This window comes from Glandiceps talaboti, chromosome 5 (assembly GCF_964340395.1).
Source record: "Glandiceps talaboti chromosome 5, keGlaTala1.1, whole genome shotgun sequence".
In the NCBI taxonomy this organism is placed as follows: Eukaryota; Metazoa; Hemichordata; class Enteropneusta; family Spengelidae; genus Glandiceps; species Glandiceps talaboti.
Window position 1 is genome coordinate 17,245,144 of NC_135553.1, and position 52,673 is coordinate 17,297,816.

Sequence of the window (52,673 nt, forward strand, 5' to 3'; positions counted from 1 at the left end):
TTAATATCTTACGTTCTAATAGGGTTACCAATTCATTATTTCCTGAAGTACATTTAACAGCTTGGCGTCGTGATACCAGCCTTATAAATATGGTGGTCCACACAGAACAACATGGATTGGAAGTTAATGCTGGTTTATTTCCAAGCGATCGTACTCGATGTGGTACATGTCGTTTCATTATTAATACTAATCATGTTTTTGGCCCCATAGAATTCGAACAGTGTGGCTGTTACGAGTAGATTTACTTGTATTAGTACTAGTAATGTAGTGTATTGCATTACATGCCAGAAATGTGGGTTTTTTTTGTAAATATATAGGTTCGACTGTACGTCGTCTTGGTGATCGTTTCGTGGAACATCTCCGTCTGACGAGACAAAAGAATCGTAACTATCCCGTATCTATGCATTTTATTATTGTACCAACGATCACAGTGTGTCAGATATGTCTATTTCAGGAATTTGTAAGGTTTCTAGCGATGAGAAAGTATTGAGGTTGAAGGAAGAGGAAATCATTTTCCGTCTCGGAACGCTGGAACCCCTTGGAATTAGTCATTCCTGGTCTAATCACTCATTTTTTTTAATTTAAAAAAAAAAAAAATATTTCAGGCGTGTTCTATCGGTTTCTATTTGGTACATGCGAATATTAGAACTTTTCACACATATAACCGTTAATCACACGCGGTTGTCATTCTGTTCCATAACATTCAGATATATTCAGGTGTTTACCTAATATGTCTTGCCTATAAATACCTTGAAAAAGAATTTTGTTATTCGAAACGTCGGATTTTACATCTATTTATTTGGACTGTCTCACAAGTTCCATATGCATTTCTACATTTCTACATACATACATACGTACGTACAGACAGACAGACAGACAGACAGACAGACAGACAGACAGACAGACAGACATACAGACATACATACATACATACGTACGTACAGACAGACAGACAGACAGACAGACATACATACATACATCCATACATACCATCCTTATAATATAGCCTTCCCTTGGGGAAGGTATAAACAATCCTCGTACACTTATTGCAACTAAAACAGGCCGAAACACACTGTTGAAACTGCATGTGTAGCGTAAAATTCCTATGTAGTGAAATGTAGAGGGCGCCATAGTCCATTGTATGTAAATTCAATATCAATAGATAGAAATATACACGAGAGTGCCATATTTATATTGTGGGCTTCCCCTCCCGAATGAAAATGGTCGACATTCTGTTGGTTAAATTGTGAATTTTTGAAGCACGGAAATTGATTCTGAAGCATTTCCATACAAAACTCCCCAATAAATATCAAGGTAGAAAGGTAGGCAAGGTTGAACGATTATATAGCTTAAAACAATTTTACAATTTCATGGATAGCTTTCCCTTTTCCAACTGTGCTTTGACTCTTTTGTTTGACAAACTCTGTCAAAGCAAGTTAACATGCATCGTAGTTGGAGAAAGTGTATTCATATTATAAATATCAAGTTGTCCATGGAGACTGTTAATACTAATTTCAGATAACTCAGTGATAAAGAAAATTTACAACAATTTTTATTTATGTATTTGTTTCTTTGTAACTGAGTTCCTGAGCTCCCTGTGGTTAGAATGAAACGGTTTTTTTTATCGGTTATTCTGTTACACAGCAAAGCATCATTTCAGAAGATTTTACGAAAGAACTGGTACACTAATAATATAATACAGTTCTTCAACTAAATGCAAATTATGGAATGATTTACCTTGAAAATGAACAACTTAAGAAGTTGAAACATTACACAAAGTATACCTTATCATTTCTAAAAAGACAGTGCATGGTGCACGTTTTGTGTACTGTTACCTCATTACATTTGCAACCAATCAATACATACTGAACATCAGGCAGGGAAAGAAAAGAGTAAATTGGTCCATGGATCAGGCATTATATTTACTGTGTGAAACTCAAAATAGAAGTCTAGAATATTATTTGTTAAAGTACCAGGACTTCAGGATAACCTGTCCTAACTTTGCAGGACATCAAAATTTATAATGTGATGACAAAACTGTTATTGCATACATTCTCCCTGAATAAACATTACTCCATATGCAAACACTCATTATAAACAAACAAACAAACAAACAAACATCGATGTTGGGTTTAAATTATGTACAAAATGGACCGTTTATTCTTTTGTTATACATAAAAGCAAATAATGCTGAAAACTCTAACATTCAATATTACAATTTGTAAAAGAGACTGACGAACCAAAAAAAAAAAACAAGATGTAACTGCAGAAAACATAAATTTATCCACTTGTGCTGATAAAGAACCTCTGATATTCAACAAAAAAAAAGAGACTCATCTTGAAATTCAATCAAAGTGGATGGTGTCATTGAATTTTAAACCAATCACCTGTAGTATTCTAAACACAATTCTTCTCCTGGCTATCTATTGGTTGACATGGATTTAAAACTAACAAATCACAGACCAGGTTGTAAATCAAAAGTGATAGTAGTTAACTGTGATTGGTTGTTTGTACTCATTGTGTTGCTACCAAAGTAAACAAACTGGTTGCAGTGTATTTTTTGCATCAACTAACCAGGAATCACGACTGTTTAAAAAATGTTTTATGAAACAAAAATGAAAAAATAAATAAATACAGGAAACAAAAAATGAACCCTGTTACATGGCATTTAAAATGTGTGATATGATTGTGAGTACATAATTGGATAGATAGGTTTTTAATCACATGGCGAGGGGTCAATATAAACTCCTTCTATCCTGTTCAGGAAGAACACACACCTTGGAAGTAAATTATCAGTGATCGCACAGTATCATAAAGAAAATCTGATATTTTTTCAAACATATGTAATAATAACAGAACTCCATTCTGCACAAGTTCCAGTGTGGGTACTCATTATTATTTGCATTCGTGCTTGCAGTGTTTTCTGCTGAACTTTCATTCACTACGCTCATCAAGTACAGCTGCAGAGAACATTGCAAGCACTCATGCAAATACTCCCGAGTGCACCTCACTTTCACTCGTGGATCATGTGGTTCTGTCATATTTATTCCAGTGTTTTATTCTCCCGGTGTATTCCTACTTTGAATCAGAGTGAGTCATACTACGCTGCACAAAATGCATCTGTTGAAAGGAGTGCGATCAAGTGTGGAAGGGATATACATAAACTTTCAATGGAAGTGAACTTAGGTTTGTCGTAAAACAATTGGTTCATCTACGGAATTCGTTATCATAATTGACAAAACACTTAACTCAGATACTTTTTACTACACAACAAATCAGCTGTGATGAAACTGTTGAGTTTCATCACACTACAGATTGCTTTCATAATCTTAAAAGTTTGATCTTTGGATGCAAGCAAATAAAGAGTCAATTTATATAGGCACTCTGTTGAAGCACTCAACATTTCTCGTTCGCAATGGTTGGCTGACAAAGTCAGTTGCATAATTTGTCCACTTACTGCAAGTATTGAAAAGGTAGAGAGATTCTTTGATGGTTGATACAAACTTGGATCAAATTTTAAGTAGTCCTTTTCAACCCTGGGTCATTCCTATCCAAAATTTGTGGGTTTTTTTTTTTTTTTTAAAGGAAAGCTCAGTGTTATTCCAGAGAAAGACTAACTGTGTATACACCATTAGCCTTTGGAACAAAACTTTGATGAAGTAATATCGTTTCCTATTCCTCAAACTTGAAATTATAAGTGCATAACTTCTGTCATTACAAATATTATCTACATGACAGCCTTTTCATCTTCAAAACCTATACACTTTTACTGCAAGGGTTCAATCCCTTGCTTGAAAACAATGGCGCAACACCATATGAGGTTAACGCCTACTTTGTCCTGTTTTCAAAGCTCAAGTCACCCCCATTTCCCAATCAACTACCAGTTGAAAATTATCGAGTGAAACCACAGGATAGGAGTAAAATGGGTTTATACCAACGCTGTCTATTCTTTGGAGATTGGATATCTTCATTTCCCTCTTAAATGAGGCTAGTCCAACAGTTGAAAACTACTTGACGACACAGTAAGAAATGTGGTCAACCACGTCTTTGGAGACCTCAAACAGAAAAAGGAGAGTTTTCATCAATTCTTACCCAACAAGTTTCTGTGTTGAAGTGACTTGAAGCACAGGGATCTGGAAAAATGTACCAAGATCTTTCTTGGAATATGTCACTTGATATTTTCCTACAAAGAGTACGGTACCATAGCTTGTTTGGGGGAAAAAGAGAAGCTATCATGGTTATTTCAGTTCCTTACTTGTTGCAAGAGGTTAAGTTGGACTGTTTTAATTCTCTACAAGGTTAATACTGCAGAGGACCATAAACTGACCAGTGGAGTCTATTTGACGACATCTGATATGCTGTGCTATGCAGTGCAGTCCAGCCAGTAGTCATTTACAATAACTAAGTCACTGAACAGTGAAGCGTATGTACATGGCGTGATATGCTGTGCTTTGCACCACAGTTTGCCCGCACTCATTTGTAGCTCAGTCACTGATCAGTGCAGTGTATTTACAACATGTGATATGCTGCGCTATGCATCATCGGTCAGGGCTCGCAGTCTATAGTACCCTAGTCACTGATCAGTGCAGTGTATTTACAACATGTGATATGCTGCGCTATGCAACACAGTAGCTCAGTCAATTTTACAAGGTCCATCCATCTAGAGATGAATCATCTACTGGCCATTGCAAATAAATAAGTGTAAGCATCAGCCAGTATTTGTTAGTACACAACATCAGTCTTTTTAAAGTTAAGTTCTCTCTCTATATTTACAAAAGTTCAGGGTCATGTATTTCATCTCCAGATTTGTTCTGCATATACTGGAAATATATTGAGTCTCTTGTCAGAAGATATCATCAGGAGCAGATTCACTTGTTCTGTCATCATGTCTCTAAACCTATTTACAATCTCACAGGTACTGTTCATATCGTGAAATGTCTAATCGTCAATATATCAATTTGTTGGCTGCATTGTTGGCTGGGTGGCATGTTTTTTTTTTCTCACTCCACTGTAAACCCACATGTTTCTTCTACTGCACAGACCAGTTTTTCATAAAACTTTTCATAGTTTTCATACAGTGGAATGTCGATTCTGTTGAAGCTGGAATAATAATCAGAAAATAAGGACATGAATGCGGTGCTACAGTACAACAGATCATTTTTTTCATGATATTAAGGTTATCAGACCAACAACTGTACTATACACAAATCAAAACTACTGTATATCTTGGATGCTATTGACCTTGGTCTGATTGATTTGTAACAGTCAATTCTCTTTTGATCACTCCTGTGAAAACCAGTGCTACAAGGAATCTTCCAGTCTCCTAGTACCCCCCCCCCCCTCAACCTACACACACACACACACACACACACACAACCAGAAAGATTTCATGGTTTGGCCACTAGGAGTGCTGTTCACAAGCCATTTGTTGACAGGAAGTGAGGGCCAGATTAGTATAGAGTATTGTAGCATAAAGACAGCAGACACTAAGTTACCACACATTCTCAAAGTTGCTCTCACCACACTGTTTTATTAACAACTACCAGTAATCAAAACATGCCTAACCACTACTGTAATACTCTGTTCTGGACATTCAGAGTTCTTTCACACATTTCATTCACTGCTTCACGCAACCAGTGGCCATGACACAAATTTTAGCCCTCACTTTGCCAAATCTGGTGCGCCCTCTTGTGACTACCCGAGAAATGACTGAAACTTCAGTAACTGGAATACAGCATATTCAGACACACAAGGCAGCAATGTGGCTTGAACCACAAACAAGCAGATTTGGAGACAGCCACTCTAACCATTCAAGCACCATAAACAGTTGGTTCTTATCTTTAGGTTGATCTATTCTTACAGCTACTTTACTGAAGTACAACATGATGCAAAAATCAAAGTAGACCTTGTTAACATAAAGAAGACATAATATGAACTTACCAAGTATGTGCCTTTGGAAGAGCATTAGATGGACTGTCTATTTGATGAATTGTAAATAATCTGGGTCCAGCAGCACCAGTGGATCCTATGAAAACAATACATTGTATGAGTTGTACATTAGGTAACGTAAAAACAAAAGTACTGTGCCCTTGCCTGGGTGAGGGCGCTAACACATAAGTACGGTATATTTTTTATAACTAGTGTGCCTTTTTTCTGGTATCAAATCTTACACAACAAACTTCTAATAATAATAATAATATGGTTTTATCCTTTTTTTGCAGCCCACTCATTTTTCTCTTCTCATTTCCATTTCTTTCCCTGACAATTACTTTATACACTCATATCTTGAGATGTCCTGATTCTTGTTCCTGGTTGACATGTGTGATAAGTTCCATGTAAGTCAAGTCAAAATTTTGCTAACATTAGACGATATCAGTTGTAATATCCCTAAGTAATAATCCAACTTTAAATAATACAAAACTACAAATCGCTTGTGTGATATTTATTACTGGTACTTCTTAGCCTGTTTACGGCACTGCCGACATACGTCATTAGCCCTTGTAATCTCTGCTTGTCTTGACTACATTTTTCAAACGGTTAATGCAGCCACACCCCCAAAAGTTGTTTTCAAAAACTGGTATGTTAAATTTGCAAAATCATATGTAAATAACATGCAAATTATCACATGTCCACTACATGTACACGCGTATGCATTGCCTACACTTAACAACACATGTCTATTTGCATAATTTGCTCATGAATAATAACAGTCTGAGGCGTTGTCATTATTGAAAGGACTGTGCACTGTCATCGACAAGGACATTGGGTGAAATTTTTCAAATTGTTATTATCAGTTTTGACACTGTAATCAAGACAAGCGGAGAAGACGGGGGGCTAGGAGGTACGATTAGCTAACAATGTATCTCAACAATGCTGTAAGCAGGCTAGGTACTTCGTAACCTGGAAGTTAGATAGAATATTAATATTGAGCATAGGAGATAATGTGGTATAAAACATACCTTGCAGTGCTTTGAAACCTTGTAGTGGTACCTTGGATGTACCAGTTACAAACTGTAGTAGTCTTGCTCTCCTCTCTTCATCAAATGACTCTACAGCTCTCCAAAACCACTTAGTAATATTACTGTCAGGTGTACAATGTTTTAGTCTGGTATTAGACTTCCAGTCATCAAGGTCAATTTTACCTAAACCACTGATCATCAACTACAAGAGAAAAGGTCAAAGTGTGTGTCAAATACTGACAGTAGCATAACGGTGGAGTCACTCAAATACTGACAGCATGACAGTGGAATCACTAATCATTAACAACAGAAAGGGTCAGATATTTTGACAGAGTACCGGAGATGTGCTGAATAGGCCACTCCAGACTGCAAAGAGGAAATTGAGAATACAGCGCCCTCACTGAAATTGGGGATATCATGACCTCATAGTACAATTTCTTAAGAGCTTTGTCCCTCAGTATTCTGTAGAAGTGTACATCAGGGATGTTTTTTGTATTGTTCAGACATCGAGGAAAGCAGCAGTGCTCTATGATTAACCTAGTAACCTATACCATATATACCCCCAAGGTATACACAGGCAGGAAGTAGAGCGCCACCATGGCAAATTTCGGAAAGGCCAATTACAAAATGAAATAATAGTTTATTGACAAGGTATCATGACTATTGGTAAAAAATCCCCCGACTATGTTGAGGGGCATAGTATTTTAAAACATCACATTAACCATACAATACACACTGTCTTCATAGACACAATGTGTATCATTGTGTGTGGCCATACATTATGGGTAGCACATACATATGTATTGCTGTCAGTAGCAATATAATACAAGCATAAGGTGAGACATCACAAAAGACTATGACCAACTATTAGCTCTATCTTTTCACATATTAACTCACCTCAAGTTCTCTTTCATCAAATGGTCGAAGCAGATGTGGAGGTATAAGTTCTTCAAATCCCTTTTTGAGTGCTTGGAACTGAGCTTCTATACCTCTCATAAAACGCCACTGGACATACAGTCTAAAGAAGGTCACATAAAAAGACATTTTTAGAACAGGAATATTAACTTCGAATAAAATTACTGATAGAAAGTACACTTCTATGAAATACAGTACAAGTGAAAATACATGGTTTGAAGGGAAAATATTGGGTCAGGCTAACGAGTGCATGGTTATCTATGCTATACTTAAAACTTGCTTACAACTAAAGGATGATTGCACAATGTCACACAAGCTCAATAAACGAATTTCGTTTGTTTAGGCTGTCAATGTGATTGCTGAACTTCATATTCACACTTCTAACCCAATTTTTCATTCCTTTAATGATAACAGCCTTTGTATTTACAACAGAGATGTCGATAAGTTGATAAAATTTACTTCTAATGTGAGATATGGTGCTGGGTTTCTGATTTTTTTTTTTTTAACCTAAATGATGTTTATTTGTTGAGGTTGTGTAACTTTGTGTGACTGTCCCTAAGATGATTCAGACAACAGCTGTATAAGACCTTCATGTTACATAAACATCTCCAAATCAATAACACATTTAGCATCTAAATGGGTCATCACAATATGGAAACATAAATATCGTATTTTCAAATTAAATATCACAAAATCATATGTACAAGTTAGCCTGTAACATAATGGGTCAAACAAAGTGAGACAGATAGCTGTAATATTTTTGAGTTGGTTTACACCAGCAATAAAAACTAAACACACAAAATTTAACCTTTCGATAGTAAAGACTGTTGATTGAAATTGAGAACACTTCATATGATAGTTCCTTCTATTGTTCAGAATGATTTCATAATGTACATTGATATACGGCACTTTCTCAGTATAGTTATTATTCCCGGCAAAGATATACAATGGCTCACCAAATAACCCTTCCTAACCCCCACGGGGAGTATACTTGCTGTCAATAAGGGACAGTCGCACAATGTCACACAATCTCAATAAATGAACTTTGTTCGTTATGGGGCAAAGGGGGTCTGGCATCAATACCAGTGCCAAAAAACTTCCTTTTCCCACTTCTCACCAAATTTAGAAAACTTTCCACCTTCAATGATAACAGGTTTTGTATTTGCTACTGAGATGTTGATAAGTTGATTAAAATTAACTTCTAATGTGAGATAGAGTGCTGGGTTTCCAGTAGTATTTTAATTGTGTTTACCATCATGTTCTTACATTGCATCAATCATAGTTGCGTGACAATCACCATTTTCATCATAACGTGTCGGTCACACTTGTGAATGTTTGTTTAAGCAGAGAGGGTTTTGTCCTAAATGAAAAAGTTCGTTTAGTAAGCTTGTGCGACTTTGTGATAATTGTCCCTAAGTACGTATAGGATTCAACCTTGTACAACCATTTATACTGGGTGACAGTCCCAGCCTGGTGCAAATCTTAACCAAGGATTTAGGATGAACAGATGTCAGGTTGGCAATGGGGATAGTGAGGGGAGGGGGGGGGGATTGAGGGGGTAACACTAACAATGTCTATATTACAAGCCAGTTGCTGTATCTATTTCAGCATCACAGTAATTCTGACATCCATCTCTATAATACTATACTTACTTGACGTATTCCTTCTTGTTGTCTTCAGACACCAGGACATCTTTACCATTCGGTTTGAGTTCATACGTTGTTATCTGTCCAAAGGCACTGTGTTCTACTGAAAACGAATTCTCTATTATACCCGTAATATCATTTTCACTGAAACAAAAAAACAGACGTTTCACACCAGTTAGTAATCTATATTTTCTGTACACATTCCACCAAAATTGTAATCAAACACAAAAAAAAATACAACACGACAACATAATGCAGAGATTAGTTATTAATGTTCTGGAGATTTAAAACAAGACAGTGTATAGATTCAATTATGTGTTTGAAATACTGTCCTTCAAATGTAGAAATGTCACTTATACCCAGGAGTATGGACAAAGTGAAGTGTTCATTAAAGTGAAGTATGCACTAATTGGAAATACATGTCTGAAGACATACATATGTCTCTCAGAATGTCTTTAGTCTAAATGGCCTACGTACATCTCTCACTAGTGTAAGGTCAACATAACGAGGTTACAGCAGTATTTGAGGTACTGAAATTAGCTGGGGCTATATGTACTATGATACTAATTATAGAAATGTCAAACCCGACTAGTTTGAACAAACTATTTTTGTGGTCCAGCCAGGCGTTTATTTTTTATTTACTTTTCATTGCCGATGTATTTATGTAACTAATTTCTTTTCCTCACTTGATATGTCAGTTTTCTTTTCCACTTCCCGCAAATAAATATGTATAAATATATGTACTCATACAGAATTCACTACATACATACTAGACTGACAATACAAAAACATATTTACATTTACAAGTCAGACTAAACACAGTATACAAAGTACAAATTAGCTAGGTCAAATTAGACCAATAACATTTTTTTTTTTGGTTCCAATTCACCAGATTAAACTAGCTAGGTTAAATTAGTTGAATCAATTAGAATTTATTCTTTTTGGAACTCATTTGTCATTTTATATTCGCTTGTCATTCGAAACAAGTGTTTGAATAATTTAAATATTCTGATGGCAAACCATTACCGTGAGCAACTCGTGAACAAGTTTCATCATGATAATCCTGTACCTGGGTGTCAGTTTGTCAGTGTCACTATACAAAGTGTTGTTTAATGTAAAATTAGGTGATTCCCTTTATTATGTATTGTCACTGTAGTTTTTCCTGGTTGTCTTTTATTTCTATGTATATTTGTTTTTGGGGTCCACATCTATAGGTGTCTGTCCTCACCCCTATGTGGGCTGTCTGCTGATTACATAATGAGTTAAGGTAGGAAGTGCCATGGGGGAAAATTTCACTGAAAATAAATTCTCTCCAAACTTTGCCATATGAATGTTTGTTCATGGTCCTTTTGAAATAATAAAAGAAATTTTGAATTTAATTGTATTGTTTTTAAGGAAATTGCCAATATTTCATTTTCCCATAGAGTTAACACAATTGGCAGAAGCCATATTGGATTCTAAAATGACTAAATTTGGATATTGGTTTGACCTCTATTTTAAAAATTTGTATGGTGACCCCAGATTTTTGTAATTGCTTTTAATTAAGAATAGTTTGGAATTGTCTTGAACAAAGTAACAGTAAAAGTTTATTTTCCCAAGTACATTCTATGTTAAATGTGCCAGATAAAGAGATATACTTACAGCATCCACACAAGACTTTTATAATGTTCAGGATCTACATCTTCAATGTCATCCAGACTGACTGGTTTACCTAACAGCTGTTTGTAGAAGGGCATAGTAAAGCCTCCGTCTATATAGTGACCATGAAACACTGCCATGCCAATGATACGACCAACAAAATGGAAGTATGACAAGTGGTCCTGAAAACAAATCATTCCAAAAATTAGTATTTGAATTCAAATCAGTTGGCTACATTAGTTCACTTTTTAACCCTTTAATGACTTGGCTTCTGTATCTTTGTATAATTACATCCTACATATCACGTTGGTAAGTAGGTAACATCTACACGGGTACACCAGGTATTTCGGCATGGTTCCCTGTAACAGTATTTTTGTTGAGGTGGTAAATAGGCATAATCTATCAGTTGTTTTATCTGGGTTCCCTACCAGAGTTTTTGTTAAGGCTGGTAAGTAGGTAAAATCTAACTGACTTTACCAAGTCATTTTACAAGGGTTGCCCTCCCCTCTACTGTTTTTAATAAACATGTTAAAGTTGGCATAATCTACCTTAATTCCCTGGTATTAGACAGGAATACAAGGGTGTAATAAATTATACAAAAAGAGTCCCATGTCATGAAAATGAAAGATATCAAATATTGAAATCTGTCAATTTTGTCATATTTCTCCCTCTGCCTGTCAGTACCAACAATCCCCAAACATTGACAAAAAACAGATACATCATAAATTCAACTAAAACAAATCCTCTGTTCATCACATTACATCATCACTGACTATGAAATGTTCTTGAAAGAAATCACTTTCTACCCTGCTTTCTTGTTAAAAATTTCATTCTTCAGGCTTTGCTAGTTTGCTTTCACAGAGCACTGAGGATTGATAAGAACTGATGAATGAATGAAGCAGCATATCTAGTACTTCAGTATCGGTGAAAACAGAGAAGAGGAAATCTTATCAAAATTTACAGATATACTGATAAGAGCACAGAAAGGGAAAATCTTGGTATTAAGAGAATAATGACTTTCACTACAGCATAATGGTCCCAGGAATATTTTGAAGGACAGTATGACGTCAAGCAAAGTCCTTACACAACTATTACTCTTTCATTGAATGTATACACAAAATCAGAGCTGCATAATTCATACAACTTATTTTACATCATAATAATATTACTAATCATACCTAGAATACAGAAATACACACTTAATCAGAGTTGCATAATTCATATAACTTATTACATCATAATAATATTATTAATCATACCTAGAATACAGAAATACACACTTAATCAGAGTTGCATAATTCATATAACTTATTACATCATAATAATATTATTAATCATACCTAGAATACAGAAATACACACTTAATCAGAGTTGCATAATTCATATAACTTATTACATCATAATAATATTACTAATCATGCCTAGAATACAGAAATATACACATAATCAGAGTTGCATAATTCATACAACTTATTTTACATCATAATAATATTACTAATCATGCCTAGAATACAGAAATATACACAAATCAGAGTTGCATAATTCATATAACTTATTTTACATCATAATAATATTACTAATCATGCCTAGAATACAGAAATACACACATAACCAATCAGAGCTGCATAATTCATATAACTTATTTTACATCATAATAATATTACTAATCATGCCTAGAATACAGAAATACACACTTAATCAGAGTTGCATAATTCATACAACTTATTACAACATAATAATATTACTAATCATGCCTAGAATACTGGAACACAGCATATTATGTGAACTAATTTCCTGTCCTATACATCTATTACAGTGGAATATGAAATAGAGAATTTAGACCCCAGGGTATCTTAGCTATCTATAGTCAGTAATCAATAGATAGAGAGGTTGCATTGCTGGATAAACGACATCAAGTGTTGTAACACAACACTCATACATAGTAATGTAGAGTTTACCTGTTTTTGCCAAGTTTATGTATGTATGTATGTATGTATGTATGTATGTATGTATGTATGTATGTATGTATGTATGTATGTATGTATGTATGTATGTATGTATGTATGTATGTATGTATGTATGTATGTATGTATGTATGTATGTATGTATGTATGTATGTATGTATGTAAGTATGTATGTATGTATGTATGTATGTATGTATGTATGTATGTATGTATGTATGTATGTGTGTGTGTGTGTACGTATGTACGTACGTACGTACGTACGTATGTATGTATGTATGTATGTATGTATGTATGTATGTATGTATGTATGTATGTATGTATGTAAATGTGTGTGTGTGTGTATGAATGTATGTATGTATGTATGTATGTATGTATGTATGTATGTATGTATGTATGTATGTATGTATGTATGTATGTATGTATGTATGTATGTATGTATGTATGTATATATGTATAATTTATAACAGACTGCATGTCGATATAAAGACAGTGTTCTCCACGAGGGGTTTTTGAGGGGCGCACCGCCCCTCTGTTTTCATGGACCGCCCCTCTGTTTACAGAACCGCCCCTCTGTTTGCGTTCAGCGCCCCTTTGTTTTGGTGTGAACGTCTTCAAGAGATTCTATTCAATGCCGTTAATGAAGGAAGTAAACAGCGACACTGCGTCTATCATCATTTATGAACTTATTTATCGCCTTGATTATAACAATGGTAGCCGAAACAAAAACAGTAAATGTAGTACCGTCGTAAAGTAGAAGACGGTACGTTGGTAGTTTCTATGGCCGGGTATATCAAGCCGGTAATTTCCAAGCCTTCCCGTATACGTAATACAGTACGCATACGATGTACGATGTCACGGCAATTTTCGTATTGTATCGATAAATACGAACAAAATCCTAAAATTTATACATGTTCTTTAGAAATAACTACTCCGGTACGGTTCCATGGTAAAATTTATGTCCTAAATGATCACGTTTGGATGTGAATCGCGATCGTAGTACCACGAGGTAGCTCCGAAGTGGCAGCCATGTTTGTTACTGTACATTTGCACTGAACGTATTCGGTTATTCTTAGCCCAAATTCGTCACATTAAAAATGTACGTATTTCCGGCAAATTTGGATGAAAAATCATTTTCCATTCATGAAAATTAAAAGGATATCAAATTTTAGAGAAATAAAGGAAAATGAATTGTTTTCAATTAATTTTTATGAATGACATGCACATTTACAAGGTGAAACCAACAACTCAAAACTAAGTGATAGCTAGCCTAGAGGTGCATACATGTACATCAACAATGCCATGTGTTGTCACTCCTGTGTGTAAAACATCCTTGCCAACATTACTATAACATCGTTTGTGTAACTGTCAACCTCCTTCCTGAAATTTTTACATTGTGAATTATGTGAAAGGTTTGGAAATTGGTGATTACAATACATTTCAGTACATTTTAGTTTGCTGAATGAATAAAATAGGAGTTTTTGATTTTGGAAACTTTTTTCACTTCCTAATATTATGATCTGGAAATATGCTAATGATATGCAAATAAATATGCAAATTAGGGCGCCCCTGTATTTTTCTAAATTGTGGAGAACCCTGAAAGACACCAAGGCACCAATCCTTGAAATAATGTAGTTTTCTGGCAAAAACTGGGGTTTTTTTTCTGCATCAATGAGAGTGCAACATCAATACAGATCACAACAGTCTATGTGATATCCTGTTATCATTTTAACACACAAACATACAACAAAATTGTTGATCACAGCGAACAGCTGACTGCACACTTATTTCTCCCCACCCCACCCCACACCCCTCCCACACACCCAACATGATTAGTCATCACTTCTCCTTCAATAAATACTGCTAATGGGTTTACTTGTTTGTACTTCATACAACATCTAAGTGTTTTCCCATTTGCAGACTTCCTCCTTCTTTCCATTTCCCTGGATAACAGTTCATTATTAATTTCTTTATGGATGGTTCATTCAAGATCACTAGATTTTTTTTTCATCAATCCCTCTCCCTCATACTTCTGCATTCAAAATTCCTCACAAACCAAAAGTCTAAATAAAAACATCATGGAATATTTTCCAATTGAGATGTACAAAGTAGAAAACTACTGATATATATATATATATATACAATATACATACCTATTGACTTGTGTTTAACCCATGCTGTGATGCTAATAGCTAATCTACCCCTGGGCTATTAAATTCTAAATTCCTTGTATGAACTTGATAACCTAGCTCACTGTGAATGGCACAACCCTATTTATACTCAGTAAACGGATTCTACCAAAATGCCAAACAGTTCACAGAGACATTACCCTGATTACCCCCCATATGTCCTGTGTCCTTGGTATGACCCCTACTGTTCATAATGGACACCAACAGCCAATGCATTCAGGTTGAGGGGTGATAAGGACAAGGACTTGTCAAACAAATCAGGCATGTTTTGATATTCTGATGGCATGACATGTATGTTTTTTTTTTTCAAGTATTATGTTACATATTTATGATATTTCCAGAGTGACACAGCAGCTTGTATGATAGAGATGCATATTTTGAACATAGAAGCATATAGTAGCATGTGTATGTGTGTGTGTGTGTATGTATGTATGTATGTATGTATGTATGTATGTATGTATGTATGTATGTACGTACGTACGTACGTACGTACGTACGTACGTACATACGTACATAAGTATGTGTGTAGGTGTGTGTGTGTGTGTGTGTGTGTGTGTGTGTGTGTGTGTGTATGTATATATGTATGTATGTAGATATATATGAATATATTTGGGGCATTCAGTTACACTGAAATGTCACCCTTGTTTGGGAATGTTCTGGTATTATATAAACTTAACATCATAATAACCCCCCCCCCCCTCCAAAAAAAAATTGTGGCATGTCTTATCACTAAGGTTTGACACAAATAATTACGATGTGTCAAAAGTGTCTGATTTCATTAAAGGCTTCCCAATTAAAGTACTAATGAAGCCTACAAAAAATTGACTTGATTTTTCTACGTCTAGGGTTTGTAAAACTTCGGTGAAAACTTATAATAATTGTTGCAATGGTGGCATCTTTGCCTGTGTTATGGTTTGTTTATGTTTCAATTACTTGGGTATCAAATCTTCTAATTCTCACGGCTCAATAGACATGTCTATAGTCTACATATGGAAGTAGACATTTTCCTGTTGTCATTGGTTCAATGTACTCAACTCACATACCCTTAAGTCTGACCTATTCACCTTTCAACATAACTGAACAAAGAGCTTGTTTGAAGTTTATGGTTTGTTTTGCGCTGCGGGTTCCATATCCAGTCACGAAATTAACCTCTATCAGCTAACACTTAGGATAAATAGTTTTGAACAATTTGAAGCAGTTTATACAAGTGAATACATTTAACTTCACTTTAAGTGTTCTAGGTAAATGTAATCTATAATTTCTCTGATGTTTGTTTGGGTACAAAAAAAAAATCCACATCTTGATATACAACGAATGGATTGGACTAGTTTCTTCGTATCACGGATGAAACATCCCTGGTGAATACCGAACGACTTCCGGATCTTATTTCCATATTCAAGAGGAGAAATGATTGGAAAGGAAAGGATAGTAAACTTCACTCTAGGAGAAAGTGATTGAAATTGAGAACAGATACACTGGCATGATAAATAAACAGGATTTGTGTAATGGATACTTCTGATTATAATTTGATATACAAGATGAAATGTTACAGAGTAGTTACAGGTGATGATGTTAGGAAGTGCGACTCCTGAGCTCCGTCCAGACTGAATTGCAAACGTTGAATTTTAATGTTTATTTTCCAATCATTTCTTGGCACTAATTAGTGATCACAGTTTACTGCATGTTATACAATAATTTTGGTTGGGAACGTTGGTAAAAATGAGTGAGGGAAATCAATGTCAATTCTTCTATATAATTATGTTAACTGATAAAAAAACATGAGTTGTAAGTTTGTGTGTGAAACAGTGACATAATTTCTTATACTCACATCACATTTAATTTGAAAAACTCCCAAGACGAGCAAATTTCATGATCTAAGTTTGTCAGGTTTCTTTAAGGTGTTCTGAGACTTGTCTTCAAGGTGAAGACATGCAATAATTTATCGTTTTTCTAACATTACATACAATTGATGTACTGCAAATACAAGCTTGATTTATTCTGGCAAGGCAACAACAATGGAGACAACAATGAAAGGGTGACCAGGTTCCAATCATGTTTTCATAATAAAGGTTATGAGGAAAGAGAAGAAAGCACCATGGTAACCACAATGACCTTTGACATGAGAGTTGAATACTTTATTGTTATAAGGTGTCCTACAACTGGTTGGTGGGCTCAGATGACCTTTGACATGGGCCTTGATATAAGGGATCCTGCAGTAGGTTGGTGGGCGTAGGTTGGTGGGCTCAGATTAGAGTTGCTATAGTCTGTAAAATTTGACATAAATTCCTTGGAATTCATACCTTTATCCTTTCCAATAATTTACTCTATTTTGATTATATGACATAACTATTACTCGGTTACCTCACTCAATTTCTCTGAAGCATGTTTTCAGCATTGTATCCAATAAGATAACACAATGGTGTGGAGTATGACTTTGCATTTTTTCAATATTTCTGTACACACTACTTACAATATCTCAATAAAAAAGCCATGGACACAAGATTAATATTTGTGCATTTGCTAGTTACATTTTATAAAGTTCATCATCAAATGATGTATACACTCTGGTGTTCAACAGTGGCACATTATTTTTGTACTCTATAGTTGGCTATTTTGACATTCACTGACATAATCTAAAAATGCAATTTGCAAGTTTTAAAAAAAATGGAATAACTAGAAATAAATAACAAAAACTAGAAATAACTAGAGCCCTCATAATCTCATTGTCCAGACAGTGCACTGTTTTTTGTTGATTTGACATCATTCTGGCAGTCTTAGATAAAAACTACACTGTTATTATCAAATTGAACACTTATAGTTCAATCATTCAGAACAGCTACCCATTAGACACTGTAACAAACATCCCAATAAATTACCACGGCAATCGGTCTAGTGGTTTTTATTTTTAAGTTGTTTACATACATACATGCATGAACACACACAGACACACCTGTAACATATCCATACACACAGACGGACACTTCACCATACCTAAAGCACTACTGAATCTAAGTTCAGTAGACCTGTTGCCAGTTCCAAGATGCATTGCGTGCCTCACCATACAATGGCATGTATTGTATATGTGCTGAGGGGGTTGCACTCGCTACTCAGGGGGATGGTTGTCACATGACAGTACCCTGGGTTCACCCATAAAATCCCTCTCCATCAATGATGGTGTTTAGTCTTTGTTCTATAAAATCACTCATAACCAAAGAGGTCAACATGTCTTTCCATCATTTCCTGATAAAAATATTATTTCAAGACAAAACAAGACTAACTGTAAACAACATAAGCGATGTCCTCTCCCACAATGCATCTTGGAACGGGAAAAATCAACTATTTGTGCAAACAAAAAGCATGAAACTTCAGAAATCTGGAATGGAAACTGTAGCGATAAACTTACAGGGTTAATTCCTGAGTCAGGGTTGATCTGTAAAGTATAGATATCATCTCTTGAATACTGGAAAAGTCCATAGTATGGGTTTAACATTTCGTGAGATAAAAGGTAGAGCCATTCCCTTGCTATTCCTCCATAGTCTAAACCTTCCTCGCTGCGGAACTTTATCATCAACCGTTTCCTTAGATCCTTGGGTCTCATTTTCATTACTTGTCTATATGATTCCTATGAAAGAAAGAAGAAACATTTTATACAACAAATTAGACATTATGTGCATAGAATAAAGAGTGAGGTACTGCATACAAATAACAAAGTTTTGTAAAAAAAAAAAAATAACCATTGATATTATTATATCTTTACCATAATTTTTAACAAACTGTAGATTTACAGAAGTACATACATTACTGAGACAAGAGAGAGAGAGAGAGTGTCACAGATAACAGGTGGACAGAAACAACCAAGACAATGGCAAAAGCATTCACAGAAACTGACATCTTATCAGAGCTAGAGAAAGTCAGACATACAAACTGGAGACAGGTAGCTAGACATATATTGTCAGTGATAAAACAGTGAGATATTCTGACAGATATAATGACAGACAGATCTTGTCAGAGCTCGGGCAGACAGAGACACAATCAGACCAATATGAAAACTACATAGACTGGAAAAAACCAATCAAGATAAACTGAAATAGACAGCATGGAGAGCCTTTGTGCCTTCACTGTCTCTAATTAGCCTACTTCACTACAGACATGTGGACATCAAGAACTCAAGAGTAGTCTCATCGACAAGACAAACCAGTATATTACACGACTTTCTAATCCCCTCCACACATACATGTCTTTTAGTAGTATGACCATGTAAAATATAGTATTCAGTACTGGTAAAGAGAGAATACTTTTTTCAACAAAGAGAGTTTGTGATATTTTATACACGATAAGCACACAGTGTCTGAGTTCAAAATTTTTATTTGGTCATCAAATTTATTTGGTGACTAGATCCATGAGAGTAAAAAAAAATTTTTGCAATTCAAATTTCCGTATGTTCTATTAAAATACATATGTGGATGTTGACAGTCTCCTTCAGATGTTGACATCAGGTCTTAGTTACACAACTCACAACAGTTGATGGTAATCTTATACTATGTAGGTCACATAATTCAAGTACTACATGACTCTTGGTATTTATATGCAGTACTCATGTACATTAATGTCACAGTATAGTGTGAAAGACACACACACATACACAATCAATGACATTTCCTGTTTTTTCAGTTCTCCTAGTCTTTGTTATGAGGTACACTGTGCTCACTGTCAGTGAAACAAAAAGTGTGCCCTGAACTGTGTCAATCAAAGGTGGGGCACATTTTTTTTCAAAAAAAGGTGTCAGTATCCTTAAAAAAAAAACGCTTTGTTGGTCAAGATTATGATGATAACTGATATGTTTATGTGTATGTCTGTGTGCATGCGTATGTCTATCAGCATGCATGTGTACATATGTGTGTGTGTGTGTGTGTGTGTGTGTGTGTGTGTGTGTGTGTGTGTGTGAATACATCTATGAGCATGTGTGTATATGTATTATGTGTGTGTGCATGCATATGTCTAACAGCATGTATGTGTCAGTGTGTGCGCATGTGTGTGTGTGCACGTGTGCGTGTGTGTGTGCGTGTGTGTGCATGTGTATGTTTGGGTGTTATTTGGAACACAATAATATATGTAATTTCAAATCATTTATTTTATGCAAATTTAACCTATTCCATCTATTTTTCATTCTTTCTTTAACATTCTACTTTTTTTTTATTAAATAGTCACAATACATCAATGACACAACTAAACCCATCCTGACTGTACTGTAACTACACAGAGTTTGACTTGACTTCATAACAATCTACTATCAAAGCCCATACGATGATAGAACTCAAGACCCCCCTAGGGCAGAAGGATGTCTATACAAAACACAGCAATTTCTTGTATCTGATACTACTTGCTATGTTCACTTACAATGGTAGTTTCCTGTATCCAAACATGATATTAATCTCCCTCAGACCTTGCCTGTACAGCTATATCAAGTACCAAACTTGTGGAAATGAAAGTATTTAGTCTTAGCTAATCTCTTAATTCCTAATACCATCTTTCATGTAATAAACCCATTTATTTATTCAGAGATACTCAAATGACAACATATGATATTGTGAAATGATTACTTTTAAAATGTAACTCTGAATTCTTGATGAGTCAAGACAAGGATAACTTTCATAGATCACCACTCAGCTACCAGTCTTGTCTACTAATTACATACCGATAAGGTTACCAATTCAAAATAATCTTTCTAAACTTTATCAACCATACATCTTACAAGTTGACCTTCTAATGTCTCCCCATCAAGATAATGATGATGTCTTGCAAGATTCAACTCATCAGCTATTGAAAGATAATTTTGGTTAACCTTTGACCACTATACTGCATGACAGGCAACACACACACACACACACACACACACACACACACACACACACACACACACACACACACACACACACACACACACACACACACACACACACACACACACAAACCTGATCATGAAATATCAGCATTGTGTTACCTTTTTTAATAAGATTTTGACAAGATTTAATGATTATAATCTAAAATACGGGTTAATGGAGCAAAAAAGTGGTTTGGAAATTATAGTATTGCTACAAATAATACTGACGGGGGAAAAGGCCAGGTATTACAGAGTTTCAGAGTCTATCTGTGGTCATCAAGTTTTTCCTTTCTTTAATACAAGTCAGTTCGTAGATTTGCCCATATAATGGTTGTAATACATGTCCTATCTATCTTAAACTGCAGCTACTAAGAAATCGCCTTTATGTTCTGTGCTGTTGGTTTGGCTAGTAGACATAGTCTCTTTTCAGATTTGGAAGCTCTTACATTATTCATTTAAAAGAAGAAGAAGAAGAAGAAAGAAGCCTGGTTTCAGATAAGCTATATCCCTAGACTCAACACAACCATCTTATATCAGATTTTAGTTGTTTTCTCACCAGCTTTATGTCTAAACATCGATAGAGATGACTACATAATACATGTTTTGACTCTAGCTCATATTTGTGTCGATTTTTTTGTTATGCTATATTTACTGCTTGGTTTACAGTCATGACTGTAAAATGTAAAGTACTGTGTCTGCTGACTCTACCCAAACATTTCAGAATCTGTTACTTTACGTTTATTGCTTGGCTTGCACACAAGACTATAAATAAGGTGTACTCTGTGATTTGGCTCCATAAAAACTACTCCAACAGAGACATCAGGACTACAATCTGATATCTATTCACCACAGGGGAATGCATTTACTCTCCTCTTTTGTTCAAAACCTTTGAAAACATGACAAAGCTGAACTAGCAGGATATCTCCCACTATAACCTAGTAAATTATCTGTATTTCAGCATTCAAAACACAAATTCCAAATAACCTAAACCAGAATATCTCTAACTAACCTAGTTACACAATATATCTTAATAACCTAAAACGGAATACCTCTAACTAACCTAGTTACACATATATCTTAATAACCTAAAGCAGAATATCTCTAACTAACCTAGTTACAAATATATCTAAATAACCTAAAGCAGAATATCTCTAACTAACCTAGTTACAAATATATCTAAATAACCTAAAACGGAATATCTCTAACTAACCTAGTTACAAATATATCTAAATAACCTAAAACGGAATATCTCTAACAAACTGTCTGTATTTCCGCATTCACAATTCACGTTACAAATAACCTAAAACAGGATATCTTTAACTAAAAAAATATACGTTATATTTATCATACTGAAAAATTTTTACTCACAGTCAAAAATTTGTTGGAAGCATATCCCAAATTTTACTCTAATTTTAGACATGAGGTTTCTACAATGTCTGCTTACAGTATAGCTACATATACTAGTATGTGTCCATTCCTTGAGGACACACAAATATCACAATAGCCTTGTCACAACTCATCTCTGAGTCACTGTGCTGTGTCGCCGCCTAATAAACTCATTTTTTGTTTCCCTTGGCTGAGCAAAGACATTTTCCAAAAATGTACATATTGTATAATGTCTGAGTAAGCTACATTTCTAGACATAACTGTAAAGTGTACGGTTTTCTTCCTACCATTATTAACATACACCAAACTTACCTCAAAAATTTCTTCTCTGGAAACTTCTATTCTACAATGCCCTGCTTGTGGCTGTAATGTCTGTAAATCTGCACGTAAATTTTTCATTTTTTGAACTAAATCTCTCTTATATTTTGGGGCCGGACTTGAATCCTCGTTTATTCTGGAGAACAAAAGTGGAACAGATTTGAGTTTACTTTTACAGTTTTATTCATGTGTATATCTTGCACAGATGTGTGATGTCTTGCACTGAATGTGGCATCATGATATTTCAATAAGCAAAACGTGTGACTGACACTAAAAGTAGCATACCGTAGTCAAAATACAAAATGTATATGAATTATGCATGTAAATGGTACACTTATTTAGAAGCCAATCTCTACCACTACACAGGTGACAACAGTGTTCTCCATGTTGTTTTTTTAGGGGTTCACCCCCTGTTTGTGGTGGGTGGGTGGGTGGGGGGGGGGCATTCTTTCATTTGTGTTGGCAACCCCTCTCTTTTTTTAAATGAATTATGTTGCAAGTTTGAAATTCTTGGACTGAAATAATTTCTTTATACATTTGTGTTTTCTCGTTTGCTTAATTTTAATCAATCATGGCTGAAAATAGGAATTTAAATGATCTGAAAATATGATAATGGTATGCAAATTAATATGTAAATGGCCACCCTTCAATTTTTCAACATTGTGGAGAACCCAGGAATAGTATGGTATCATCAGAAATCCTACAATGTATAATCCATGTAGATGTAGAGACAATACCTGCTGAGAGATAGGAGTATAATCTGATCACAAACCTCACAGGGGTAACATAATCTTGTCTTTCATAACACTAAAGCAGCTTAGCCTCATCATACCTCGACGTTTGTGTCTTCAAATCATTCATTTATGAGTTTCCCCTTTGGGGTTTGTAATTTCCTTTCAGTTTCATCACCCACAGTATCTATACAACCCCTGTATTCTACCTATAGCACCAACTGAAAGACTGTCTAACAGGGATTTGGCTCAGTCAATCTAACAACCCCAGTCTTTATCAATTGCAAAATACACAACTAAAACATAAAATGCTTTTCAAAATCTAACAGAAACCCCTTTCATATAATTAAAGTGTTCATTTTTCTCATTGAATCTATGTAAATCATGTATTTAGTTCCATAACATCTCTTTTCTATCGAGATACTGCATTGATTGTTTTCAATCTATGGACCACTGGTTTTTAGAATGGCTGGCCACACTCTATCACTCTAGTGTAACAGTACAGTTTTTAAGCTCAACTAGCCATGTGTTGCTGCTTGTTAAAAACCCCACTAGCCTTGAGATGACACTGATAGTACAATATCCTGACCAAAATAAACACCAACAAACAAGTGATCTATAAGACTTGCTTCTATCAGCCTTTCTCCTAGTCAACAATGACTATACACAGACAACAATAATCCCCTACTTCATATACACACTAAGTACAACATGTTGTATTCTCCTTGCTTGTATCAGGTTGCCAATGTGTACCTACACAATTTCCATGCCTATGTCAAGGCCTCACTTAATTATTCAATACATCCATTTTAGATGACGAAAGAGCTCAGCTATATGCTTGTATATGCCCCCCCCCCCCCCCCACACACACACAAGCACAATCACCATTGCCATTTTTGTTTAGCACTCACAAATTATTTCCTCCAAGTAACATCGTTTCCCCAATTACAATAACACAGAGTGTAAATTTCATAATATTCTACACTGCTACAAATCTTTCCATCTCAAGGTTCAGGGATATAAAAAGATAACAAAGGAGTGAGAAAAGTTCAGCTAAACTCAGTCGTCCAGTAAACTTACTTTGTTACTATTTGATTAATAACCTGCGAAGAAAGTCTGGGATCTGTAAATTGTGTAGTTCTGTTGACATGGTCAACAAAGTAGACCCTGCCTGTGGCCGTTGTTCTCATTTCCCACCCTGTGGGTAGTGGTCCTAAGTCCTGTGGAGTTGAAGCGTTGAATTCCCTCGGTACCCTTGGGTCATGCCATGTGCTCACACCTGTCTGTGTATGCAAATAGTAAACCTGCCCTTGTGCTGTTGTCCTTTGTTCTAGAAAGAAAAACCAAAAAACTCATTAATGTGGTCAAATTACATTTGTCATTTCACAACAGCTTGATACTGTGTTATTACAATAAACCTGTTTACTGAGGCAGATTTCATGGAATGGTAATTTGCAACACAAGTAACACACACAAATATACTGCTTCTGCTTACATTTAAATGTAATATATATCTACATATATATACCCAAGTACAGCACACAGATATATACAGACCTATAGATAGATAGATAGATAGATAGATAGATAGATAGATAGATACATACATACATACATACATACATACATACATATATACATACATATACATACATACATACATACATACATAGTGTACATACACACATACATACATACATACATACATACATAGTGTACATACACACATACATACATACATACATACATACATACATACATACATACATACATACATAGTGTACATACACACATACATACATACATACATACATACATACATACATACATACATACATACATACATACATACATACATACATACATACATACATACATACATACATACATACATACATACATACATACATACATACATACATACATACATACATACATACATACATACATACATACATACATACATACATACATACATACATACATACATACATACATACATACATACATACATACATACATAGTATACATATGTACACACATACATTTACGGGTAGTGATAGAAAATAGGTCCTGTCACTACAGTGCAGTTTCTGATTGTATTGAAACAGGAAATACAATACATAAAATACCTCATATTTCATTCACCGACATGATAACAGCCATAAACATTTCCCATATTTCATTCACTGTCAAGATAAACAGCATAATATGCCCAATATTTCCTACTTCTTGTCATAATATCTACATTTGCCAGCATCATCAAACTGATCAATATCCACACATAACATCTGACTGTGGCATCATTTTCTTCACCCCAGCATGTGTTGCAATGTATCTATGAACAGCTGTGTGCAACATACATGTACATGATGGGCTATAGCTATTCTTCCTATGTTGTATGACAGGTTTGGTACTAAAATAAACCAGTTTGCCATCTGTTAAATTGCATACAGACTGTAATATCATAATCATCATCTAGTCTCTCAAATACTTTACCAGGGGGCTGTACTTTGTCAATCAAATTAAAACGAGATTTAAAAGATTTGCATATATATACACATCATCCACTTTTGACAATATCCTTTGATATAAGGTTTTACAGTCACCTATGACTCATTCTGCTCTATTGTGTTTGATTAACATAACAATAAGTTGATAGAATTACAACTCGTTTTTAGTAACATAACTGACATCATTGACAGATACCTCTTGTCTGCAAATAAATCAGATATGCTGGGTAATACAAGAATTAAATCCTATTGGGTTGTATATCATTACCCCCTCAAAATACCCTACTTATAATTATCAACATACTCCATATGCACAGACACAGACAGACACAGGCACACACGTATGCACACACACACACACACACACACACACACACACACACACACACACACACACACACACACTCATGCACAAGCACATACACACACACATATACATGCACATATACCATGTACACACACACATACATACAAATGACTTAGTCACACACAGAGACACACATGCATACACATACATACACAAAGACAGACACAGACATGACTGTCATCTGAATAATTCAGTCAATATTATAAAACCACAGTTGTTGCAGTAACACTATAACAAATTTGTTCTTTGAAGGTGGAGAAAATATTTTTTCCAAGGAATATGCAGCTCAGTAAGTCAGTTTATACTGCGATGATGCTCTATTTCAAGTGTCTGTACTCTGTGTCACTGATAGATGTTCCTGCTACAACAGAACCCCAGCAAAATATCCATTCACCATCTTCCTATGCCAGAAGTCAAACATATGGCAACTCAATTATACCAATTAGAGTCCTAATATTACATACAAATATTGTACAAGATTATGAGATAACTGTTTTGACACTTACCATAACCTTCTGGTAAATCAGCTTCAGAATGTAAAGCTGATCTGTTCATAAAATTCCTAAGTCTTGTAGATCTTGACCTCCGAACTCCACTACTTGCTGAGCTTCCAGACTCTGCTCGACCGGCATTTTGAGCATTACCCCCAGACGCCGTTGAGTGTCTTCGATGATCACTTTCAACTAATGATGCACGATTACTCCGACTACTACTACTACTACTACTAGTTGTGGTGGTACTACTACTAGTACCACTGTTAATTTGACTAAGACTAATACTGTTCCTATGACTAGAGCTAGCACCATTATTGGTACTGTGTGTTTCATTTGCTGGCCTTGTTGGCCTTTCCCATTGGGTAGTCCTTGTTACATGATTTACAAATTGTACTCTTCCTGCAGGTGTTCTTCTTTCTTCCCATCTGTAATGCAACAAATAGAAAACATTTCCTTAGAGTTCCACTTCCTGACAGTTCAACATAGTTCAATGTGACTTTCCATTACCTGAATAAAACATCTACATACATTTATACATAAACCTCATTTTGCATCATATTAATGTCAATTTGTGCTTTGAAGGGAGTCGAGTATAAAATCCCCCTGTAGTCAAAGTGTGATGAAGTTTACTACTACATATGTAGAGGTTACTTGTACCAGTGCATGCACATACTAGTAGTATTTGTACTGTAGTGCAATACCAAGAACATTGTTGCATACCTGTATACAAATTATATGCAAATGAATGTGCAATAGTTCCTCGTACACAAAATCGCATGACCTCACAATATGATTTTTCTGGCTGTTTCAGATAAACATTATGTAATAATAACAGAACCCACGATGCGTGAGTGCAAGTGTAGCTTACTTGAGATATTTGCACGAGTGCTTACAGTGTTTTTAAGCTGTATTTTCACTCTCTAAGTGAAAGCATTGCCACAGAAAAGACTGCAAGCACTCATGGAAATATCTAGAGTATGCTACACTAGGGGGAGGGGGTGGGGGGTGGTCTGTTATATAATCATCACATTTACAATAATATTATTGATGACACACTAAAAAGAACATTATATTCTTACACAATAGAATTATTTAAACATGTCTTGGGTAAGTTTTCAGGAACAGAAATTTCTTGTAGCTCCACCTACTGGGGCTTTACGAAAACTAGGAACTGCATGGGTTTATAACTACAGGCAACTTCAAAGGTACAAAACAAGCAACTTCATGAGTATGACAAAGTCCAGACTAGAACTACGAGGAGTTATGAAAACAATAAACTCTACTTGAACAACATCATTCAGAGTACCAGGTCCATTTTGACTACACTAGAAAACAGACATTTATATCTGACTTACCCCTCTGGTAATTCATTAGACCCATTACATATTGCAGGTATAGTAGCTGGAATTCCTCTCGAGTCAACTACTGCACCTACAGATCCACCCCTGTCTCTTGACATAAGACTTATTACTATCTGACCTCTCACACTTTCACCATCTTCTGGACTACCTTTACACAAATCTAATTTTTGATCTGAAAAAAAAAAATGGAGAAAAAATTGCTAAGTTTTGAAAACTCAATAATATACATAAAACATATCATGTACAATATCATTATGTCAAGTATAAAATATATAGTTATAAACGAGGATTGTTGGTTTGGATAATTCTGCTGTGTTAGTTTTGAGAGAAGGACAACATTTTCAAAAATACACTGAAGAGCCATTGACCAAATACAAATGAAAACCTGTGACATAAACTTGTATGAATATATTCATTTGAAACACTCTATTAAAAAACAAGTAACCTTTCATGTCCCCTACAAATAAGGTTTAAAATAAATGAATAGCTTGATTTTCTGAACACTTCAATATAACATTAAAGAGCCATGTTTCAATGCCAGGTTGACACGTTAGTATTATCTTAATAAGGATACATATGTGTAGGAGCAATTTTTTTTATATCTTTGCCAAACAACCGTATCTCAAACCTAGATTTTATTCCTAATCTAAAATGGGCCTTTAACAACCTAATTTCATGTTTTCAAACATGTTGGTTTTTATGAAGTTACAGCAGACATTCTTTGTCACTAACTTACAGATCGGCCTTTTGCTAGTCTTGTCTTCAAACACATTATGAAGTGACAGCAGACATTCTTTGTCACTAACTTACAGATCGACCTTTTACTAGTCTTGTCTTCAAACACATTGTGTTTGACAGAGTTACAAAATGTACACTCTTTGAACCTTACAAGCAATTTCACTCTATCCAAACATCTTCACAGTATTATGATGTACATTCTTTGTAATTTACAAGACATTTTCACAAGTTATTTGCGTTTTTATGGAGTTCAGTATACATTCTTTGAAACATACAGGCTTTTTATTAGTCATGTCGTCAAATACATGGCAATTACAATATTTCAGTTTTTAGTCTTTTTTTTTTGTATTTAATAACATTTTTATTGGGTTAATTACAAAGATACAACTCTTTTCGTGAATGGAAATCTTTACATTTTGTATTCAGAAACTTTTCTTAAGTTATCAATTTCTTAAGTTATCAATTTCAAAAACTTCCCCATTTCTTAATGTGTGCATTTAATTTACTTTTTCGAACTACAATATGAAACTCTACACTCAATTTTTTTTTTCTTTTTTACCAAAACAACCAATCAGTTACACTTCACAGTTTTCACTGTTTGCTATATTTGATCACACCTGTCACAGCATAATGTCTATGATGTAAATTACCTTCATACTGTATATAGCACGGAATCCTATATAGGAAAAGGTCAACATCACCATTGTCTATTAAACGTGCCATTTTAAACCAACCTGACATTTACAGTGGCATCATACTGTAATTTCAAAGTATCACAAAGTAGTTTGCAAAATCTCAAAAGAAATTTGCTTAGGAGTCTCACATTATGACAGTTCACGTCAATATTTCATAACTATATCAAAATATTTTTTTGCATCTGCTCAGTCTCAGACAATACACAAATGAGTCATATTTCAAAATGATATACCACTATATAAATGAATTATACCTAGAATAGTAGACTGTGAGATACATCGTTATTTAGTCCTATCACGCTTCTTAACCACCATGAGTGCTGGCTGATAGCATGGCACGGATGTCTCTATCATACAGACTAGGTATAAAGCAAACTAAACAACAATTCAATGTTACTCAATGTATACCCACAATCACTGCTGTCATATCATTTTTTTTGGCATAATATCACAAGCTGCTTTGAAATGTGCTATTTTCTGACTATATACAATACAGTCATATATCATCATATCACTAATATATCACTGGATGCATGGAAACTAACTCATTGTCATTCAATATTCTATCCAATTTATACGCAATATTGCTGACGTCATATTCCAAAATTATCATATCAGGTTTCATTACTTTTTATATAACATCCTAAGATATTTTGTAACATATTATTTTCAAAGTATACACTACCATCCATAGTCATATTTGAAAGCAATTTACCACTGGGTACAGGGCGGTTCAACATACAAAAAAATATGGAATATATACTCTGGTCGTTCTATGTCAAGACAACATGTATCTACGTCACTTGTTCTGCTGTGTTCGAAATACGAGTCAAAACGTTCAAAACTGCTCAATTTTTCTTTCAAATTATTGGCACTGGTATAATAATTTTCTTCTCCAATATTTTTCTTCATTTGGCCTGAAAATACTCATGACCTAAGGGTTTCATCACTACTTGTCTAGCAACTCGTGGTGACAAAGCCCCTTAGGTCACTCAAATTTTCCTTGGCTGAATTAAGAAATCTATTGGAAAATAACATCTAACTACCCACAATCGACCACTGATGTTATATTACAAAATTATTCTCTCTTTCATTACTTTTTTATATAATATCATAAGCTAATTTGTAATAAGTTACATACTATTTTAAACGATACACAATACTATCATGTATCACGACAATTTTAATAAATTTTACCACTGGGTTTATGGAAACTCGGCGTCATTCAATATTCCATCCAATTATGTTAAATATCACTGCTGTCAAATTCCAAAATTATCTTCTAGTGTTTCATTACTTTTTACCACAATCTATAATATTTTGACGATGTCATGATTATCATAAAGCCATTCTGTTTGGTATAAAACCACCATAAAGACCTCATCTAGCTGCTCTTTACATAATTCAGAGGGTTGACGGGACATTAAGAAAACACATTAACCACACTAGGTTATGTGCAGCAGAATATCTGAAGCAAATTATCTGGTTTAAACTTTAGGCATTTGTACTACTTTTTTCTTCTTCTTCAAAGATCTGTTATTTGATCTGATTAATCAATCTATCACTTCTCTACCCCCCCCCCCACCCCCCCACCCTCACCCCTATGTCGATGTCAGAAAGTAGGCTTGAATAGCTTGGATTGGCAGCTGAGGAAGGCAGGTTCCCAGGGCATTAATTTTGAAGACTGTTTTTGCAAAATTTGTTTATCGACAGCTATTGTGGATGAATTTCGTTTCATTTCAGTTTGCAGTCATTATTTGTTATCACATATTAAACCTTTTAAGAAAACAAATGCCCTAAAACAAACGATCAGATGATCAGATCGTTCACACCTTTTCCAAAGTAAAGTGACACCATTGTGCCATGCGATAATGTGTTTCTCCCTCCACTGTCTATGATTATATGAATTACACATAGCACAAGTGATGCTGTAGACTTTCGACTTGTATTCTTCAACATCGTCAAAAATGTAAAAACAGACTCATATACCTTTTCATAAAGTGGTGATGTTGTGTCCGATCATTAGCTTTATGTTCAAATTTACTCTGAAAACACTTTTGGTTAATAGTTAGTTGGCCATCGTATATCGCAAAGTTCAACCAGGACGACTGTATACAAAATTCCAACATGGCGGGTAATGACATCACAAACTGTAGTGAGTTTTTGAAGTCCTCAATAGTAAAGTATAGTAAGTCTCAAGTATCACAAGATTTTGGCCAGATGCAACACCACATAAATAATATGACTAGATTATGCAAATGAGGCACCCTGTAACATATATATATATATATATATATATGAATGAACAGTTGAGGAATATTTAGAAACATAGCAGCCATAATTCGTCATGTGTGGAATTCATTTCTAACCCAGGTCACGATTGTGACAAAACAGACTTGTACTTTCAATTCCACTAAATCGTGGGTTTTTTTTTTAACACAATAGTCGGACACAAAAGGGTTGACAACACAATACTGTATTGTTATGAGATGTCTAGAGTGCCAGGCACCCTTTACTATTCAAATCACACCTCTTGTTACCAAACTATGCTTCTTATTTGCAGTCTTGTACTAAAAAAAGAAGAGGTTTGTACATACACATTCACTCCCAGGATCATTGTGTGCAAATTCATGGCTTTGTTGAGCGTTATTATAATCATAGATATTATGCCCGGCACAAACCAAGTTATTGTACTTGAACAGAAAATATGGATTATATACCCTGATCATTCTAAGTTACGACAACCAGTGTGTCCTCTAATGACAACCAAATTTTGTTGTTGTAGGTCAGGGTAATAAAAACTGGCATTTCTTGGTGAGTCACCACATAGTAAGAGATAGGGGAACACTAAATTTTGGTGTGTGACTAGAAATTATGTGCGCCAGTGGCATGTCAGATTGGCTTAGAGGACACACTGACAACAACCCATGTCTATGTCACTGGTTTTACGGAGCTCAAACAATGAGTCAAAACATTCCAAATCGCCATTATTTTTCTTGATTTCTCATATATTATGCTAGAGGAGCCGAGGAATAATTATATTATTCCCCAATATTTTTCTTCACTCAGCCAGAAAATACTTGTGACCTAAGGGTTTGTCACAACATGTCTAGCAACTCATGGTGACAAGATCCCTGAGGTCATTCACTTGGCTAAATGAAGAAAAAAATATTGTAATAATCAATACTACCCATTAAATATGCATTCATATTTTACTTCATTTCATGATGTGAAATGATACTGCCAAAATGGCTCAAAGTGAAATGTCATCGTCACCGCACGCACACACACACACACACAATCTCATAGTGAACTGTTGATACTGTTGTTGCCTACATACATGTACACACAGAAACAGACTGACAGAACACAGAAAATAGTCTACACACATACCCCACACCCATAGTGACACAGCAATACACTCTGACACTGTACATGACACACACTAAGTATATTGAATGTAATTGCCTATATGCACACACAGAACACAAAGCATACATTCAGACAGACAGAAAAAAAACAAGTGAACCCTAACGTGTCATACTCTAGCACTTTTCACACATTGTAAAGCTATTGTACCAAATCAAAAATTCTTGACATCCATGTATACTTTTCACACATTGTAAAACTATTGTACTAAATTGAAAATTCTTGAAATCCATGTATACTTTCTTTTTCCTACTTAGGTTTCAAAACCTCTGTTAACAGGTGGAGAGGACTGTCTTCCCTTTAAATAACATCAACTTTTCTCTACAATAAATCATAATTTTTGTGCTCAACTTTTTTTTGTGTGTACAAACAAATATACCCCCTGGTAGCGAGAGGATTTGAGGAGAAATTGTGATGTGAAAAGAGGGGAAAATATTGTACATTTTGTGATTTACTAACGTAACCTCCTTCAGAAATACAAAAGATTCTATGTACAGTGATCTCATATAGCTCTCATGTATGTTTGACAAAGTAGCATGAAAAGTCTGCACAAAACCTTTATTCAAAATGTTTCCATTTATCACTGTCTGACCAACAAACAAACATCACAAGACTGATATTCATAGAGACTATTGGAATGCACTAAAATGTTGGAGTAGATCTAATGGAGGATATCGAAGTAAAATGCAACTAATGCTAGATATTATCACCAATATTTTTCTTAGTTCAGCCAAGGAAAATACGAGTGACCTAAGGAGCCTTTGTTAGACCGTAGTGACAACCCTTAGGTCATGGGTATTTTCTGGCTGAATGAAGAAAAATATTGGAGAATAACATAATTATACCAGCCCCAGTAATATCAAAGAAAATCGGGGAAAGTAATGGCAATTTTGAATGTCTTGACTCATATTTCGAACACAGTAAAACCAGTGACATAGACACACGTCGTGACATAGACATGTGTTGTCAAGATGTAGAACAACCAGCGTATATATTCCATATTTTTTGTTCCACTTGGCTCATGCATGGTATAATGGGTAAAACACACTAGCGGATATTTTTACGTGTAATGATTCCATGGCCCTTTGCAAGCTGTGTTCACAATACCACACTCAAAACAGAAACAAACAAGATGGAGGATATATCTAAGTAAAATGCAGCTAATACTATAACGATCAAACACACTGGCGGATATTTTTACGTCTAATGATTCCATGGCCCTTTGCAAGCTGTGTTCATAAGACCACAAAATCAAAACAGAAGCAATCATATTCAAGACTGCGATCTCATCTATCCCGAATAACCTTGTATCTGCATGGTCTCTCCCATAGCAGCTGAACATACAATTGTCATTATCAGCCTCAGATTGTCTAATCCAGGTCAAATAACACACAGCAAGCTAGGATATGAAAATATTAAGAATGATCGGTCTCCAAAGAGTTACAACTTTACATCCATACATGTACTTCACAATGATTTCAGTGTCTGTGATTCCAGTCTGATTCATTCCTGTGGTTTCTGAGATGAGGATTGCATACCTCGTCGCTTTGTCAACTCACATGGGTTCACTGGGGTTAATTAGGGTCATACTATACCCCTGACTAAAATATCCTATTCTGAGCCGTGTCTAAAAGCACTATCTTTCACTTCCTTCACTTGTGGCAAACCCAAACTTTTAATACTGCACAGCTGTTTGCACCCTCTAACCTCTAAATGTTCTAGATATGACTTGTTCGCTGATATCTTTGTATTTACAGAGATTTCCTTTTGTCATTTCCTTTTTCAGTGTTTTGTAAATCCACTCAATCTGAATATTGATATTCATATTACATTATAACTTCCACAGCTATAAACAAACTGATAAAAGCATTGCGTGAACCTACATCAAAGGTGTTTGCTGTTGTGTTTGTATCAGTGGTATTGTTGTTCTTTCCCTAATTTTGTCTTAGGTTCACTTCATTCAATCAAATGTGCTGGTGTTTTTTTTTTTTCGCAGGTTGTGGCACATTGACATAACTATTGGGGGTGGAGGAAGTAGACCATTGGTTTACTCTGATTGACCCTAAGGATGCAGAGTTCAAAATTTGTTTAGAATTGTTGTAATGTTATGCAATAATTCTTAGAATTGTGATTATACAAGAATGCAATACACTCCCAGGAAGTGAGTAAGGAATAATATCATTTGATCTCATCTTTATAAACCTTCCAAACAAAGTATAAACATACAACCAACATATGATACATCCTAGATATTGACTTGGAGTAGAAAACTTTTGGAAAGAAATCCTATGTGGGGACTTCGTTAGGCAAGTGTGTGTCTTATACTTCCTTTCAGAATTTCAATCCTTGAAATGAATAACAAAATACAGCCTTGTGTATATGTGTGTGTCTGCCTGTCTGCCTGTCTGTCTGCACGCACACACGTACGTACGTACGTACGTACGTACATACCTATCTATGTATGTATGTAGTGCCTGCAATGGAATGGAATGGAATGGAATGAAACTTCCAGTAGCCACCATGTATAGGTTCCTAGCAAAGGCAAATACCTCTTTGTTTACCAATAACACCTACATTATAACAAGTATATGATATACTAGTACAGTACCAATGGGTTGTGACGTAGATTTGACAGACCTGATACAAATACAACCATTTTTGGTTATATCACACACTACTCTATTCATGTTTATACATGGTGCTACTTCACTACTGACGTTCATATCTACTTACATAGACAGTCTATGCAGCTGTAGGAGGGCAATGAACTCTGTCCAATTCTTGTTCAGTTATCATTATATCATTGCAAGTCTACTTGTGTTGAAATCCTTGGCATGGCTTGAAAAGGTAGGCTGAGATTGTGAGACAATGTCAAGTCTCTAGGTTTGAATGGTAAGCTTCAGACAGTGAGACCATGTCTCTGGTCTACTTTTCAGCAAAGCCTCAAGGATTTCAACTGCTAAATTATATACATACATCTGTAATATGGTAAAGCAGGTGAAATTAATGATTTAAATTGGATTAGCCTTAGGGGTTCTGGGTCTGTGTCTACCCCATCCCCTTTACTCAATCCAACTCCCTAGCTTAGGTATAATTCAGTAGTTTTATCTTGTGATCCACTAAACCAGTCTTGTTATTTTGATCTCTAATATTTACTTAGATGCAAACTAATATATAAATCTAATGTTTGAATTTTGATACACATGAAGTAATCTAGTTTCTATATACAGTATCGTTATGATTGATATCTTCATTCACAGAAACGACAGTTGCCATCCAGACTACAGATAAAGTAGTACCCCGAATTGAAATATTGAATTAAACTAAATAAAACCACTGGTAATTCCATCTATTTTCCACTAAAATATTAAAAGACTGCACTCAATCTACTATAATAATCAACAACTACCAAGTATACAAGTCTGGAATCTACCAGTTGAAATGATAGGAGACGTGTGGAGGAGAACTGTGACGCAATGTTTTCCGATAATTCAAGGAATGTTAGTAATGTACTTCAGCAACAGTTTGAATCATTGGTTTGATGCCAACCTATATCACTGATGAAAACCATGCATGTTTAGGGTATGAGAAATCCTAGATTTCACTATTAAGAGTGTCATGTTGATAAGTTCTAACTGAAGGTGTCACCCAATACATTACTCCATCACAGAGAGTTCCTGTTTTATTGTAAGCACTGTTTGTGGAGTACCATAACATGTTTTTAACTACCACTTACAGAAATGGCAAAGGTTCACCATTGCATATATCATCGATTACAAACTCAGAAATACTTTGCCTTATGGCAGTGGTTTAAATTTATCCTTTCCTTTCACACCTAGTCTGTCCACTGGCATTGGCTTGGGTTTGTTATTGAATATTTCCCTTTAGAATTCAGAAATAGTATACTATTAAATGACACAAATTATTTTTTCTAATTCACAATTTTTTTAAATTTTTAAAAAAAAGAATTTGAATATGAGAAAGACAGCAGCCATGTTTACTAGACTGGTTATGTGATTAATATTCCAATCCAGTGAAGTCCAATGATGGCTACATACATTATAAATCTGTATTCCTTAACAGGAAGAGTTGTTGTGGCATCAGACAACACATAGGAATGTTATACACCTTTTCAAGGACGCTGGCTCTAAATAGATTGTTTTCTTATAGACCAATGTTAGAGTAACAACAAGTTGGACGCAGTACATATTGTTGTCTCACGTAGCTGCTCAACAACTCACTCTTCAAAAATTCATACCTTGTTAGTACACCATACACATGCTGTGTGGTACAGTCACTGATTTTTACTACAAACAATTTATGACCAGTGAACAGAGAAGATATGACAACTTTGCAAGCTGTGTTCAGACCTCTCTGGGTATTTCTGGATTTCTGACTATTTTACACACACACAAGTCTGTTATGTTACAACCATCATATCCTAAGTGTTCTGAATATTTTGTATACAAACTCAAATCGTTCTGTTGATTTATCAATTCTACTATTGGGATATCGTGGCTATTTCACATACATTTAATTGTGTTTCTTTCTAACCTGTAAATCGATAGAAAAATTCTATTTTAATTTTACCATTTTTCATTTTAACTTTGCTTTCTCCATTGTGTACAATTCTGTTTGTTATCATGTTTATCTTTCAAAAAAAAACCACACTGTTGTATGAAGTCTTATCCTAAATCACAGAGAATCAGATCTCTACAAAAAAGCTGACTAGAGTGAAAATGAAAGTGCTAGCTCAATACTACACCAATGAAATAAAACCTTGTCTTATATACTTACATCCTGTGTCTTTAAGCCTCTGGATGGCATTAGCCATGATTTTGACACAACCAAGGAAGCCTGCTCCCTGCTTCTTGTGAATCTTTTTGTGATTCCATACACTAATTGTGATTGAGTCATTTTTGCCAACAAATCTATCAAAGAAAAAATACAGAACACAAATTGGTACAGTTACAGTACAGACACAAACTAAAATATGAATTTACACCAGCTCTGTGTGGGCATGCCACTATGGGTGGTAGGGATGTCAATGAAAAGGACACATATTTCATATTTAACTTTCATATTTACAAATTAATCCTGGCAATCCTGAGCTTCTGTGCTAACAGTTTCCAATATAACTCCCATACCCAAGTAATGAGAGTTCTACTGGCCTAGGGGCAAAGAAGTATAAAATACTGACTAATGTACGTCAAACACAATTACGTTATTAGCAAGATTGTAACATAACAATGCTAAGAGTCATCATATGTCAATGGAAGACTCTCCTGTAGGTATGTATTTGTAGGTAATGGAACTAAATGCTATGAAATAACTTGTGACAGATGTATGGCTTGGCCATTATATTTGTATATGGTTTTATCTGTAAGTCAGAATACGCCATTAATAGCCTGGCCATGATACTCATCACGTATGTTGGTACTGAGTGAAATAAAATCACAGATCACGATGTACACAGGCTACTTCACTGCAGTTGTTCTGTTACAAAGCCATAGTGTGATAGGTTGGATGGCTTCGCCATTACCAGGTATATGGTTATTATCAAGTCAGTCTTCGTCACTGATGGCCTGGCCATTACATGGATATTATCAAGTCGGTATTCATCACTGGCCTAGCCATTACATGGATATTATCAAGTCAGTATTCGTCATAGATGGCCTGGCCATTACATGGATATTATCAAGTCGGTATTCATCACTGGCCTAGCCATTACATGGATATTATCAAGTCGGTATTCATCACTGGCCTAGCCATTACATGGATTTTATCTGTAAGTCAGTATTCGTCATAGATGGCCTAGCCATTACATGGATATTATCAAGTCAGTATTCGTCACTGATGGCCCGGCCATTACATGGATATTATCAAGTCGGTATTCGTCATTGATGGCCTGGTCATTACATGGATATTATCAAGTCAGTATTCGTCATAGATGGCCTGGCCATTACATGGATATTATCAAGTCGGTATTCGTCATAGATGGCCTGGCCATTACATGGATATTATCAAGTCGGTATTCGTCATTGATGGCCTGGTCATTACATGGATATTTTCAAGTCAGTATTCGCCACTGATGGATATTACATGGATATTATCTGTAAGTCAGTATTCGTCACTGATGGATATTACATAGATATTATCTGTAAGTCAGTATTCGTCATAGATGGCCTAGCCATTACATGGCTATCATTCATAACTCAGTGCTCTTCACTGATATCACTTTACTACAAAAGTCACAGCTGTCTTAGAATACTTACAAGTCATAATGTTGGTTCCATTTAGGATCTAATGTACCTCTACATGTGTCTGTTGAATGACATTGTCCCGAACCATCTACCACAATTTTTGCAAATGGATCAGGAAGTCCTGCAATTAAACGAAAATAAAAAAAAGATCAGAAAAGACAGTCGTTTAATAATCATCAAAATAGTTGGCTTCTCACCATTGCCTTGAGGAAAGAAGGTACACATCACGATAAATTCACATGATCTACCAGTTGGCATGTTAGCTCAGCTGGTGAGAGCACTCTGACTAGTGTTTAGGGGACGTGGGTTGAATTCCTACAAGTGTCACCTTTCTTTCCTCATTTCTACCAAATTTAATAATCACAACTTTTGCAACATGGATTATTAGTATTACATGGTCAAAACATTATCAACACAATCATCTTGATAAGATGATCTGATTTTACATTTTGTTTCAGAATTATCAAAACTATTCTTTACTCCCATGACTATACAGAATTCCTTAGTTTGGTTTGAAGAGGTACATGTCAATCTTTACTTGACTTCAACTATTTTCAACCGACTCTTACATGTAGTTCCACTGGACAGCAACTTTACTGAAATAGGTATCTGTGATTCCTATAGGTATGCCATCATAAAGAATTGTCAAACGTGAAACCAAATTTTATCATCTGACATACTAGTTTCAGCTAATGCAATATCGTTCCTTTTGGACCATTTTCTTCATTATTTAGCAAACATGATTTGGCAAAATACATTTCTTAATACTAATAATGCTAATTATTCTGTAGGTAATAGTAACACCAATGACCTATTTTGGAAATGGAGTCACTTTCTCCACATACACTATGTCGATGTTCTAATCTCATTTAAATGAGGTCAGACTTTAGGCGGGTTAAAACTAAATTATGAATAACTTCAGACCGTATCTCCTGCTAATTTGAATGATAAAAATAACTCCACACCATAATTGTACCTCCCATTAAATTTGAATGACACCACAGATGGTTGGTTTGGTGACTCCATTTCAGGCCAGCTGAGTACATGATAGTAAACACTGCCAACAATTGGATACATCAATTAACACTCCCATCTGTTACTGTTCACTATACATCACTAACATGCTGACTAATCAATCATAACATCACTTTTGGTCAGAAATAAGCCACACCTAATGTGAATCTGGACTTTCTTTTTATTACATATCACTGACATGCTGACATATAGCGTATCACTGGCATCAATATAAGTATCATCAAGCCATCCCTTCATCAGCAACACCCTATTAAACCTGAAAATCTTGTCATACTTTTATCATAATTAAAATATCGATGACATCAATTATTATTAATTTTTTCCCGATTTCCCAGTGGTTAGAAATTTCGTAACTTTCCAGAATTCAGGATTTCCAAGTAGTACCCTTTCTGTGAGCCCTAGGACCATGTGGTTTCTATTGAAACTGATTCTTTACTACTTTGCATACTTTTCATTTTCACCAATTAAAAAGTTCAAGTATGGTGGTACTGGTAGTATTTTTTTTTGGGGGGGGGGGGGACTTCAGTGATGAGTCTCTACTAAAAACAGTGCACTATCTAATAACATGAGACAAGAAACAACGGTCAGCCTGCTTGGCTTGTATTTATCACAATCCATTGTATTCATAAAAGGGACAATATAATCAGTTTATTTACCCCAAATAAATGTAACAGTGGGTAATGGGCAGTCATGAAATAGCATACAGCTAGTCTGGTACTCAATATCACTCAAAATATATAATGTATTATGTACACACGATTAAAATATGAGTATAGTTTCTGAATTAGAAACATTGCATCAGTTTTCTACCACCTCTATTTTGTAAGGGCCCATATGTCACTATAAAAGTGAATACCAGAGAATCCATTACTACATGAATCCTCAGACAGTTAGACTCTATGTGTGGGCTTGTTTTCTATGATCTTTCTCTCTCTCTCTACAGTTGAGAGAGAAAGAAAGAGAGACTAGAAAACGAGCCCACATGTATAAATTATCAGACAGCATACTACAATTGCAATCTACATGTAATGTGTATTCTAATTCTAAAATGGCAACTGAGATTGTGATTTTGATAGCAAATGTCACATATACACAATACTAATACAAATCACAAATTCATTTTTTTTTTCATTCTAAACCTAACCCTCAATATTTTTTTCCTTAATCACTTCATTTATAACCTTCAGCCACAAACACATTTTCAGGTAGCCTTTTAACTTTGTTGGTTTCCTTGATAACATTGATATTTTGCCAGATACCAGGGGATCAGAAGGTCAAAATTGTATCCATATTTTTTTTACCAAGGACTGGTTCATCCAATTTGTTCACGCTATCATTTGTACTTGATAATTACGATTTGTTTGCTATACACTTTATAACCCAACAGAAACTACCTACTTTATCTCAACTTTGCACAATACCATGATGACTATAATATTGATTTATCCCTAAAAGTTACAGCTGAAACCATTCAATTGTTGCTGTTCTTTATACAAAAATCAATACATAGAATGGGTATACTTACTGAAGAAATCTTTCTTTGCTAAGTTTCTTGAACATAGTACTGCAAAAAGGAAAAAAAAAAGAAGAAATTTAATATGTTATCTATTTACACATTCAAAGTGAGAACTAGATTGATCTATAAATGTGTTGTGTGTGTATCTCTCATCTTCTCTATTTACACAGTAAACAACCTCAGATAGATTGTGTGATGTACCACAGCATTCCTGGTGATCACATTACATTAGTGGGGTTTGACAAAACATGATTTGCAATAATGTCGAGTTTGATTGTCTTGATCTTTGATTTTTCAGTTTAGTAGCCAGAATACACATATTTATATGCCCAATGGTGGAAGAGCTGTTTCTTAGAATAGAAGGGTAGGTATAGGAACATGAGGAGACTCGGGTGTGTCAGTAGACATTCTTGACAACATTTTACTGACATACATGTACACCCCCTTACATGTGAATGTAAATGTCAAGGAGGAAATGATATGCCAATCTGTATTTTTTCTGGAGATTCATCAAGTTGTAAGCAACATGTATATCAAAGGTGAAAACAACATCAAAATTTGAAGGCATATGATAAAGTGGACCAGCATATTTGACAGTATGCTACATGTGTATTCCATATTTGGAACCAGAACTGTGGCATGGACATATACAGAAAATTATCACATGGATATGAACATGTTCTTTTTTCTACCAATCGCACACAAACATGCCACTCCAGATTTGAAATATAGCACATCTTTGATATAGTTTCATTATAACCAACATCTTTCTAGGTACAATATTCCATATGTGGACATACAAGTACTGTCCCATGAATGTGAACATGAACCCTATAGACACAAACATTAGTTATCAGATGTGCAATATAGCATATCCAGTAACCTTGTTTGTATAAAGTTGTTCTCTAATGTTTTAACATTTTTGACATTCATTATGCCATCAACTTATCAGAAATGATTTCTTTGTGTAACTAAGTATCGAATTTCAAAATATCAGTCTATGTATCATTGCAAATACAGAGCAAGGAAAAGCATACAGCATATCTCTTTATGTTTTTTTATACTCTGCAAGACAGAAATGATCAAATGTAGCCAATTTCTAGCTATATGTCACACATCCAGCCATACATTGGTATGCCAACAAGGTGAAATGTCTGGGGGGAGAACTGTAGACTTTACATGCTTGCAGATCATACAAAAATTCTAGTATGTAAATGACACCGCTCTCCCTCCAGTTGGATCTTGTTGTCATAGCAACAACATTTTGTCTCTATCAAGTTCAAGAACTGGAAATATATCAGACAGGTTTTGTGATGGATAGGTCTTTGATAGGATTGCATACACAATGATACTAGCTTGCCAGACACACAGATACCTTGATTTTGATGTCTTGATACCTAGTATTCTTTTACAGATGCTGCAGAGTGAGCTGTTATCACTATGCCAACACAGTATCCTGTTATCCTACTGGCATAGTGTCAGACACATGTACAATTTATATATAGCATAAAACTATTATAAATCAATTAATATTCACATTTATAAATATAACGATTCAAGAATATAGTGTAGTGAAGATTTTACCTTGCTTTTCAGACTATCAGTTTATAGTCAGTCAATTAAATCAACTGCAAAGTACACCATGAAGGACAAACCCATGAAATGTAATGGTCATTTTACAGTGACCTGGCAGGGACAAATCAACACACACACACACACACTATCAACTTTGTCCATACAAACAATGAAAACACTTCACTCACAGCCACACAAACACAAAGGAAAGAATTTCAATCCCTAACCAAACATCATAAACAGTACAAGACTAGTCAGTTTATGTTGACATTGATGAAACACATGTGGTATACAAAGTGACTGCTAGGAATACAAAGTGACTGACTGGACAGTACAGGGACAAACCCAGAATCGAGTCTGGCTTCCTGGGGTATGTGACCATCTCTCTGACTGAGAAAACACAGAAGAGTACACAAGAATCAACAAGATGGTGCTAAAACAGCATTGCTACTCAGCTAGTATATCAGTCTTGCTTCCAGATTGAATTTCCTTGGCTACTGAGTATGTTTCTTTAATGGTATGAAGATAGCAAGGTTAGATACACAGAGACTAGCACACAAGTGGACAAACACTACTATACATGTATTTTTTTAGAACCCGGCCAAAATAACATATCCTTCACGTCATACAAGCATACAAACAGAGTACCACGTACTTGTATTTTTTAGAACCTGGCCAGAATGACACATCCTTGCCAGTTGCAGCTGACATGTCATGTCTGTAATGGATGGGACTGAAAGAGTTTTCACCTTACACAGTAAACACAGTTAAACTCCACTTCAAAAGTAGGTTATTATTTGAACCACACAGACAATAAAGAAAATACCACAGCATAGATAAGCATGTCCAGTTCACTTGAAGAGAGACATATGTCTGAGAGGGGAAGTGGGCAGACTGGTGAACTAACTGGGTGTTTCCTGCCATGCACTTTATCTACAGGAAGCAGGGAGGATGCTCCCAAGGTTACCAGAGTTGGTGATGTGGAACTTTCACCCACAATGCAAACAATGCACAAAAAGATGTGTTGATAGGTCTGGGGTGATACACAGGCAATGAATGTTAAATGGTGAATAAACTAGAATACCAGTCCACTCAATGTGACTACATAATTCTTGATGTCCCTTGCCAATGGCTAGACTAGTATCTCGCTATGAAACCACTCAGAATAACAACACTTGACTGGAAATACTCCAATGTATTTCTACAAATAATAATGGTGTGAGTAATTCGTCCATCCTATGTTAATGCTTGTCAGTGAGTGTGGCAACCTAAGCAAATCTACAATCCAGTCATACTGGTACTACTACATATACAGGATATTACAAGTGAAAGAACATGAATAAATTATTTGGTCCCAACCCCATGAAAGTCTCCCACCATAATAACCCATAATTTACATCTGAATTGAGATTTCATGTTGACGACCTTCATGAATTCATAGTCATAGCACAGGGCCCCTGATGTTTTTTATGAGTATGCAGAATACAGCTGACCATTTGTCTATTTTAGGGCTATGCGAGTCAAATACCACAATCTACCAGGTCAAGTTTTGAATACATCAATGATCATCATGGTTTACATACCGATTTTGTATTTTAAACAACTTATCAGTCTGTTTTTATCTTTGTAATATTATTAGCATGCCATGTTAATTACTACTTTTACCTGCAGCTACAATATCTATAAGTATGAGTCATCTATTTTCTGTCTGTCTGGACATTTTGCACACAAGACAATGCTACTACGTATCACTTTGTATCCTATGATCAGTTTTATCACCTGTCACAGTGCATATGATATTCACCTATACAGTCAGCTATGAGTGGAAGCTCTGACATACTTTTCCCTTTGCACTATTTTCTTACTGCTGGTTTTCTGGTAATTCTCGGTTCAACTCAATTCCACACAAATCCCTTTACTCGAATAAAAAATGCACACTGACTGTGGTACATGCATATTTAATAGGAATACATAGCCTAGCTTGTTAAGTCATCGACAAATATCAAAATGGCATGCAGAAGTCATTAGCATGTAAATGTACTTGTCATTCAATTAATAACTAATTTTGCAAATTATAATCCTATAGACACTATTTTAAATAATTGTAAAACCTTATTACATAGGCAGGAAATGGAGGTAGTCATTTTACTGGAATATTCACAGTCTAATAGTGGAGAGATTATAGTCACAGTGATATGTAAATAGTTTCTTGCATGCAATATTTGGACACTGCTATTAAAGTACAGAGAAAGACTGCCACCATAAATTTACAGTCGAGGTACACAGTCTATCAGCATGTACTGAGAAGCTGTATGTACAATCATAACTGAGTTGGTAACTTGAGAATGGTGAGTAAAAAAATTCCATCCATGAAAAGTGTTGTCTCTTTGTAATAAGCCCAATAACAACATAAATAAATACAAAAAACAAAAAAACAAAAAAACAAAAAAAAAACTTGAGAATTATGACAATCATACGTGTTTGGCATATGTTTTTAATATTTAGATATTGCAAATGGTAGCTGCAATATATCATCACAAAATCACCTTGTTTGCATGTGTCAGAGGGGACAAGATCATAATATTCAGATATTGCAAATGGTAGCTGCAATATATCATCACAAAATCACCTTGTTTGCATGTGTCAGAGGGGACAAGATCATAATATTCAGTGAAAAGATATACATGCTGTAAGGATGAAAAGCTGTATTGACAAAGAGTATAATTGAGTTCATACGAATGCTGTGAAATCTGCTGGGTTTGGGTGCTGCCTTGAACATGAAAATCAATATGGATTTCAATTCGAACAAAACAATTGTCAATACTCTTCTCATTGCACTTCCATGTCAAGCCGACCATAAAACAGGCCAGCCACAACCTTGGAAAATCAGTATGGGCAAACACATGTAGTATTTACCTTGGTTTTAATGCTACCACCACCATTATGATTGATAACCAAGGCTTTCTTTTTTACCAGAGACCTCAATGACTAAACACTGTGTTATCTTTATGACATGCTGTTTTCATTCAGATATATTCACATTTGGTGTGACTGTTCTCTTTTGGTCATGCATTGTACCACCCTACCAGTTTAGTGTTTGACATTCCTTGGCTGCCACTTAAAGTCTAAATATACCAATGATCAACAATCACTGATACACTTTTTTCTTGATCTTGAACTGCAAGGTTCACACACACTGTAGTAAATGGATCTAATTCTGCCATGACTACATGAAAGTAGCTGTAACCTTCACCTGAGGGCTTCATCCACCGGAGGCATTCTTCAATGCTAATTAGAAACAATACAGCCATTGATCCATCGAAAAACACACCTTTGAACCATGAAGCCTGTTTGACAATGTGATAGAAACCTATGATTGTGGTGTGAACATTTCCAAGTCATGGAAAAGAAGACTCTCACAGATCTTGTTGCCACATATCAATATTGACACACCCAAGAAACAGGTTGGCATGTATTGATGGAATCAAGACCAAATACTTGGTTTATTATCTTTTCACTTTCTCTAGGTAAGAATGTCATGTAAACAATGGAATGTGCACTTCAAAACATGATGGAAGTAAGTACACCGTGGCTGTACACAACATAATGAAGTTAAACATAGTTTACTAACATTATCTGATGAACACGCATTGTAGCCAATGGTTGTTACATTCTTTGAACAGTTCAAATGTTTACAGTTCTAATCACAAGTAACACAAACAGTACATCTCTTCCTCCATTTTTAGACACAGATAAATGTTTTGTTTTTGTAAATGTGAGCAAGGTCTGCAGCAGATGTACCATGCAAGGTGAAATGTTTGTGTCATCCTCAATACCAATCTAATGCATATTTTTGTCTAGGTTCAAGGGAATTGATTAACTGGATAACACCAGTATGATCACTGAGGTATTCTCGGTATGTCATCAATGACTATGTATGTGTGTGTGTGTGTGTGTATGTACGTGTGTGTATGTATGTACGCACATGTGTATGTGTACGTATGTACGCACATGTGTATGTATGTATGTGTGTGTATGTACATACATATGTATGTATGTATGTATGTACGTACGTCTTTATGTATGTATGTACGTGTATGTTTACCAATGCAATCTACTGATGTTAAAATTATACCTGCATATGCCTGCATTGTTATGAAATTTATGAATAAAAGAATGACAATTAGATGGCTAAACAATGGACACTTCTAATCAATCAATCAATATAACCATATTGCCCTTTTCTGTAAAAGACTTCATTTCCTTTAGGGTAAAATTAATGACTTCTTTTTTCAGCTTTATTTTATAACAAGCCACAAGCTTGTGCTATACAGTAGTTTTACTGAACATTGTGCATTTCTTATTTTTCAAATTTTCACAAGTTTTTGTTTCTCCTTCATCTGACAAACACTCGCAGTTCTAACATATTTCATATCAATGTTCATATGTTATTTATATACTACAGTTTGTTTAGAGTATGAAAATTAGGTACACTCCATAATCTCCATCCCCCGAATGAAGCCCTTTTATGAGTACACGTTCCTGAGATGATGGTAGCAGCTTACAAATGTTCACTTGTATTGATCCATATATTAGCTGTGCACAGCTTGGACACCACTACACTATAAATAGGTTTAATATTAGACTCTCTCCTATTTGCATATGTGATAACAAGAACTGGTACTGTAGGCATGTTTTTTGTTGTTGTGTTTGTTTTGATTTTCGTTTGCCCTTCTTTGTTCATTCTTGTTGGCTATGTGTTTGTCAAGGCCAATCATGAGATCCTGTTCTGTCTGCATCTTGCTTCCGACATAGACAATACTGTATCAGTATTACAATCAGTTGTCTACATGAGTGAGCTGTGCTCCATGCAAGTATCACCTTCACCCATTATTTAGACTGCTATTTCCTTGACTCCAGCCAACAATTTTCAGGAAGTAGGAACTGGGACAGCCTGGTCAATTTTTTCTCCTGCTTTTACTATTGTGGCCACTTTGATAACTTCACAAGAGGTCAATAACTTGACACTTCTCATTTATGACTGGTGTACCAGAATAATTCACACCTTACAATGTCACTGGATCTTAATTCTGAAGGTAATGCCTTCAAAAGACACAATACACCAAGGGCAAAGATGCTGGACATAGATAGACATGACATGATGGGTTTTTTCTACCAATCTGAGGTAACTTTTTTTGTGTGTGTGAAGCTAATGGTTGCCAGTATCAAGAATGTCTCTCCACTATACAGTCTTCAAGTAATTGTCAACAAATTATGGAAGAGCACATAAACTAAACATTGAGTACAGGTTTTACAACTAACATCTTAGCAAGTTAAAACCATTTTAACTAAACGACAGTATGTTTTGCAATTCATCTTTCCATTGTAGTTTGCATGTATAACTACAATAATTAAAAACTGAACCCTGTGTACATGCATATGTGTACACGATGTGTCTCCAGTCGTCTGGTTAAATAGTTACAGACTTCAAGTACACACACATCGTAAATTTGTATCAACTCATCGATCATAGAATATCAGGTTCAAGTGGAGGTCAACCAAACCTCAAGAATTAGTATCATTTTGTCAACGTTGGTTGAGAAACACCAATGGCATCAGGTGAACAAGTTTGAATGAGTGGATATCAACAAAATCGATATTTATCAATAATTTGTATTTTTTATATATTTCAATCACAATTCTTAGACTAACGAGGGAGGAATCAATTGAGGTATTCAATTTATAACGCTTCGAGAGATGGAAACTTCTATCATGGAATTGTTTTGGTCTAGAACAGTTAGTGTGGTGTACAAAACATGAGTTGCAATATTCTGTGATCGTATCAATGAGCATCCAAGTGTACGTATTTGCACGGTATAAACATTGACCGGTATTTTACCTTCAGGTCGATCTGATCCAACGCCAAGTACACTGTGGTATAGTCATGCACTAAAACAATTATTAACTGATCCACAGTGATAGTAGACCGAGCTAATTTGGGAAAACATTGGTAGTTGTTTACGAGAACGTAGTATTGTATTATTAGTTTGTGTCGGAGTTAGGCCTCACTTTAGTACATCATTCACGGTACACGATCAGCGGCCATGTTTTTAATCATACTGCGTTCGGAACTAACACTTTCTCACGGCCTATCGCGATAAACATACTCTAATTCCTGCCTTCATAGGCAAGGAAATTTACTGACTTACCTGTAAGTCTCAGTTTGGAGGGACCCTCCCTCCGTGGTCCGTGACTTAAAGGCATATCCCCACGACGGCTCCACTGCTTTTCGCTGACCTACACATACAGTACAATGGCGGATCCAAGTGTACGTCATGAAGTAGTTCTGCGGGAGGGCTTGGCGACTGAGTGATGCGTCAATATCCCTGCGCAGTGATTTCATTTTTTAAAACCATGACCTTACCACATGCGTAGTGATATTTGTGTCTAGACAGAAGTGAATAGGTGGAACCAATAGTTCAACAAAGTTTCTGAAGAGGGAGACATCAAACAATTTTTAGGAAATAAAAACATTTCCTGTCGCATCTATTCACACAGTAACTGAAGGCCTTCCTAGTTACAAATGTAACAGACTATTTACCCTACAAATTTGATGATTTACTTCGCAGACTTTACAACAAACCCACTTTCGATTGACGTAGGAGGTCGAAGGTGCAGAAAATGACTCACTAAAGAAAGAATTATTTTGTTCTTGAGATATTTGAAAGTATTGCAAAAATGATCAAAGACAGGATGTAGTTGTGGTATATGGAATAAACCAATAGATTGTGTGAATGAAATGTCACGGTTGTTCCGGTATTTGACGACAGAGAGACTAGATAAACAAGTTGTTGCACATACACGTGACTTTATAGGCGGAACAGTTTGTCTTTACACTTGACACATCACGAGAAAAATTGTCGCCGATAGAATAAATGACAAAACTTGTCGAGACATTAGTAAACAAAAAGGGCGACATAATCTAGCATCATAAACAAAGAAAATTAAAAGCAAGTCTACGCGATTTAATGCACTCTCCCCTCAGCACTTTATTTTTGCGCTTTTCAAGTGTACCAAAAGAAGGGGATTACAATTATCACATGTAATATGTTTTTATGACTTCACGCAGTTGAATTATACTTTTTTTTTTAAATTATGTTATCTTATACTACATGTATTCATTATTTTCGTTCAACTCAGTTATATTTTGCTTTGCGGTTGCCATTTTTCACAATTGTGATGAATGAGGTGAGGAGGGGGGGGGGGAAGGAGGATTGGAAGGACGGAAATAGTATACGTATTAAACATATAAAACGTATTCTATCAAAAATCCTGTCATGAGGATCGTATCATCGTTTCGAATTCATCTTTCATAAAAAAATTTAAAAATATAATTTGGACATTTAAAAAGCGTATTTATTGAGTCGGCCTGTGTGACCCCTTTGCGAGTATCCCAGTGTTATACAATAGAGTTTGTCGAATTGTGGAAACCAGAGTTATTATTTCTACCATTACATTTCAAAATAAGTGGGAGGCTCGTTAAGAACGTTGCCGTAAAACAGGCCATGGTTTGCGACGATGAATTGTGGGGCCCGGGTAATAACATTCAAGACAAATAAAAGTATTACAAAATATTGCTCCTTTTACGCAATGCAAGTTGCTTTTATATGCGTTTCGGAATAGCCACGACAGACACGTGTAGTATTGCTTTGAACAATGTGAAGCATAAATTTAGTATATAACTTTCTATTGGCAGAACTGAATCCTGCTGGTATTTTACGCATTATGTATAAACAAGTAGATGACGTCATTTTGTATACGTATACTACCGGTAAATGTTGAGGGAATCTTTAATATGCCATCACTGAAGGGTGTTTTTAACACTAAAAGACATTTTACCTTCGAAGGCATACATCAACTTCATATAATACTAGTAACACTAATAAATCTTTCTTCTACTATAAGCCTAGCCTATTATTTAAAATTCTATTTGGGGTTTTCATCCGGTTAGGAAAATAAATTGTTCAAATCAAATAATAACTAAAACAATTATCTATTTATTGATCGATAAAAACAACATATGAAAAAAATATCCAGTCGCAAAGATTGAATTCATTATTTGTATGTTATGTTATGTTATGTTATGTTATGTTATGTTATGTTATGTTGATTTATTATTCTGCATGACGTCTTCTCTCCCGAACTTCCCCCAAATTAGCTGCAATAATCATAGTTTTGACTTATTTGAGGATTTTTTTAAATTTAGTTTTACTTTGTTTCATTTCATTTCGTTTCGTTTTGAACTTTTTTGCGAGAACTTGTGGGGTTTAAACGCAAAATTAATGTTTTCAGTGCGAACATCGGAAAGATAAAAAAAAAGCTAAAACACATGCAAAAAAAATCAAAGCTCAAAATCAAAAACTGACGCTACAGTTATTGCAGCTACTCCCAAATTACTTGTAAGGGGGAGGGGGGCATTGCAACTCATCTCAATAATTTCACACAAGCATCTAATAAAGCATTCACGTATTGCATGTTTTTCAATAAACAATACAGTACCCAGAGTTATATAAAGAACTCATACAATGAATGCTCTGGTATCGCAAAGTATCAATGGCACCGAATACTTTGAATTCCCAGTGATGTATGCTGTTTATCTCAGATAGAGTGGACATTATTGTTATGTTTATTGGGCAAAAAATATCAGTTTGTAGAGAGGTATGACCCGTTGTCTAAGCTTAGCGCACTCCAAATCTTTGACATGCTTCTGTTCAACGACTCACTACTAAACTCAGATTATAATTAGCTTATGTCAAAACATTTCGAATTTAATAGCTCATTAATATTATTTTTGGGGGTGGTGCTGACACCCAGTCTATGCATGCAATGCATTTATATACATTTGTACATTTGTTTGAAAGCAATAAATGTTAGTTTTATAATAATATAGCCGTTTTCCACGCTGGGTTCAAAGCACTTTACAATTATTTTTTTTGGTAACAACACAACAGTGCTTTATACTCGAGTAACTCCCTGGGGAACATACAAGTTATTGAAGTCTCT

General features: G+C 35.2%; 1 protein-coding gene across 1 annotated transcript; it reads right to left on the reverse strand.

Annotated features, from left to right (window-relative positions):
- Positions 1-2,142: 2,142 nt before the first annotated feature.
- Positions 2,143-49,962, reverse strand: LOC144434804 (E3 ubiquitin-protein ligase SMURF2-like). The gene is made up of 15 exons (XM_078123307.1): positions 49,820-49,962; positions 42,045-42,083; positions 39,497-39,605; positions 38,019-38,152; positions 28,354-28,531; positions 27,011-27,423; positions 24,705-24,954; positions 22,888-23,029; positions 18,712-18,930; positions 11,162-11,340; positions 9,527-9,664; positions 7,857-7,977; positions 6,960-7,161; positions 5,941-6,025; positions 2,143-5,100 (listed from the first exon to the last, which is right to left on the reverse strand). Exons 1-15 carry the CDS (start codon positions 49,872-49,874, stop codon positions 5,001-5,003), a joined length of 2,364 nt encoding a protein of 787 aa, XP_077979433.1. The 5' UTR covers positions 49,875-49,962; the 3' UTR covers positions 2,143-5,000.
- Between the last annotated feature and the right edge of the window lie 2,711 nt (positions 49,963-52,673).

Coding starts and splice junctions, on each gene's coding strand:
- LOC144434804 (XM_078123307.1), bottom strand. CDS start 49,874: ATGCCTTTAAGTCACGGACCACGGAGGGAGGGTCCCTCCAAACTGAGA. Junction 11,341..18,711: donor CTGACTCAGGAATTAACCCT/GTAAGTTTATCG, acceptor ATTTGTTTTCAG/GACCACTTGTCATACTTCCA. Junction 9,665..11,161: donor AAAAGTCTTGTGTGGATGCT/GTAAGTATATCT, acceptor TTTTTGTTTCAG/TGAAAATGATATTACGGGTA.